General features: G+C 39.7%; 1 protein-coding gene, 1 non-coding gene and 1 pseudogene across 2 annotated transcripts; 1 reads left to right on the top strand and 2 right to left on the bottom strand.

The window, feature by feature from the left end:
- The first annotated feature begins 17,817 nt into the window (after positions 1 to 17,817).
- Positions 17,818 to 17,925, top strand: LOC148576849 (small nucleolar RNA R71). Its single transcript, XR_015903239.1, has one exon. It is a non-coding gene; the product is annotated as a small nucleolar RNA R71 (small nucleolar RNA).
- Positions 17,926 to 32,741: 14,816 nt separating this feature from the next.
- LOC148576848 (uncharacterized) lies at positions 32,742 to 34,430 on the bottom strand (annotated as a pseudogene).
- A 4,206-nt stretch (positions 34,431 to 38,636) lies between these two features.
- LOC148576847 (uncharacterized) lies at positions 38,637 to 39,389 on the bottom strand. Its single transcript, XM_088502799.1, has 3 exons — positions 39,323 to 39,389; positions 39,024 to 39,076; positions 38,637 to 38,975 (listed from the first exon to the last, which is right to left on the bottom strand). Exons 1-3 carry the CDS (start codon positions 39,387 to 39,389, stop codon positions 38,637 to 38,639), a joined length of 459 nt encoding a protein of 152 aa, XP_088358925.1.
- Between the last annotated feature and the right edge of the window lie 32,700 nt (positions 39,390 to 72,089).

Genomic DNA, 72,089 nt, shown 5'->3' with positions numbered 1-72,089 from the left:
TTTCCTCTAAGCTCATTTGTTTTGGTTTTGTTGTTGGCCTGGTTTATATCTAGTAGAAATTAAATTTTATTTTGGCTCAATTTTGTTGAGGTTTTATCAGGTTTTATTAGAACTGGATTAAGGTATTAAAAATAATAATGAATATTTTTTGTCAAATTTAGATAAAGACAAACCTGATTTCAATCAATCTATATATATATATATATATATATATATATATATATATATATATATATATATATATATATATATATCTAATAAAAAAATTATTTGCTAAATTCACGTGCATTGGCGTCATCAAGCACTACATATAACTTTATTTCTCGATTGCTTATGTAAGGATATGTTTAAAGTTATTTTATGAAATTGAAATTAATTTGATTTCGAAGTCAAATCTTATGTTCGAAATACATATAGAATGAGAATTGATTTAATTAACGTGTAACTAAATTCAAATTCCTTTATTTTTAAAAGAAGTTGATTGGAATTAAAATGATTTATCATTTACGCATTATATAAAAGATCAGAGAAAGATTTCAAGAGAAAAAAAAGTGGTAGAGATCTAGTGACGGTCCAGCAGTGCAGCTAGAGGCAGTGGTCTGACCACCGACGACGAACACGTCGGATCACGAGCAATGATAATTCAGTGATAGGTGGTTGTTGGTGATGATAAAAAATGTATAAAAAATAAAGAGTAAAAATATAAAATTTTGAATTCAAATCAAATCAATTTTTATTAAATTAAAATCCAACGATAAATGTTATTTTCTAAATCAATTCGATTTGTATTTTATATAATTGATTTCCAATATAATAATTCATTTCCAATTCAGTATATTTCAAATAAAATCAAATCAATTTAACAAATATTTAGTTTCAAACACACTTAGTTATTGTTACTCTATACAAGGGACCACTCCACTTGTTCTTCTTTGATGTTTAGTCAACATTTCAAAAATTTCTCCCGTTAACATACTGTTTTGTTGATTTTTAATAAATTGATGGTGATTTAATTCTAATGGTTTGGGAGCGAAACCTACTCCTCTTTTGCAGGTACCAGTTTTTCTATAAGTACATCAAAAGTCCTCGAATTAGACGAGTATTTAGAAAAGTAAAAGGTTCAAAAGGTGTAAAACAAGATTTTCGAAGATAAGGCAAAAATCAAAAAATAAAAAAAGTTTGCAATGAATTTAGATAAAGCGATAAAAATGCCTTCGAGTGAATCAAAGGACTTGACATGGAAATTAAAGATACTGGAACATAAAATAGGCAAAGAAATTAAACATTACTTGAAAAGTAAATTCAACAAAAAAAGTAAAGTTTGTTGAAATTGTAAATTAAAAGATAAAGACATGGAAGGAACCCTACAAAAATCGAACTCGAATGCAGACTCAGGAATTCTCTGGGATATGAGTGTGCTTTAGTGTATTTCTGAAGAAAAGTTCCAACCCTTGTGCCATACTACTTTCTGATATTTATAACCTCTTCCATAACTGTAAAAGTACAGAACTGGTGCCCCTTTGTGTGCGAAGACCAAGGTAACCGTTTCCACTCTTTTGATCAAACGCGGGGCAGTTTCCGAATCTTTTTAATTTGAAAACCTTCGATTCGTTTCATTCGAAAAACTATTCGATTCATTGTGTCAATCGAACCTATACCAAATAACTTCCAACTCGATGCCTTCAAATACATGACCTTCGATCCCTGCTCCCACTCCAAGGCTTTACCAATATTCTCAAATCACTTCAATCTTCGAACATAATTTATTTGTGGCTAACAAATTGTCCCCTAGGATTAATGTGTTTAGTTTTTAAAATTACGCCTTGGAAGATCAAACACTTAATCCTGACTTATATTTCAATCATGGTTTAACGGTAAATTACCTTAACTGACCATTAATGCCATTTACTTCCGCCAACAATTTGACCCGTTTGACACGTCTCCCACGACTTACACTTTCTCTCTACCACTTTGCCTTTCTCGCAAAGCTACCTCTTTTCTCTTTGAATTCTTCCTGTAATAACGGTTAAGCAAGAAAACCCCCTTTAAATTCAAACTTCCCATCATTGCTCACCTTTCTCGAATTCTTACTCTCTCAAAAATCTCTTGCATTTTTCTGCTCTTACAATTTCTGTTTTTCGTCTTTTTTTTTTCTCATCAATGGCTTCTTCTTCATCTCATTTCACTGCTCAGGACAAAGGCAAGCGTCCTATGGCACAACAACAAGCTCCTCCATCCCTGCACATCCTGAACCAAATCAATGATGAGATCATTGATGACCCACAGCTTCAACTCGATGATCCCAGAATCCTTATCCCATTCACCATAGGTGATGATACCCATTGTTTCATCGCTCCCATTGAGAGTTTCGAAAGAGCAAACAAACGACTCTCCTACTTTTCCAATGCTCAAGGAGAAGATCTATTGATTAATCAGGACCTTGACATCTCATTTTTTACCAATCCCCAAAAACCCTTTAGGAACAACCCTAAAATCACCCCTCGTGGAACTGATTTTATGGCCTGGCATAGGCGTCTTACCCCAGAGAAGAACGCTGCCTGGGGGGCTCTTGGTATTCAAGATCTTCTTCGACTTTCTCACTTTACTTCTTCAACACATCCTTGGATGATTGGAGCCGTAACTCATTTCTGGAATCGAACTACCAACAATTTCCACCTTCCTTGTGGGATGATTGGTATGTCACTCCTCGATGTAGTTGCCATCACAGGGCTCCCAATTGGGCCCCCAGATTTTACTTTTGATATGCAGCCTAAGCAACAATACAACATAGCTTCCATAACATCTTACAGTGAATTCATTGCTCACCATATGGGTGCAAAAAATGATCCAGTAACAGACGATGAACATGTAATATTTTTATTTTATTGGTTAAATGCCATAGTCTTCTGCTCTCGGAGTGTTTAAATGCAGAAGCTTTTCTACCCTCTTGCTGCCCTCCTTCATGAAGGAAACAACTTTAACTTGGCCAAGTTACTTCTAGGGCACATTTTCGAAGAACTTGGCCAGTTTGTCAACTGTCTTCGAAATAATTTCTTGATTAGAACAGGAGGTCCTCTCTGGCTTCTCCAACTATGGCTAAATGCCATTTTAGAAAAGCACATGATAAATCCTGGAGATGCCATTTCAGACAAACAGCACATTGAGGGCTTTCGATTAGCTAATTTCAAGCCACATTTTCCAGAAGCTCAATCAGACGAAGATCAATTTTGGGCTGTTTTTCTCTTTTCCACTCTTGTAAGAACTTCCATAATGATCCTCAATTTCACTCCTTTTTTGCGTCAAAATTGTGGTCCCGCTTGGCTTGAACGTCTCCTCTTCCCTAATGATACCGAAGAGAACGAGATTGCCAACAGGAGTTGGGCAAGCCTACTGGCTGTGCAAGTGATTCCCACAGGGCTACCTCTATACAAGAAAGAGCGTTTTAAAGCCACTATTTATGCCCCTCACTATGTGGCCAGATAACTAGGCTTCTCACAAGCCATCCCAACTCCATTCCCCAAGAACAATAAACCCTTTTTCCATGTCACTTTGGCTTCGATGAAAGAGCTCGATATTTGTCTCTTGAAGAACCAACAACAAAGTACGGGCTATAATCATCTTGTTTATGATCGTAGTTCATTCATCACAAAATCTTGCTTCGACTGGTGGATTACTTACTATTCTAAGTACAGTCGCACTTTCGAAGAAATCAAAAACTCTGTCACCCGAATAGTTCTTGCTGCTAAGGCTTCTCCCAAAAAGCCTCCAAAGAGGAAAGCCGAAGCCGCAGCTTCTTCTAGACAACCACCAAAGAGAATTCGACAGACTCCTTTGAGGACTTCCAGAACGGTATCTATTTATTTTTAAAACTTCCTCAAAAACTGTATTTACTTAAACTTCCCTTGATTTCAATCTTTCTTTAGTTACAGTTGCAACCATCCAGTGAGAGCTCTTCTGATGACAATGAACCATTCATTCAAAATCTTTTCACTGCATCTTCGCACTCGGAAGATGAAATTGAATCAGACCCGAACTTTCAATTGATTCGAAGAAGAAAACCCATTCCGGTAACCTTATATTATCTTTGAATATATTAATTCAATCGAAGTAATCTCCAACTAATGTATATTATTATGTCAGTCTGTCACTGCTGCTCAATCAATCACTCCATCTCTTGCGCCTGACCAACCATCTCAACAACATCAACAAGAGTTAGGGCAGCAAGCATCGCACTCATCAATTCAAATTATTACGTCTGCTGAACCTCTCCAAGTAGCTCTTCCAAATTTAACTAAGACCCAAGTGGTTGATGAAGAACGGAACTCTCGCGTGATCTAGAATTTTCACAAATAAATTCGCGTTGTAGGTATAGCTTCTAGACCAACAAGAATTCCTTTCTTACAAACGTTTTGGTTGTCACAAGTAACAAACCTCTTTAAAATTGATAACCGAAGTATTTAAACCTCGGGTCGTCTTCTCAATGAACTGCAGGGAGGTGTTCTTATTATTGGTTATGAGTTTTGTAAATTGGGGGTTTTGAAAGTAAGGAACAAATAATTTAAATGACAAGTAAAATAAATAAATAATTGTAAAATAAACTCTTAGCAAGGTATGAGAACTGGAATTTCTATCCTAGTTATCCTTATCAATGGTGATGATAATTGGGTTTTAATCCCACTTAGTTAACCTTTACTAAATAAAGGAAGGTCAAGTAGACTAATCAATTTGATCCTCAGGTCCTAGTCAATTCCTAAGGAAAGACTAGAGTTATTGGAATTCGATTCAATTAGCAAAAATAACAATTATCAATCACGATGAGTTTGATAACTCAAGAGTTACCAATTAATCAACCAAAGCCAAAAGGAAAAAATCTAAATTATTTATATAAATAAAGGAAAGCAATCATAATTCTGAAATACCTCAAATTGCATTAAATAGAATATTCAAATCTAACATGAAAAGGATCATAAGCCAATTTGGTGACACAAGTCAGATATAAATAAAGCAATAGAATAAATAAAAGTAGGAGAGGACATAAATTAAAGGAACATTGAACCTGTGACTAAAGATGAATTGAACTAAACTAATAGAAATCCTAAAATCCTAAATCCTAAGAGAGAGGAGAGAACCTCTCTCTCTAAAAACTACATCTAAATTATGAAAAGTGAATAATTAAAGGCTCTCCTTGCATGGATGCATTCCCCCACTTCATAACCTCTAATCTGTGCTTTCTGTACTTGGATCTGGGCCAAAAAGGGCTTCAAAAATCGCTGAGAGCGTTTTCTGTAGTTTCTGCACGTGGCGTCTGTCACACGTCCGCGTGGATCACGCGGTCGCGTCATCTGGAGTTTTCCTTATCACGCGTTTGCTTCGGTCACGCGTACGCGTCATCTGTGTTCTGCTCGAGGCACGCGTCCGCGTCAGTCACGCATTTGCGTCACTGCTTTTTCGCGCTGGCATGCGGCCGCGTCATCCATGCGTTCGCGTCGCTGCCAGTTTCTTCAAAAACTCCATTTTATGCTTTCCTTCCATTTTTATATGTTTCTTTTCCATCTTTTAAATCATTCATGCCTTAGGAGATCTGAAAATACTCAACACACAAATCACGGCATCGAATGGTAATAAAAGGTAATTAAAATAATTATTTTTAAAGCATAGGAAACATGTTTTTCACATACATCACATAATAAGGAAGGGAAAGTAAAACCATGCAATTTCACATGAATAAGTGGGTGAAGGGTTGAATAAATCACTTAAGTTGAGCACAAAATGTATCATAAAATATGGGTTTATCAACCTCCCCACACTTAAACAATAGCATGTCCTCATGCTAAATCCAAGATAAAGAGTAAGGTAAAGTGGTGGAATCTCATGCAATGCAATCTATTCTAAATGCAACTACCTAAATGAATCATGCAATTCTAGTTGTTATTCACTTGTATATAAAGCTTACATGTAATTAAATTAATTTATATTCTCAAGAAATCATATATGCATAGCCAAACCTTAGATAATGTTAAAGCACTTTTACAATTGAGATGGGTAAAAATATTTCACAAACTTGCAAGATAATTAACAATTTAAGCAGAGATATATGGTGATGAGCTATTGAACCCTCACTGGATTTTGTGTTTACTCTCTAGTCACTCAGTGTTTATTGGGTTAATCACTCTATTCTTTTTTCTATCCTTACTTTCTATCACTTTGTTCTTCATCTAACCAATCAACAAATATGGAATACAGACATACAAAAATCATGAGGTCTTTTTCAAAGTTGTAATGGGGCCAAGGTAAAGGTGAGGGTATATGTATAAGGCTAAGTGAGCTAATAAGTGAATCCTTGATTAGTCTAAGATCTCACCTAACATACATACTTTATAAATCAAAGTCTCTTTAACCTATTTGCCCAAATTTTCCGTTTTTGTATTGCAAACTCATGTATTAAATTTAATTTTGCATGTGCATTAATTCTTTTTATTTTGTATTTGGGGAATTTTTGTATCCCCTTATTTAAATACTGGAAAAATTCTTTCTCTTTTTTTTTTTTTCATTCAATGCACATGGTAATTCAATTGTTTTGATTTCACATGAGTATGCTTCCCAAATTTTTATTTTGAAACATCTTATTCTTTTTAAATTCCTACTTTGTTTCTATCATCCCATGTTCCCATAAAGTTCTCCACACTTAAATAATACACAATTTCTATCTTAAGCTAACCAAGGATTCAACTTGGGATTTTTATTTTGTTTTTCTGCTTAAGGCTAGTAATGTGGTTTATAGAACAAGAGGGGATTAAAAAGCTCAAGGGGGCTAACAAGGGTGATGTAAAAGGTAGGCTAATTTGGGATAAGTGAGGAAAAATTAAAATGATGGCCTCAATCATTTCTTTGGTATGTATCTATATTCTATAATTGGACATATAGATTAAAACAAAGTAAAGAATATCAAAATAAAAAAAAGAAGGGTAAAACACACAGGAATAAAATTTATGGTCTGAATGCAACCATACAATTAAGCTCAAGACTCACAGACTGTGTGTTCTCCAGCTCAAAAATCATATATCAGTTATATATGTCATGCAAGTAAAAATTAAGAGTTCCCATTATTCTCAATGTAAATCTTAGGGTGGCCCTTAAAATCTTAGTATTTTTCCTTGATGAAATGTTGTTAACTAACTAACATGTAATGCTATATATACAAGGTGTGTGGATTGTTTTAATTTACTAATGTTTCTAGTTTACTCCTTTTATTTTCAATTAAACCAAATTATCATATGTTAAAAAGGGTAAACTATACTAATGAATCCATATATTCTATAACTAATAAGTTAGAATTGCAACTAAACTAAATGTCTAAAATATGTACTAAAGTGCAAAATGCAGAAATAAAGTGAAAATACAGCAAAAAAATAATGTATAAGTACTGAAAAAATAAAAATAAAGATAAAAATACAGAAAAATAAACAAAATAAGATAAAAGAATCTGTAGTGGTTCACCAAAAAAAATACGCCAGGGATGGCGACCTCTCCACACTTAAAATAAAGCATCGTCCTCGATGCTTACTCAAGCTGGGTGTGAAGGAGTGTCATCACCGGAAGGATGGACTGCTGGAGTCTCGATGGTGGCCTGAAGGTCTGCAGACTGGATGAGGGTAGGAGAATCTGTCTGCTGTAGAGGAGGCTCTGACTGTATAGGAATCTCTGGGTCTACAGCTTGAATCTGGTGTGGCTCCTCCTGCTGTGACGCAGCCTGTTCCGGTCCTGCCTGCTCAGCCTCTCTCTGTGCATGCGTCTCATCCTCATGCTCATCCGCCTCCTCCTCAGATGGCTCTGATGGTGTGTCAGGCTCGGAGGGGATGTCGCTGCCAGATCAGATCATCAACTTGAGGTGCTCATAGCGTCGCTTGTTGCGACGCTCAGATCTCTCATATCGTCGCCGGTTGCGGTGCTCCATTTGGTCCAGCTGCTGAAATAGGCGGTGCACGAGGTGGTAAACGGGCTCTGAGGCAGGTGGAGGTGCAGTGGGTGGGGCTGGTGCAGCAGTGGATGAAGAAGGGGCAGCTGAAGGTATGGCTGTCTCATCAGAAGCGGGGAGGAATGGGGGCTTGTAACCCATAGCCTGAAACTTCCTGCTGTGGGGGATAATCTTCTTGCAGTCTGCAGCAGGTGGCTTCTCATCAGCAAGCTCCCAAGGCACGTCAGCTCGACGGCCGAGCTGGGTAATCAGATATGGGAAAGGGAGAGTGCCTCTGACATGGACCCTGGCCATGTAATACCGGATGAAACGTGGGAGGTACATGTCCTTACCCTCCATCACACACCAGAGGAGGGTGATCATAGCAGCAGGTAGCTCCGTCTCATGAGTACTCGGCATAACAAAGTTGCTCAGGATCTGGTGCCAGAGCCAAGCCTCATCATTCAGATACATCAGCTTGATTCCCTTAGGCATTGTTGTGTTCTTTCCCATGACCCAGGGGACAGTAGGATCAAGGGCTATCCTCTGCTTGACAACATCCTAGTCAAATCTCAGAAAGCGCATGTCCTCTTCATCCTTTGGTAACCGTCAGGCTGATTTGACTTAGGTTGAAGCTGCAGAATATCCTCAATGGCTTCCTAAGTGACTAGTATCTGTTTTCCTCTGAGGTGCACTGCATCTAGGGTAGTCTTGAAATAGTTGCAGTAAAACTCTCTGACCCAAGAAGCATTGACCTCTATCAAGTTTCTCTCCAAGAAGAACCAGCCTCTCTGTTTGATCTGATCGGAGGTGTATTGCTGTAGTTCTTCTGGAATTTTCAGAGTTCTCTCTAGGTACAGGTTCCTGGAGGTGGCAAACACTGGATACTTCTGCTCACAATATCTGTTTGTAAATTTTACTGGATCATTGGCAGGGAGGAGCTGGTCAGCCTTCTCCTGCGGGGTAAAGTGCTTCTCCCGCCAGGAGTCATCATGCATAATGTCCAGGATAGACATAGAGGATTCACCTCTTTTCCTTTTTCCAGTGGTTGCCTTACCTTTTCCTTTTCGTTGAGAGTCAGACATCTTGAAAAGTAGAAATCCTGGGTATAAATGAAGAATAAAGCAGGAAAATAAGTAGGCAAATAGAATAATAGCAAGATAAGCACATAGTGGCAAAAGAGCAGTAGAATGATGAAATGAGTTAAGTATATGTGCATTATGAATTGTATTTGAAATGAAAAATCACAATCCAAAATGTAATATAAGTAGAATTCATGTTAATTAAGAAAAACAAGAATCATGCCTTGAGTTAGAAAGGTAAAGTAAATAGTTAAAAACCAAAAAGAGACGTTTGAAAGTTAGATTGGTTAGGATTGAAAAAGAGGTTAGAAAGTGGAAATCAGTGAGTTAGGAGAAAGTATATCAAAGTGAGTGGCATGATAAATGGTTCCTAAGTAACAATAAATTCACAATTTTAAACAACAGTCAACTCATATTCAAGCAAGGAAATCAGGTTGTTGATGATAATCATATAGATGCATGAGTAGCAAAAAATTAAAATCTAATCATCAACAATGCAATTTATTAATAAAAAAATCGAAAAGAATAAGAATGCTGGCCCGTGCATTCATGAATTGGTTTGGTAAAAGCTAAGTAATGCAAAATTCAAAATTTCCAAAAATCAATTCCTGAATGTAAAAATAAAACAATTTGCAGAAAATTAGGCATCATTTCGGCTAAAATTGGATGTTCCCGGGTAATAAACAGCAAGCAGAACAGTTCATATAAAGTAAAATAAAGCTGCAAATACACATAAGTAATATGAACATGAAAGAGCAATAGAACAGCAGCATGAAACAGTGAAGAACAACATATGAACAGTATAAATATCACAGCCAGACCAAAATTGCAGAATAGGTAAAACAAGCAACAAGTACGGTACAGTTATCAGGCCTAAATCCACTAACCACATCCTAGCTACCTAACCACCTAAAATCCACTACAAACATACATCTCTAACTAGCCTAATTTGAACATAAACTGAAAAATGTGCAACAAACTACGAATGGAAGAAAAGTGGCGTTTTGGCGGAACCTGGTATGCGTATGAACTAAGGTAGGGATCAGAGAGATGGCGGTGGTGAAGTGGTGGTGCTGGGAGGCGTGGTGGTGGTGGCTGGCGCGGCGGTGGAGCAGGGAGGTTGGCACGGTGGTGGGCGGCTGTCCGGTGGCAGGGAGGTTTCGGGTAGGGTTTAATGGTGGAGGGGGTGGATTAAGAAGAATGGGGGTGAGGGTGGTGGTGGTGGGAGGCGGCGCTGGTGGCGGGCGGTCATGGCTTGGCCGTGGTGGGGGGCAGTGGTGGTGGAGGGGGGAGAAGAGAAGAGAAGAGAAGAAGGGGAGAAGGAGGGGGGTGGGCATCGCGGTGGTGGTCTGGGTGGTTGGGGGTGGTGCGGCGGTCAGCGGTGGTTGGCGCGGCGATGATGGAGGGAAGAAGAGGGAGTTGCAGAGAAGGGAAGGAGAAGGGGAGGGTATGAGGGGCGCGATGAGGTTAGGGTTCGCGTGACTAGGGGTTAATGGATTTGAATCCACGCGAACGCGTGGGGCACGCGAACGCGTGGGGCACGCGATCGCGTGGCTAGGGTGAAATGGGGTTGACGCGGTCGCGTGGTTGACGCGATCGCATGGAATGGGTAAAAGATGAATGACGCGGTCGCGTGAGGCACGCGACGCGTCACTGAAAATTGTGCTAAACGTACAATTCCAGCATCGTTTCAGCGCAACTCTCTGTCTCCATTTAGGGTGCCTGATGAGCGGATAATTTATACGCTTTTTAGCATTGTTTTTACATAGTTTTCAATATAATTTAATTAGTTTTTAGTATATTTTTATTAGTTTTTAATTAAAATTCAAATTTCTGGACTTTACTATGAGTTTGTGTGTTTTTCTGTGATTTCAGGTATTTTCTGGATGAAATTGAGGGACTTGAGCAAAAATCAGATTCAGAGGTTGAAGAAGGACTGCAGATGCTGTTGGATTCTGACCTCCCTTCACTCAAAGTGGATTTTCTGGAGCTACATAACTCCAAATGGTGCACTCTCAATTTTGTTGGAAAGTAGACATCCAGGGCTTTCCAGCAATATATAATAGTCCATACTTTGCCCGAGTTTAAATGACGCAAACTGGCGTTCAACGCCAGTTCCATGCTGCATTCTGGAGTTAAACGCCAGAAACAGGTTGCAAAGTGGAGTTAAATGCCAGAAACAGGTTACAAACTGGCGTTCAACTCTAAGAGAAGCCTCTACAAGTGTAAAGCTCAATGCTCAGCCCAAGCACACACCAAGTGGGCCCCAGAAGTGAATTTCTGCATCATTTACTCATTTCTGTAAACCCTAGTAACTAGTTTAGTATAAATAGGACTTTTTACTATTGTATTTAGATCTTCGGATCAGATCTTTGATCAGTTTTATGCTATCTTAGACCTTTATGGGGGCTGGCCATTTGGCCATGCCTGGACCTTCATCACTTATGTATTTTCAACGGTAGAGTTTCTACACACCATAGATTAAGGTGTGGAGCTCTGCTGTTCCTCATGAATTAATGCAAAGTACTAGTGTTTTGGAATATTAATTAATAAAATAGGGATAGAAATACTTATGTAATTCATTGGTGAGAATTTCAGATAAGCGAATGGAGATGCTTTCGTTCCTCTGAACCTCTGCTTTCCTGCTATCTTCATCCAATCAGTCTTACTCCTTTTCATGGCTGGCTTTATGCAAGGGCATCACCGTTGTCAGTGGCTACATCCCCTCCTCTCAGTGAAAAATATGCTCACATGCTCTGTCACAGCACGGCTAATCATCTGTCGGTTCTCGATCATGCTGGAATAGGATTCACCCTCCTTTTGCGTCTGTCACTAACGCCCAGCACTCGCGAGTTTGAAGCTCGTCACAGTCATTCAATCATTGAATCCTACTCGGAATACCACAGAGAAGGTTTAGACTTTCCGGATTCTCTTGAATGCCGCCATCATTCTAGCTTACGCCACGAAGATTCTGGTTAGGAGATCTAAGAGATATTCATTCTAGCTTATTTCATGTAGAACGGAAGTGTTTGTCAGGCACGTGTTCATAGGGGAGAATGGTGATGAGCGTCACACATAATCATCACCTTCATCACGTTCTTGGGTGCGAATGGATATCTTAGAAGCAAAATAAGATGAGTTGAATAGAAAACAATAGTACTTTGCATTAATCTTTGAGGAACAGCAGAGCTCCACACCTTAATCTATGGAGTGTAGAAACTCTACCGTTGAAAATACATAAGTGAAAGGTCCAGGCATGGCCGAGATGCCCAGCCCCCAAAACGTGATCACAGGATCAAAATACAATCCAGGATCCAGGATGTCAAATACAATAGTAAAAGGTCCTATTTATAATAAACTAGCTACTAGGGTTTACATGAGTAAGTAATTGATGCATAAATCCACTTCCGGGGCCCACTTGGTGTGTGTTTGGGCTGAGCCTTAACTTTCCATGTGCAGAGGCCATTTGTGGAGCTGAACGCCAGTTTTTGTGCCAGTTTAGGCGTTCAACTCTGGTTTTGGATCCTTTTCTGGCGCTGGACGCCAGATTTGGGCAGAAAACTGGCGTTGAACGCCAGTTTATATCGTCTATTCTTGGCCAAAGTATGGACTATTATATATTTCTGGAAAGCCTTGGAAGTCTACTTTCCAACGCAATTGGAAGCGCGCCATTTCGAGTTCTGTAGCTCCAGAAAATCCACTTTGAGTGCAGGGAGGTCAGAATCCAACAGCATCAGCAGTCCTTCTTCAACCTCTGAATCTGATTTTTGCTCAAGTCCCTCAATTTCAGCCAGAAAATACCTGAAATCACAGAAAAACACACAAACTCATAGTAAAGTCCAGAAATGTGAATTTAACATAAAAACTAATGAAAACATCCCTAAAAGTAACTAGATCCTACTAAAAACATACTAAAAACAATGCCAAAAAGCGTATAAATTATCCGCTCATCACAACACCAAACTTAAATTGTTGCTTGTCCCCAAGCAACTGAAAATCAAATAGGATAAAAAGAAGAGAATATACTATAAATTCCAAACTATCAATGAAACAGAGCTTCAATCATATGAGCGGGACTTATAGCTTTTTGCCTCTTGAATAGTTTTGGCATCTCACTTTATCCATTGAGGTTAAGAATGATTGGCATCTATAGGAACTTCAGATTTCGAATAGTGTTATTGACTCTCCTATTTCAGTATGATGATTCTTGAACACAGCTTCTTTATGAGTCTTGGCCGTGGCCCTAAGCACTTTGTTTTCCAGTATTACCACCGGATACATAAATGCCACAGACACATAATTGGTGAACCTTTTCAGATTGTGACTCAGCTTTGCTAAAGTCCCCAATTAGAGGTGTCCAGGGTTCTTAAGCACACTCTTTGTTTTTGCTTTGGACCTTGACTTTAACCGCTCAGTCTCAAGTTTTCACTTGACACCTACACGCCACAAGCACATGGTTAGGGACAGCTTGGTTTAGCCGCTTAGACCAGGATTTTATTCCTTTAGGCCCTCCTATCCACTGATGCTCAAAGCCTTGGGATCCTTTTTATTTGCCCTTGCCTTTTGGTTTTAAGGGTTATTGGCTTTTTCTGCTTGCTTTTTCTTTTTCTTTCTATTTTTTTCGCCCCTTTTTTTTTCTTTTTTTTTTCTGCAAGCTTTGTTCTTTGCTGCTTTTTCTTGCTTCAAGAATTATTTTTATGATTTTTTAGATTATCAAATAACATGTCTCCTAGTCATCATTCTTTCAAGAGCCAACATATTTAACATTCTTAAACAACAACTTCAAAAGACATATGCACTGTTCAAGCATACATTCAGAAAACAAGAAGCATTGTCACCACATCAATATAATTAAACTAAGTTCAAGGATAAATTCAAAACTCATGTACTTCTTGTTCTTTTGAATTAAAACAGTTTTTATTTAAGAGAGGTGATGGATTCATAGGACAATCGTAACTTTAAGACATAGTTACTAACTACTAATAATTATGTAATGAAGACACAAACATGGACAAACACATAACATAGAAAATGAAGAACAGAAGAAATAACAACAAGGAATGAATCCACCTTAGTGATGGTGGCGTTTCCTTCTTGAGGAACCAATGATGTTCTTGAGCTCTTCTATGTCTCTTCCTTGTCTTTGTTGCTCCTCCCTCATTGCTTTTTGATCTTCTCTAATTTCATGAAGCATGATGGAGTGCTCTTGATGTTCCACCCTTAGTTGTCCCATATTGGAACTCAATTCTCCTAGGGAGGTGTTGATTTGCTCCCAATAATTTTGTGGAGGAAAGTGCATTTGAGGCATCTTCGGGATCTCATGGAAATGAGTTTCTTGCGCCTCTTGAGCTCCATAACTGGGCTCTCTTGCTTGCTCCATCTTTTTCTTAGTGATGGGCTTGTCCTCTTTAATGAGGATATCTCCCTCTATGTCAATCCCAGCCGAATTGCATAGGTGGCAAATGAGGTGAGGAAAGGCTAACCTTGCCATGGTGGAGGACTTGTCAGCCACCTTGTAGAGTTCTTGAGGTATAATCTCATGAACTTCCACCTCTTCTCCAATCATGATGCTATGGATCATGATGGCCCGGTCTATAGTAACTTCGGACCGGTTGCTAGTGGGAATGATTGAGCATTGAATGAACTCCAACTATCCTCTAGCCACAGGCTTGAGGTCCAATATTCTTAGTTGAACCGGCTTGCCTTTGGAGTCAACCTTCCATTGAGCTCCTTCTACACATATGTCCATAAGGACTTGGTCCAACCTTTGATCAAAGTTGACTCTCCTTGTGTAGGGGCGTGCGTTCTCTTCCATGTTTGGCAAGTTGAACGCCAACCTCACATTTTCCGGACTAAAATCTAAGTATTTCCCCCGAACCATTGTAACATAGTTCTTTGGATCCGGGTTCTTACTTTGATCATGGTTCTTGGTGATCCATGCATTGGCATAGAACTCTTGAACCATTAGGATGCCGACTTGTTGGATGGGATTTGTTTGAACTTTCCAACCTCTTCTTTGAATTTCATGTCGGATCTCCGGATACTCATTTCTTTTGAGTTTGAAAGGGACCTCGGGGATCACCTTCTTCTTGGCCACAACATCATAGAAGTGGTCTTGATGGGCTTTGGAGATGAACCTTTCCATCTCCCATGACTCGGATGTGGAAGCTTTTGTCTTCCCTTTCCCCTTCTTAGAGGATTCTCCGGTCTTAGGTGCCATCAATGGTAATGGAAAAACAAAAAGCTTATGCTTTTACCACACTAAACTTAGAATATTGCTCACCCTCGAGCAATAAAAGAAAGAATAGATGAAGAAGAAGAAGAAATGGAAGAGAGGGAGAGTGTGATGTGGTTCGGCCAAGAAAGGTGTAGAGGGGTGTGTTGTGTGAATTTGATGAAGAATGGAGGGCTTTATATAGGGAAGGGAGGGGGGGAAGGTTTCGGCCATATGGGTGGGTTTGGGTGGGAAATTGGTTTTGAATTTTTGAAGGTAGGTGGAGTTTACGAGGTAGGTTTATGGGGAAGAGTGGATGGATGTGAGTGGTGAGAAGAAGTGAGTGGAGGTAGGTGGGGATCCTGTGGGGTCCACAGATCCTGAGTGGATCCTGTGGGGTCCACAAATCCTGAGTGAATCCTGTAGGGTCCACAGATCCTGAGGTGTTCAAGGATTTACATCCCTGCACCCATTAGGCATGTAAAAATGCCTTTGCACACAACTCTAGGCGTTCAGCGCCAGGTTGGTGGCCATTTTGGGCGTTCAACGCCCATTTGTGTGCCATTTCTGGCGTTGAACGCCAGAACCATGCCTGTTCTGGCGTTCAGCGCCCAGAAGCTGCCCATTTTGGGCGTTCAGCGCCAGAACCATGCTTTGTTCTGGCGCTGAACGCCAGACAGATGCTCCTCCAGGGTGTGATTTTTTTTCTGCTGTTTTTGATTCCGTTTTCAATTTTTATATTTATTTTGTGACTCCACATGATCATGAACCTACAAAGACATATAACTAAGGAAAATATAGTTAGATAAATAAAAATTGGGTTGCCTCCCAACAAGCGCTTCTTTAATGTCAATAGCTTGACAGTGGGCTCTCATGGAGCCTCACAGATGTGCAGAGCTTTGTTGAGACTCTCCAACACCAAACTTAGAGTTTGGATATGGGAGTTCAACACCAAACTTAGAGTTTGGTTGTGGCCTCCCAACACCAAACTTAGAGTTTGACTGTGGGGGCTTTGGTTGATTCTGCTTTGAGAGAAGCTTTTTCTGCTTCCTCTCCATGGTTGCAGAGGGAGATCCTTGAGTTTTAAACACAAGGGAGTTCTCATTCCATTGAAGGACTATTTCACCTCTGTCAACATCAATCACAGCTCTTGCTGTGGCCAGGAAAGGTCTTCCTAAGATGATGGATTCATCCTCTTCCTTTCCAGTATCCAGGACTATGAAATCAGCAGGGATGTAAAGGCCTTCAACCTTTACTAACACGTCCTCTACTTGTCCATAAGCCTGTTTTCTTGAACTGTCTGCCATCTCTAATGAGATTTTAGCAGCTTGCATCCCATAGATTCCCAGTTTCTCTATTACAGAGAGGGGCATGAGGTTTATTCCTGAACCAAGGTCACACAGGGCCTTAAAGATCATGGTGCCTATGGTACAGGGTATTATGAACTTTCCAGGATCCTGTCTCTTCTGGGGCAATGTCAGTTGATCCAGATCACTTAGTTCATTGATGAACAAGGGAGGTTCAACTTCCCAAGTATCAATGCCAAATAATTTGGCATTCAGCTTCATGATTGCACCAAGAAACTTGGCAGTTTGCTCTTCAGTAACATCCTCATTCTCTTCAGAAGAGGAATACTCATCAGAGCTCATGAAGGGCATAAGGAGGTTCAATGGAATCTCTATGGTCTCTAGATGAGCCTCAGAGTCCTTTGGTTCCTCAGAGGGAAGCTCCTTATTGATCACTGGACGTCCCAGGAGGTCTTCCTCCTTGGGATTCACGTCCTCCACTCCCCTTGTAGGTTCGACCATGGTGCTTATGTCAATGGCCTTGCACTCTCCTTTTGGGTTCTCTTCTGTATTGCTTGGGAGAGTACTAGGAGGGATTTCAGTGATCCTCTTACTCAGCTGGCCCACTTGTGCTTCCAAATTTCTAATGGAAGACCTTGTTTCATTCATGAAACTTACAGTGGCCTTGGATAGATCAGAGACTAAGTTTGCCAAATTAGAGGTATTTTGTTCAGAATTCTCTGTCTGTTGCTGAGTGGATGATGGAAAAGGCTTGCTATTGCTAAACCTGTTTCTTCCACCATTATTAAAGCCTTGTTGAGGCTTTTGATCCTTCCATGAGAAATTTGGATGATTTCTCCATGATGAGTTATAGGTGTTTCCATAAGGTTCACCTAAATAATTTACCTCTGCTATTGCAGGGTTCTCAGGATCATAAGCTTCTTCTGCATAAGAAGCCTCTTGAGTACTGTTGGATGCAGCTTACATTCCATGCAGACTCTGAGAGATCATATTGACTTGCTGAGTCAATATTTTATTCTGAGACAATATGGCATTCAGAGTATCAACTTCAAGAACTCCCTTCTTCATAGGCGTCCCATTACTCACAGGATTCCTTTCAGAAGTGTACATGAACTGGTTATTAGCAACCATGTCAATGAGTTCTTGAGCTTCTGCAGGCGTTTTCTTTAGGTGAATGGATCCAGCTGCAGAGGTGTCCAGTGACATTTTTGATAGCTCAGATAAACCATCGTAGAATATATCCAGGATGGTCCATTCTGAAAGCATGTCAGAAGGACACTTTTTGGTCAACTGTTTGTATCTTTCCCAAGCTTCATAGAGGGATTCACCTTCTTTCTGTCTGAAGGTTTGAACATCAGCTCTAAGCTTGCTCAGCTTTTGAGGAGGAAAGTACTTGGCTAAGAAAGCCGTGACCAGCTTATCCCAAGAGTTCAGGCTGTCTTTGGGTTGAGAATCCAACCATAATCTAGCTCTGTCTCTTACAGCAAAAGGGAAAAGCATGAGCCTGTAGACTTCAGGATCTACTCCATTAGTCTTAACAGTATCACATATCTGCAAGAATTCAGTTAAGAACTGAAAAGGATCTTCAGATGGAAGTCCATGAAACTTGTAGTTTTGCTGCATCAGAGAAACTAATTGAGGTTTCAGCTCAAAGTTGTTTGCTCCAATGGCAGGAATGGAGATGCTTCTTCCATGTAAATTGGAATTAGGTGCAGTAAAGTCACCAAGCATCTTCCTTACATTATTATTATTTTCGGCTGCCATTTCCTCTTCTTGTTCGAAAATTTCTGAAAGGTTATCTCTGGATTGTTGTATTTTAGCTTCTCTTAATTTTCTCTTCAGAGTCCTTTCAGGTTCCGGATCTGCTTCAATAAGAATATTCTTGTCCTTGCTCCTGCTCATATGACAAAGAAGAGGGCACAGAAAAAATAATAATAATAATATGGATCCTTTATACCACAGTATAGGGATCCCTGTGTGAGTAGAAGAAGAGGGGGAGACAAAGAATGTAATGTAATGGAAGAAACACAACTGTGAGGATGTCAGAGATGTGAGATGAGATGTTAGTAGATGAATAAATAAATAGAATAAGATGAGAGAGAAGGAATTTTCGAAAATAGTTTTTGAAAAAGAGTTAGTGATTTTTGAAAATAGTTTTTGAAAAATGTTAGTATTTTTCGAAAATTTTTAAAATCAAAAATAAAAATAAGAATAATTAGTTAATTAAAAAGAAATTTTTGAAAAAGGGGGAAGATATTTTCGAAAATTAGAGAGAGAGAGAGAGTTAGTTAGGTAGTTTTGAAAAAGTTAAGAAACAAACAAAAAGTTAGTTAGTTAATTGAAACAAATTTTGAAAAGATAAGAAGTTAGGAAGTTAGAAAAGATATTTTGAAAAAGATAAGATGAGAAGATATTTTTGAAAAGATATGATAGAAATTAGTTTTTGAAAAAAAGATTTGATTTTTAAAATCACAATTAATGACTTGATTCATAAGAGATCACAAGATATGATTCTAGAACTTAAAGTTTGAATCTTTCTTAACAAGCAAGTAACAAACTTCAAATTTTTGAATCAAAACATTAATTGATTATGTTATTTTCGAAAATTTGATATAAAAATAAGAAAAAGATTTTTGAAAAATATTTTTGAAATTTTCGAAAATAACTAAAAATTTTGAAAAAGATTTGATTTTTGAAAAAGATTTTGAAAAAGATAAGATTTTCAAATTGAAAATTTGATTTGACTCATAAGAAACAACTTGATTTTAAAAATTTTTGAAAAAGTCAACTCAAATTTTCGAATTTGATGAGAGAGAAAAAGGGAAAGATATATTTTTTTTATTTTTGAAATTTTTATGATGAGAGAGAAAAACACTAAAAAGATGCAATGCATGAAATTTTTAGATCAAAACATGTGATGCATGCAAGAATGCTATGAATGTCAAGATGAACACCAAGAACACTATGAATGTCATGATGAACATCAAGAACATATTTTTGAAAAATTTTTAATGCAAAGAAAACATGCAAGACACCAAACTTAGAATTCTTTAATGCTTAGACACTAAGAATTCAAGAATGCATATGATAAACATGAAAAGACACAAAACAAAAAATCATCAAGATCAAACAAGAAGACTTACCAAGAACAACTTGAAGATCATGAAGAACACTATGAACGCATGAGAATTTTCGAAAAATGCAAGATGCACATGCAAGTGACACCAAACTTATGATATGACTCAAGACTCAAACAAGGAACAGAAAAATATTTTTGCTTTTTATGATTTTCTAATTTTTTTTTATTTTTATTTTATATTTTTCGGAAATTATTTAGAAAAGAGAAAATAAGGATTCCAAAATTTTTAATATGAATTCCAGGAATCTTGCATTCTTAGTCTAAAGCTTCAGTCCAGGAATTAGACATGGCTCATGAGCCAGCCAAGCTTTCAATGAAAGCTCCGGTCCAAAACACTAGACATGGCCAATGGCCAGCCAAGCTTCAGCATGTAATTCAGACATGACACGCCTAACATACTCATTTCCAAAGGAATTAGACATGGCTTTACAGCCAGCCAGGCTTCAACATGCTTCTTGAAATACTAGAATTCATTCTTAAAAATTTTGAATAAAATTTTTGAAAACATTTTTATTTTTTCGAAAACAGATGAGAAATTTTTGAAATATTTTTGAAAGATTTTTGAAAGGAAAACGAAAAGAAAGTTACCTAATCTGAGCAACAAGATGAACCGTCAGTTGTCCAAACTCAAACAATCCCCGGCAACGGCGCCAAAAACTTGGTGCACGAAATTGTGATGTCCAGGCTCAAACAATCCCTGGCAACGTGAGCAACTTGGTACGCGCAATCGTGATTACACTTTGATTATGTAAAATTCATGGCTCTTTCTTTCCCTGGCAATGGCGCCAAGAATATGGTGCCAATACCATGGTTCACAACTTCGATACAACTAACCAGCAAGTGCACTGGGTCGTCCAAGTAATACCTTACGTGAGTAAGGGTCGAATCCCACGGAGATTGTCGGTATGAAGCAAGCTATGGTCACCTTGCAAATCTCAGTTAGGCAGATATAAATTGATAATAGTGTTTTGGAATATTAATTAATAAAATAGGGATAGAAATACTTATGTAATTCATTGGTGAGAATTTCAGATAAGCGAATGGAGATGCTTTCGTTCCTCTGAACCTCTGCTTTCCTGCTATCTTCATCCAATCAGTCTTACTCCTTTCCATGGCTGGCTTTATGCAAGGGCATCACCGTTGTCAGTGGCTACATCTCCTCCTCTCAGTGAAAAATATGCTCACATGCTCTGTCACAGCATGGCTAATCATCTGTCGGTTCTCGATCATGCTGGAATAGGATTCACCCTCCTTTTGCGTCTGTCACTAACGCCCAGCACTCGCGAGTTTGAAGCTCGTCACAGTCATTCAATCATTGAATCCTACTCGGAATACCACAGACAAGGTTTAGACTTTCCGGATTCTCTTGAATGCCGCCATCATTCTAGCTTACGCCACGAAGATTCTGGTTAGGAGATCTAAGAGATATTCATTCTAGCTTATTTCATGTAGAACGGAAGTGTTTGTCAGGCACGTGTTCATAGGGGAGAATGGTGATGAGCGTCACACATAATCATCACCTTCATCACGTTCTTGGGTGCGAATGGATATCTTAGAAGTGAAATAAGATGAGTTGAATAGAAAACAGTAGTACTTTGCATTAATCTTTGAGGAACAGCAGAGCTCCACACCTTAATCTATGGAGTGTAGAAACTCTACCGTTGAAAATACATAAGTGAAAGGTCCAGGCATGGCCGAGATGGCCAGCCCCCAAAACGTGATCACAGGATCAAAATACAATCCAGGATCCAGGATGTCAAATACAATAGTAAAAGGTCCTATTTATAATAAACTAGCTACTAGGGTTTACATGAGTAAGTAATTGATGCATAAATCCACTTCCGGGGCCCACTTGGTGTGTGTTTGGACTGAGCCTTAACTTTCCACGTGTAGAGGCCATTTGTGGAGCTGAACGCCAGTTTTTGTGCCAGTTTGGGCGTTCAACTCTGGTTTTGGATCCTTTTCTGGCGCTGGACGCCAGATTTGGGCAGAAAATTGGCGTTGAACGCCAGTTTAAGTCGTCTATTCTTAGCCAAAGTATGGACTATTATATATTGCTGGAAAGCCTTGGAAGTCTACTTTCCAACGCAATTGGAAGCGCGCCATTTCGAGTTTTGTAGCTCCAGAAAATCCACTTTGAGTGCAAGGAGGTCAGAATCCAACAGCATCAGCAGTCCTTCTTCAACCTCTGAATCTGATTTTTGCTCAAGTCCCTCAATTTCGGCCAGAAAATACCTGAAATCACAGAAAAACACACAAACTCATAGTAAAGTCTAGAAATGTGAATTTAACATAAAAACTAATGAAAACATCCCTAAAAGTAACTAGATCCTACTAAAAACATACTAAAAACAATGCCAAAAAGCGTATAAATTATCGGCTCATCAATTACATAAGTATCTCTATACCAGTTTATAGTTTATTTATGTTTTTATTATCAATTCACCATACCCATTTGAATCCGCCTGACTGAGATTTACAAGGTGACCGTAGCTTGCTTCAGGCCGACAATCTCCGTGGGATCGACCCTTACTCACGTAAGGTTTATTACTTGGACGACCCAGTGCACTTGCTGGTTAGTTGTGCGAAGTTGTGATAAAGAGTTGAGATTACAATTGTGTGTACCAAGTTGTTGGCGCCATTGATGATCATAATTTCGTGCACCAAGTTTTTGGCGCCGTTGCCGGGGATTGTTCGAGTTTGGACAACTGACGGTTCATCTTGTTGCTCAGATTAGGTAATTTTATTTTAATTTTAAGCTTTTTATTTCTTATTTTCGAAAATAATACAAAATTTTTTTTTCTTTTTCGTTTTTCCCAAAATAATTTTCGAAAAAACCAAAAAAAAAATTCTTATAAAATCATAAAAACCAAAAATTTTATGTTTCTTGTTTGAGTTTAGTGTCAATTTTTAAGTTTGGTGTCAATTGCATTCTTTTATTTTTCTTAAATTTTTTTTTGAAAATTCATGCATGATGTTCTTCATGATCTTCAAGTTGTTCTTGATAAGTCTTCTTGTTTGATCTTTAAAATTTCTTGTTTTGTGTCTTTTCTTATTTTTCATATGCATTCTTGAATTCTTAGTGTCTAAATATTAAAAATTTCTAAGTTTGGTGTCTTGCATGTTTTCTTTTATTAAAACTTTTTCAAAAATACATACTTGATGTTCATTATGATCTTCAAAGTGTTCTTGGTGTTCATCTTTGCATTCAAAGTGTTCTTGCATGTTTCCTTTGTTTTGATCCAAAATTTTTATGTCTTGAGTCTTTTTGATGCTTTTCTCTTTCCTTATTAAAATTCAAAAATAAAAAAATATCTTTTCCTTGTTTTACTCCTAATTTTCGAAAATTGCATTGAATTAGTCAAAGATTTTCAAAATCATATCTTTTTTTTAGTCAAGCAAAATTTTCAATTTAAAAATTCTATCTTTTTCAAATTTTTTTCAAAAATAAAATCTTTTTCAATTTTTTTTATATATATTTTCGAAAATTTTTAAAATTAATTTTCAAAATCTTTTTCTCATTCTTACTTCATATTTTCGAAAATCTTGCTCACATTTAATGTTTTAATTCAAAAATTTTTCAAGTTGTTACTTGCCTATTAAGAAAGGTTCAATCTTTGAATTTTAAAATCTTATCTTTTAGTTTCTTGTTAGTCAAGTGATCAACTTTAATTTTCAAAATCAAATCTTTTTAATTTCTTCTCAATCATATCTTTTTTATTGCTAATTTCAAAATCTTTTTTCAAAAATTAAATCTTTTTAAATTTCCTTTTCAAATCTTTTTCAAAATATCTTTCAATCATATCTTTTTCAATTTTAATTTCAAAATCTTTTTCTAACTTCTTATCTTTTCAAAATTGATTTTCAAATCTTTTTCAATTAACTACTTGACTTTTTGTTTGATTTTAAAAGTTTTCTATTTCAATCATATCTTTTTCAAAACCACCTAACCACTTTTCTCTCTCCAATTTTCGAAAACTACTTCCCCCTTTTTCAAAATTCTTTTTAATTAACTAATTGTTTTAAATTTTAATTTTATTTCTCTTTTTAATTTTTGAATTCTAATTAATATTTAAAATAAAAACAAAAATATTTTTATTTTATTTTAATTAATTTTCGAATTTTTCTCTTCTCCTTCTTCTATTCTCCTCTTCTTCTACTCACGTAAAGGAATCTCTATACTGTGATATAGAGGATTCCTCTTCTTTTCTGTTTTCTTCTTTTTCATATGAGTAGGAATAAGGATAAGAACATTCTTGTTGAAGCTGATCCGGAACCTGAAAGCACTCTGAAGAGGAAGCTAAGAGAAGCTAAAACACAACACTCTGAAGAGGACTTTACAGAAATTTTCAAAAAAGAAGGAGACATGACCGAAAATAATAACATTGCAAGGAAGATGCTTGGTGACTTTACTGCACCAAATTCCAATTTACATGGAAGAAGCATCTCAATCCCTGCCATTGGAGCAAACAATTTTGAGCTGAAACCTCAATTAGTTTCTCTGATGCAACAGAACTGCAAGTTTTATGGACTTCCATCAGAAGATCTTTTTCAGTTCTTAACTGAATTCTTGCAGATCTGTGATACTGTTAAGACCAATGGGGTTGATCCCGAGGTCTACAGGCTCATGCTTTTCCCGTTTGCTGTAAGAGACAGAGCTAGAATATGGTTGGACTCTCAACCTAAAGACAGCCTGAACTCTTGGGATAAGCTGGTCACGGCTTTCTTAGCCAAGTTCTTTCCTCCTGAAAAGCTTAGTAAGCTTAGAGTGGATGTTCAAACCTTCAGAAAAAAGGAAGGTGAATCCCTCTATGAATCTTGGGAGAGATATAAGAAACTGACCAAAAAGTGTCATTCTGACATGCTTTCAGAATGGACCATCCTGGATATATTCTATGATGGTCTGTCTGAATTATCAAAGATGTCATTGGACCATTCTGCAGGTGGATCTATTCACCTAAAGAAAATGCCTGCAAAAGCTCAAGAACTCATTGACATGGTTGCAAATAACCAGTTCATGTACACTTCTAAAAGGAATCCTGTGAGTAATGGGACGCGTATGAGGAAGAGAGTTCTTGAAATTAATGCTCTGAATGCCATATTGGCTCAGAATAAAATATTGACTCAGCAAGTCAATATGATTTCTCAGAGTCTGAATGGATTGAAGGAATCATCCAACAGTACTAAAGAGGCATCTTCTGAAGAAGAAGCTTATGATCATGAGAACCCTGCAATAGCAAAGGTGAATTACATGGGTGAACCCTATGGAAATACCTATAATCCCTCATGAAGAAATCATCCAAATTTCTCATGGAAGGATCAACAAAAGTCTCAACAAGGCTTTAATAATGGTGGAAGAAACAGGTTTAGCAATAGCAAACCTTTTCCATCATCCACTTAGCAACAGATAGAGAATTCTGAGCAGAATCCATCTAGCTTAGCAAATATAGTCTCTGATCTATCTAAGGCCACTGTAAGTTTCATGAATGAAACAAGGTCCTCCATTAGAAATTTGGAGGCATAAGTGGGCCAGCTGAGTAAAAGAGTCACTGAAATCCCTCCAAGTACTCTCCCAAGCAATACAGAAGAAAATCCAAAAAGAGAGTGCAAGGCCATAGCCTTACATGGTGTGGCCGAACCCAAAGAGGAGGAGGAGGACGTGAATCCTAATGAGGAAGACCTCCTGGGGCATTCAGTGACCAATAAGGAGTATCCCTTTGAGGAACCAAAGGAATCTGAGGCTCATCTAGAGACCATAGAGATTCCATTGAACCTCCTTCTGTCCTTCATGAGCTCTGATGAGTATTCTTCCTCTGAAGAGGATGAAGACATTACTGAAGAGCAAGTTGCTAAATACCTTGGTGCAATCATGAAGCTGAATGCCAAATTATTTGGTAATGAGACTTGGGAAGATGAACCTTCCTTGCTCACCAATGCATTCAGAAATTACCTCAAAAGAAACAGGATCCTGGTAAATTCCTAATTCCCTGCAAAATAGGCACCATGACCTTTGAGAAGGCTCTGTGTGACCTGGGGTCAGTAATAAACTTAATACCACTCTCTGTAATAGAGAAACTAGGGATCTTTGAGGTGCAAGCTGCTAGAATCTCATTAGAGATGGCAGACAACTCAAGAAAACAGGCTTATGGACAAGTAGAGGACGTGTTAGTGAAGGTTGAAGGCCTTTACATCCCTGCTGATTTCATAATCCTAGACACTGGGAAGGATGAGGATGAATCCATCATCCTTGGAAGACCCTTCCTAGCCACAGCAAGAGCTGTGATTGATGTGGACAGAGGAGAGTTGGTCCTCCAACTGAATGAAGACAACCTTGTGTTTGAAACTCAAGGATCTCCTTCTGTAACAATGGAGAGGAAGCATGAAAAGCTTCTCTCACTGCAGAGTCAACCAAAGCCCCCACAGTCAAACTCTAAGTTTGGTGTTGGAAGGTTCCAACCTTGCTCTGATTATCTGTGAGGCTCCATGGGAGCTCACTGTCAAGCTATTGACATTAAAGAAGTGCTTGTTGGGAGGCAACCCAATGTTATTTAATCATATCTATTTTATTTTCTCTTTGTTATTTCATGTTTTATTAAGTTGATGATCATGTGGAGTCACAAAAACTACTAAAAAATCAAAAACAAAATGAAAAATAGCATTGAAAACAGCACACCCTGGAGGAGAGCAGTCTGGCGTTTAAACGCCAGAAACAAGCATATGTCTGGCGTTTAACGCCAGAAACAGGCACCAAGCTGGCGTTTAACGCCAGAAACAGGCATCTACATGGCGTTAAATGCCAGAAACAAGCTACATTTGGGCGTTTAACACCAGAAACAGGCAGCAGTCTGGCGTTAAACACCAGGATTGCACAGCAAGGGCATTTTACACGCCTAATTGGAGCAGGGATGTTAAGTCCTTGGCCCCACTGGATCTGTGGACCCCACAGGATCCCCACATTTTCTTCTCTCCTCTTCACACCTTTTCATAACTCTCTTCCCCATAAACCCCACCTACCTTCAAAATTCAAAATAATTTCCCTCCCAAACCCAACCCTAATGGCCGAACCCTACACCCCCCTCACTCCTATATAAACCCCTCACTCCTTCTTCATTTTCACACAACACAACCCTCTCTTCTGCTCCTTGGCCGAATACATCTTTTTCCCCCATCTCCTCCATTTTCTTCTTCTTCTACTACTTTCTTTCTTCTTTTTCTCGGGGACGAGCAAACATTTTAAGTTTGGTGTGGTAAAAGTATAGCTTTTTGTTTTTCCATAACTATTTATGGCACCTAAGACCAGAGAAACCTCTAGAAAGAGGAAAGGAAAGGCAATTGCTTCCACCTCTGAGTCATGGAAGATGGAGAGATTCATCTCAAAGGTCCATCAAGACCATTTCTATGAAGTTGTGGCCAAGAAGAAAGTGATCCCTGAGGTTCCTTTCAAGCTCAAAAAGAATGAGTATCCAGAGATCTGACTTGAAATCCAAAGGAGAGGTTGGGAAGTTCTCACCAACCCCATTCAACAAGTTGGGATCCTAATGGTTTAGGAGTTCTATGCAAACGCATGGATCACTAGGAACCATGATCAAAGTGTGAACCCAAATCCAAAGCATTGGCTCACCATGGTTCGGGAGAAATACTTAGATTTCAGTCCGGAAAATCTAAGGCTGGCGTTCAACTTGCCAATGATGGAAGAGAACGCAGCCCCTACACAAGAAGGGTCAACTTTGATCAAAGGTTGGACCAAGTCCTCATAGACATATGTGAGGAAGGAGCTCAATGGAAAATTGACTCAAGAGGCAAGCCGGTTCAATTAAGAAGGCATGACCTCAAACCAGTGGCTAGGGGGTGGCTAGAGTTCATTCAACGCTCAATCATTCCTACTAGTAACCGGTCTGAAGTTACTATAGACCGGGCCATCATGATCCATAGTATCATGATTGGAGAAGAGGTGGAAGTTCATGAGATTATACCTCAAGAAATCTATAAGGTGGCTGACAAGTCCTCCACTTGGGCAAGGTTAGCCTTTCCTCACCTCATTTGCCACCTCTGTAATTTGGCTAGAATTGACATAGAGGGAGACATCCTCATTGAAGAGGACAAGCCCATCACTAAGAAAAGGATGGAGCAAATAAGAGATCATGGACCTCAACATGAGCATGAGGAAATTCCTCACCATAAAATCCCTGAGATGCCTCAAGGGATGCACTTTCCTCCACAGAATTATTGGGAGCAAATCAACACTTTCCTAAGAAAATTAGGTTCCAACATGGGACAACTAAGGGTGGAGCATCAAGAGCACTCCATCATCCTCCATGAAATTAGAGAAGATCAAAGAGCTATGAGGGAGGAGCAAGAAAGACAAGGAAGAGACATAGAGGAGCTCAAGAGCACCATTGGTTCTTCAAGGAGAGGAAGACGCCACCCTCACTAAGGTGGACTCATTCCTTAATCTCCTTGTCTATTTATTTTCTGTTTTTTGGTTTTTGAGCCTTATGTGTTATTTATGTTTGTGCCTTTACTACATGATCATTAGTGTCTAAGTGTCTATGCCTTAAAGTTATGAATATGAATCCATCACCTCTCTTGAATGAAAAATGTTTTAATTACAAAAGAACAAGAAGTACATGGTTTCGAATTCATCCTTGAAACTAGTTTAATTATTTTGATGTGGTGACAATACTTTTTGTTTTCTGAATGAATGCTTGAACAGTGCATATGTCTTTTGAAGTTGATGTTTATGAATGTTAAATATGTTGGCTCTTGAAGAATAAGAAAAAAGGAGACATGTTATTTGATAATCTGAAAAATCATAAAAATGATTCTTGAAGCAAGAAAAAGCAGTGAATACAAAAGCTTGCAGAAAAAAAAAATGCGAAAAAAAAGAGAAAAAGAAAAAGAAAAAGCAAGCAGAAAAAGCCAAAAGCCCTTAAAACCAAAAGGCAAGGGTAATAAAAAGGATCCAAGGCTTTGAGCATCAGTGGATAGGAGGGCCTAAAGGAATAAAATTCTGGCCTAAGCGGCTAAACCAAGCTGTCCCTAACCATGTGCTTGTGGCGTGAAGGTGTCAAGTGAAAACTTGAGACTGAGCGGTTAAAGTCAAGGTCCAAAGCAAAAAAAAAAAAAGTATGCTTAAGAACCCTGGCCACCTCTAATTGGGGACTTTAGCAAAGCTGAGTCACAATCTGAAAAGGTTCACCCAGTTATGTGTCTGTGGCATTTATGTATCCGGTGGTAATACTGGAAAACAAAGTGCTTAGGGCCACGGCCAAGACTCATAAAGTAGCTGTGTTCAAGAATCAACATACTGAACTAGGAGAATCAATAACACTATCTGAACTCTGAGTTCCTATAGATGCCAATCATTCTGAACTTCAATGGATAAAGTGAGATGCCAAAACTATTCAAGAGGCAAAAATCTACAAGTCCCGCTCATCTGATTGGAGCTAAGTTTCATTGATATTTTGGAATTTATAGTATATTCTCTTCTTTTTATCCTATTTGATTTTTAGTTGCTTGGGGACAAGCAACAATTTAAGTTTGGTGTTGTGATGAGCGGATAATTTATACGCTTTTTGGCATTGTTTTTACATAGTTTTCAGTATAATTTAATTAGTTTTTAGTATATTTTTATTAGTTTTTAATTAAAATTCACATTTCTGGACTTTGCTATGAGTTTGTGTGTTTTTCTATGATTTCAGGTATTTTCTGGCTGAAATTGAGGGACTTGAGCAAAAATCAGATTCAGAGGTTGAAGAAGGACTGCAGATGCTGTTGGATTCTGACCTCCCTGCACTCAAAGTGGATTTTCTGGAGCTACAGAACTCCAAATGGCGTGCTCTCAATTGCGTTGGAAAGTAGACATCCAGGGCTTTCCAGAAATATATAATAGTCTATTCTTTTCTCAATTTTAGATGACGCAAACTGGCATTCAACGCCAGTTCCATGTTGCATTCTGGAGTTAAACGCCAGAAACAGGTTGCAAAGTGGAGTTAAACGCCAGAAATAGGTTACAAACTGGAATTCAACTCCAAGAGAAGCCTCTACAAGTGTAAAGCTCAATGCTCAGCCCAAGCACACACCAAATGGGCCCCAGAAGTGGATTTCTGCATCATTTACTCATTTCTGTAAACCCTAGTAACTAGTTTAGTATAAATAGGACTTTTTACTATTGTATTTAGATCTTCGGATCAGATCTTTGATCAGTTTTATGCTATCTTAGACCTTTATGGGGGCTGGCCATTCGGCCATGCCTGGACCTTCATCACTTATGTATTTTCAACGATAGAGTTTCTACACACCATAGATTAAGGTGTGGAGCTCTGCTGTTCCTCATGAATTAATGCAAAGTACTATTGTTTTTCTATTCAATTCAAGCTTATTCCTATTCTAAGATATCCATTCGCACCCAAGAACATGATGAATGTGATGATTATGTGACGCTCATCATCATTCTCACTTATGAACGCGTGCCTGACAAACACTTCCGTTCTACATGCAAACAAGCTAGAATGAATATCTCTTAGATATCTAATACAGAGGACCGAGTCCGAGATATTAGAATCTTCGTGGTATAAGTTAGAACCCATGGACGGCCATTCCTGAGATCCGAAAAGTCTAAACCTTGTCTGTGGTATTCCGAGTAGGATATGGGAAGGGATGGCTGTGACGAGCTTCAAACTCGTGAGTGCTGGGCGTAGTGACAGACGCAAAAGAATAGTAAATCCTATTCCAGTATGATCGAGAACCGATAGATTATTAGCCATGTAGTGACAGTGCATTGGACCATTTTCACAGAGAGGATGGGATGTAGCCATTGACAACGGTGATGCCCTACATAAAGCTTGCCATGGAAAGGAGTAGGAATGATTGGATGAAGACAGCAGGAAAGCAGAGGTTCAGGAGGAACGAAAGCATCTCTATACGCTTATCTGAAATTCTCACCAATGAATTACATAAGTATCTCTATCCCACTTTATATTTTATTTATGTTTTTATTATCAATTCACCATAACCATTTGAATCTGCCTGACTGAGATTTACAAGGTGACCATAGCTTGCTTCAGGCTGACAATCTCCGTGGGATCGACCCTTACTCACGTAAGGTTTATTACTTGGACGACCCAGTGCACTTGCTGGTTAGTTGTGTGAAGTTGTAATAAAGAGTTGAGATTAGAATTGTGCGTACCAAGTTGTTGGCGCCATTGATGATCACAATTTCGTGCACCAGTGCCATGCTATCCACGCGACGCGGACGCGTCGCTCACGCTTTCGCGTGGGATGGGTGTTTCTCAAGTGACGTGTTCGCGTGGGGGACGCGAACGTGAGCCGTTTTGTGCTAAATGCACACCAGCCGCACGATTCCAGCCCAAATTTCTGGGCGTTGGATTTTTATGCCGATTTCCAGATCACGCGTTCGCGTGGCTGACGTGGACGCGTGGGAGGTGTTTTCGCGACTGACGCGAACGCGTTAGCAACGCGGTCGCGTTGACAAATGAATTTTTTGCCGGTATAGAAATTATCAAATGATCAATCGTAGTATAGTCTAAACCGACGCAAAATCCTTCATCAAACAAATCTACAATCTATATCCGAGAGTACTAGTCTCCCGAGTCGTTCTCCCTTGGAATTGCCAAAGTGTGCATCTTATTGATTTAGTAAGCCTTGTTGGAATTCTTTGAAGGTTTTAGCAAAGTAATGAGAAACAAACAATCAATTATCAAAAGACTTGGCTTAGGGTTGGCATTAGAAATTCTATCCTTATAGTCCATTCAATGTTGACAACAATTTGGCCTTGCTTCATTTAGTTATCCCCTAGGTATAGAGGAAGGTCAAATGAAAGCAATCAACTTGAATCACAAGTCCTAGCTTCACCTTATGGGAATCTAGCTTTAGTGCACTCCGAGCCAACTAGCAATCCCTAATTCCAAATCAACTATTGATACAACTATTCAACTTCTTCCAAGGACCAAACCCTATGCCAAGTGTGAAAATTCTACTCCATAACTAGTGTTGTCATTTTATCAAACATGTGATGAGCAAGAAGGCAAGTCATAGTAAAATGAGAAGGAAAGTCGAATTGAAAGTATTGCAACACAAAGATCTAACAACAAGTCTCAAAGAGTAGCAATGAAAATCCAAAATAGAGATGAAATCCAAAATTTTGAATTCTAGATCTATGAGAATTGATCAATTGTATCTACTACTTGAAGTTGGAGAAGAAAATCTATGACATGAACAAAGTGGAGTGAGAATTGTAATGGATCTCACCAAAAAGTCATTGAAAATTCAGAAATTAGATGAGGATGAACCCTAGTAAAGCTTGGAATCTCCCTCTTCTTCTCCCAAAAAGTGTAACTAACTCTCCTCTCCCCAAAAATATCTAGATCTAGAAAAATGAACTAACTAAGTGTCCCTAACCCTTGTTCCTTTGGTCTTCTTAAGCTTTTCCCGCCAAGGTGTTTCTCCAAGAGTGGGATCCTTAACTGCCTCCACGCCTAAGTCACGTGACCTCTTAAAAATCATATTCGCAAATCGGCGCGCACGCGCAAGGTACGCGCACGCGCCGTTGAGACGTCTTGTAATGTGCGCGGAGGCGTGATGTACGCGTGCGCGCCCATGAAGATCCTGGCTTAGCCGCTTCTCAAGCCGGCTCTTGGCTTTGGCTCCACGCTGTCCTATCCGCGCGGGCGCGCAAGGTGCGCGCACGCGCCCATGCGGAAATCTCCAAAGCTTAATCCTCATGCTTCCTTCCTTTGTACCCGTCTTCCTTCTCTCTTTCGGTCCATTCCTACTCTATATCCTGAAACCACTTAACACACAATTCACGGCATCGAATGGCATCAAGAGAAGATTAGAAATGTATCTATTTTAGTGCGAAATAAGCATGTTTTCATTCATGAGGCGAAACTAGGAAAGGAATGCAAAATCTTGTATTTTCATATAGAAAGTGTGTGGAATCATTGATAAAACCCCTGAAATCATCACAAGATAAACCCTCAAATTGGGGTTTGTCACGCGTCGCACCCTCTTTTTTTTTATGCAATTATGCGATTATGAAGTATGCAATGCTAATGAAAATGCTACGAATAATATCCAGGTTCAATGAAAATAATATAATATAAAAATAAACAACACGAAATAAAATTGAAAAAGAAACGACCATACCATGGTGGGTTGTCTCCCACCTAGCACTTTTAGTTAAAGTCCTTAAGTTGGACATTGGATGAGCTTCCTGTTATGGTGGCTTATGCTTAAATTCATCCAGAAATCTCCACCAATGTTTGGAATGCCAACAGCCTCCGGGGTCCCAAACTAGGCATGTAAAGCTGTTGAGCAGCTTCAAACAGGTTCTCAGGCTCCCAGGGTGACGAATGTCAGAATAGATTCCAGGATCCCAAACTTTGCCTTTAAATCCACCTTTGTCTTGATCTATATTCTTCGATCCGGGCGGTTTAGAAATTGTATTCTCACCAGGATGACCAAACATCTTCCGAGACCCATTCAATTGAACTTGATACCAATCCTTGCACTTCAAATTGAAGCGTGGAACCTTATTGAACCTTGTACCCCAGCTCGGAGTACGAGCCATTTTCCTCTTACTCTTAAAGCCGCAGAGAGCTCTAAGCTGGCCATCTGTTTCAAGCAAACCATATTCAAGTGGAAAAGTAAAGATAAAGGTTAAGGATTGTACCCACTTGAAGCTTGTATTAGGTGGTAATGGCCTTGGGATAGGTGTTTCCAGTGGTTCTGTAAGCTCTACTCCCTTGTATTCTTCTGTGAATTCCTCCACTTCTTTGCAAAATTTTTCAACTGCAACTGCGTCCTGATTAAAGTCTTCTATGTCTTCCTCGTCACTCAAGTCATACGTTGGAAGTTGAGAGAAATCTACTTCGACATCATCCTCGTATTCACTTGGATAAGATTCTTCAGGCTCAAAGAATTCACTTGCAGATGCAAGTTCATTACTAAGAGAACTTGACTTGTGATTATCATCATCAAGGAAACTTGCGTCTTAGGTTATCCCGTCTAGTTCTTCATAAAATACCTGCTTTGGAGGTTGTGCACTATCCTCCTTAGCATCAATTGTAACGTCCTTGATGGAATTTTTCACAACTCTGGATTCCCATGGAGGTTCAGCATCTCCTAAATCTTCAATCAGTACTTCTTCTTCTTGGATAGATTGAGCTTCCTCCAATTGTTCCAGAATAAAGTTATGCTCTTTACTGCCCACTGGGATTTCTAGTGTCTCCTTCATGCTACGTTTGTCATTAGAATCTCCACATGAAGCTATTGGAGTTCCTTGAGTGTCTAAACGTCTGGAAGATAATTGATTTATTGCTTGCTCCAACTGATGAAGGGTTGTATGAAGTTGATCTACTGTTTCCTTGAGGTGAGCCTGTGATTTTTGAGGTGACGGATATGGACATGATATATAGAAAAGTGGTGGTGTTTGGGAGTAATTGGATTGGAACTGGGATAAATAAGGATCATACGGTGGTGAATGGTGAAAAGGAGCTTGTGAGTGTGGTGGTTCGAAGTTATGTTGAGAGGATGATCTATAAGCACAGGGTGGGGCTTGTTGGTAACTACCAAGAGGTCCACTATATCTATCAGCTTGGTATGCATTGTAGAATGGTCCTTGCCCATGATATCTTGGAGGGTGTTGTTGCCTAAAGGGTTGATCAGATCCTCTTGGCTCCATCCATCTTTGACTGCTTAGACCTTGATGCATATTCCTGTTATAGCTTCCACTCCTTTCAACAAATTTAGAACTAAACTCAAAGCGAGAGGGGTGAGAATTCATAGTAGCTAATAGAAATAAAAGGGAAAAACAAAAACAAATAAACAAATAGAAGAAAAATGTTTACAACAACCAATAATAAGGCACACGTTTGTAGTTCTCCGGCAACGGCGCCATTTTGAAGAACGGAACTCTCGCGCGATCTAGAATTTTCACAAATAAATTTGCGTTGTAGGTATAGCTTCTAGACCGACAAGAATTCCTTTCTTACAAACGTTTTGGTTGTCACAAGTAACAAACCCCTTTAAAACTGATAACTGAAGTATTTAAACCTCGGGTCGTCTTCTCAAGGAACTGCAGGGAGGTGTTCTTATTATTGGTTATGAGTTTTGTAAATTGGGGATTTTGAAAGTAAGGAACAAGTAATTTAAATGACAAGTAAAATAAATAAATAGTTGTAAAATAAACTCTTGACAAGGTATGAGAACTGGAATTCCTATCCTAGTTATCCTTATCAATGGTGATGATAATTGAGTTTTAATCCCACTTAGTTAACCTTTACTAAACAAAGGAAGGTCAAGTGGACTAATCAATTTGATCCTCAGGTCCTAGTTAATTCCTAAGGAAAGACTAGAGTTATTGGAATTCGATTCAATTAACAAAAATAACAATTATCAATCACGATGAGTTTGATAACTCAAGAGTTACCAATTAATCAACCAAAGCTAAAAGGGAAAAATCTAAATTATTTATATAAATAAAGGAAAGCAATCATAATTCTGAAATACCTCAAATTGCATTAAATAGAATATTCAAATCTAACATGAAAAGGATCATAAGCCAATTTGGCGACACAAGTCAGATACAAATAAAGCAATAGAATAAATAAAAGCAGGAGAGGACATAAATTAAAGGAACATTGAACCTGTGATTGAAGATGAATTGAACTAAACTGATAGAAATCCTAAAATCCTAAATCCTAAGAGAGAGGAGAGAACCTCTCTCTCAAAAAGCTACATCTAAATTATGAAAAGTGAATAATTGAAGGCTCTCCTTGCATGGATGCGTTCCCCCACTTTATAACCTCAAATCTGTGCTTTCTGTACTTGGATCTGGGCCAAAAAGGGCTTCAGAAATCGCTGGGAGCGTTTTCTGCAGTTTCTGCACGTGGCGTCTGTCACGCGTCCGCGTCGGTCACGCGGTCGCGTCATCTGGAGTTTTCCTTATCACGCGTTTGCTTCGGTCACACGTACGCGTCATTTGTGTTCTGCTCAAGGCACGCGTCCGCATCAGTCACGCGTTCGCGTCACTGCTTTTTCACGCTGGCATGCGGCCGCGTCATCCATGCGTTCGCGTCGCTGCCAGTTTCTTCAAAAACTCCATTTATGCTTTCCTTCCATTTTTATATGTTTCCTTTCCATCCTTTAAATCATTCCTGCCTTAGGAGATCTGAAAATACTCAACACACAAATCACGGCATCGAATGGTAATAAAATGTAATTAAAATATTTTTAAAGCATAGGAAACATGTTTTTCACATACATCACATAATAAGAAAGGGAAAGTAAAACCATGCAATTTCACATGAATAAGTGGGTGAAGGGTTGAATAAATCACTTAAGTTGAGCACAAAATGTATCATAAAATATGGGTTTATCAGTTGATTTGACAGAAGATCATGCCGATCATTCTCCAATACAAACCGCCAATATTGAACATTCTTCTCCACCAAACCAAATTGAAACCTCTACTAGGTTCCAGGTGGCTCCTGACTCTGACTCCCCTTCTCGGGTCCTTGAAACTATTGCCCCTGACTCTGATTCTCCATCCCGAATTCCAGAAACCAACCCTTCACCCCAGAAAACTTCAAGTCCACCTAAGAGTTCTGAACTTCAAATTCCTCTTGCTTCGGAACCTGAAAGCCTGTGTATGACTTCAAAGTCTGCGGATGTTAATTTAATTGAATTGGTTACTATCTTGAACCAAGCCATTCAAGAGGACAAGGTGCCTATTTCCACTCCTGCCACTGTAGGTCCTTCTATATCTATTCTACCTTCCGAGCTAGACAAGAATGCTCGAGATCTACTACTGACCCTTCTCAGACTCTTGGGACATCCACTTACTGAATGGACAAACAATGTAGTCCTAAACCCACTTCTGTCTGATGTCTTAAGCTCATCTCTTGAACTTCAGGTTCCGTCCCACTACTCTGCTATAGTCGACCAATTCATAAAAGTCGCCAACAAATGTGTAACTGTCCAGGACAAGTTACAAGAGATCAAAGAAAAAGTGGCTAAGATCTAGACCGAATTAGAAGGCTGTTCTATAGCTCTTCAACCAATTAAAGCTTCTCGTAAAGAATTTGACCTAAGTATCTCTCAAGATTTTTTCGCTCAAGCTTACTACGATAAAAAGGAAAAAGCACTTGAAGCAGAACTCGCTCAAATTAATGAGAGTCTTGCTAAAGTTCGAAAGAGGAAGGCTGATATAGCAATACCTTTAGCGACTGTTCAACACAAACAACAAAAACTTGTACAAGAAATCTGCTCTATTAAGGCCAAGCAAGAGGAATGTGAGAAGCAACTTGACAAAGCCCAGTATGAGGAGTATGAGCAAACTAAAACCCTTTCGGCTCTGGACAGTGAAAGGATTAAACTACACTCAAACTTAGAAAAGCTTATGGCGCCTTACATTTCTCCACCTTAGGGTATCGGTACTTGTAATCATGTCCTTCGTTCTTTAGACTCATGCATTTGAATCTTTAACTTTGGTTTGACAAACAATGATATTGCTTCATGTATTTTCCATTTACTAAATTAATTATATTTCCATACTCGATATCCTTGATTCAATACGCATTTCCAGAATATAATTCAATAATTTGAAAAGGACCTTCCCACATATGAGACCATTTGCCGAGAAACCTCGATTTCTTTTCTATTGGCAAAATAACCTTCAAAACTAACTCCCGAATACTAAAACATTTCTCCCTTACTCGACGATTATAACTTCGAGCAACGCTTTCTTTTTGTCAGATCATATTCTCAAGCGCCAATATCCGCTTTGAGTCCAAATCATTTAACTCATTGAACATTACGTTCCAATAATCGTTAACAGGCAAATCATCTTGCTTCAATACTCTCAAAGTATTAAGATTAATTTCTAATGGTAAAATGGCATCATGCACATATATACTAGTTTATAAGGAGAAGTACCTGTTGATCCTCTTGGAGAGTTTCGATATGCCTACAGTACTTGGATCAAAGTTTCATTCCAAGTTTGAGGTCTACTTTCGATTTGCTTTTTAATCAAATTGATCAAAATTTTATTTGCTGCCTCAAACTGTCCATTGGCCTGTGCGTAATAAGGGGTTGAAGTAACCATATTAATGTTTCTTGAAGCTGCAAAATTCTTTATTCGCTGACCAGTAAACATAGTTCCTTGGTCAGTACTCAATGTTTGGAGAATCTCAAATCGATGAATTATATGTTTCTCGATAAAATTTATTATTTCATTTTGTCCAACCTCTATCAGAGGAATCGCTTCAACCCACTTCCTGAAATAATCTATTGCCACCAAAATAAATTTGTGGTTTTTCGATGAGGGGGGATATATCAATCCAATTAGGTCTAAAGCCCAACCCCGAAATGGCCAAGGTTTAATAATTGAATGCAACTCAGATGCTGGAATCTGTTGCACCGCTCCATGGCGTTAACAATCTTGACAAGCCTTCGCATAATCAATACAATCTTTAATCATAGAGGGCCAATAAATATGATTTCGATATAAAACCCATTTCATTTTCATCCCAGCCTGATGAGCACCACATATACCTTTATGGACTTCTCCTAAAGCACTGTCTTTATCATCTTGACTTAGACATCTCGAAAGGCTCCCATCGATCCCTTTCTTATATAACTTATCAGCCATTAAAATAAAATTTACTGCTTTTAATTTTATCCTCCTATCAACTCGAATGCTAGGGTTCCTTAAATAATCAGCAATAGGTTTTCTCCAATCATCATCTCCCCATTCATCCAAGCATAAAACTTCTCTTTCATCTATAAGCACTAAAATTTGGCAAATTTCTGCCAATTTTTTCAATGTTTCGGGGCTTATCTTATATCTCGAAGCAATCTGGGCCAATTTATTAGCAATTTCATTTCAGATCCTTGGGATATGAACTAATAAAACTTTTCAAAAAGAAGTTAACAACTCCCATGCTGTTGCCAAATATTTTTGCAACTTCTCATTGTTACACTTAAACTCTTTCGATAGCTGTTTCAACACTAACTGAGAATCCCCAAAAATCTGAACTTCCAAAGCACCTTTCCCAATCAAAATCTCGAGACCTAAAATCAAAGCTTCATATTCTGCCATATTATTCGAGCAAGGATATTTTAGCTCGAACAGAAATTCCGATGGTATTCCTTCTGGTGAAATAATGAAAATTCCTACCCATGCACCATCTTTGTGCTTCGATCCATCAAAATATAACTTCCAATAATCGACTTTAACGTCGAGCACATTTGCCCCCTAGTCATTCAGTTTTTTCAGATTATCAACTAAAAAATCTGCAATAACCTGACCTTTTACAGCCTTCGCTGGAACATACTGTAAATCAAATTTTGTCAAAGCTAGCATCCATTTCCCCAAACGACCTCATAACACTGGAGAACTCAACATATATTTGACAAGGTCAGTTTGTGCAATGACATTCACAGACTTGGCCACCATGTAACACTTTAATTTCATGCACGCATAATGTAAAGACAAACACAATCTTTCGATTGGTGAATACCTTGTCTCTATATCAGTCAATACTCAACTGAGGTAATAAATGGTCCATTCATGACCATTCTCGTCATCTTGGGCTAACATACACCCAATCGTATTTGCAGATCTAGCAATGTACAATTTTAAGAGCTCATGTGGGTGAACATTCGCCATTATCGGAGCTTTAGACAAATAAGCCTTTATTGACTAAAATGCCTGTTGATGTTCATCTGTCCATTTGAACTGTGAATCATTCTTTAATTTTACTAAAGGCGCAAACACTCGAGTTCGGCCAGAAAGATTCGATATGAACCTTTGAAGGTAATTCAACTTCCCCAAAAACGACTATAGTTCCTTTTTCGACTTAGGAGAAGATAATGCTAAAATCGCATCAGCCTTATTCTTATCAACTGCAACCCCCTTTTTATGAACAATAAAACCGAGAAAGTTTCCTGCTGACACTCCAAAGACACATTTCAAAGGATTCATTTTTAACCCTTTCTTTCATATAGTAACAAACGCTTTTTTCAGATGATCAATGTGTTGACTCACTGAATTTGACTTGACCATGACATCATCAATATATACCTCCATAATTTTTTTGATATACTCATGGAATATGGCATTCATTGCCCGCTGGTAAGTTGCGCCAGCATTTTTCAAACCGAATGGCATAACTACCCACTCATAAGTGCCTAAAATCCCGGGACAACGAAAACCAATTTTGGACACGTCATCCTCCGTGATGAAGATTTGGTTATACCCTGAATACCCGTCCATAAAACTTAAAATTTCATTCCCCGCTGCAGAATCGATCAACACGTCTCCTATGAGCATAAAATATTCATCCTTCGGGGTAGCATTGTTCAGATCTCTGAAATCAATACACACCCTTAACTTTCCATTCTTCTTCATTATAGGAACAATATTCGAAACCCATTCAACATAGCGTACGGTTCGAATAAATTTTGCCTTAATTAGCCATTCTATTTCTTCCTTAATCTTTTGATTGATTTCTGGAGCAAAACGCCGAGGGATTTGCTTCATAGGTCGAGCACTCGGATTTAATGCTAATCGATGTTCTACAAGAGAACGATCGAGACCAGGCATCTCATGATAATTCCAAGAAAAAAAATCCCTAAACTCAAGTAAAAGATGGAACAATTCAGTTGGAAAAGGATTTGTAAGACCCTTACAAATATAACTAATTTGAACATCACTAGCAGATCCCAAATTAATTTATTCTAGGGGATCTTGGGACTCAAAACCCTTTATAAAGTCATTATATTTTACTAAATGCTTCTCAAAACCCAAAGATTCCAAATCATAGATGCTATCAAAAGAGAAATCAATAAATTCATTAAGAATGAAACGAACTTGATCACTTGCTGGATTAAAAATAGCTTCATTTACAATACAATAAACTTCTGCTATTACATCAGCAGTATGACTAATAACATCATTTGTATTACAAGAAGAAGAAAAACTTAAACCATGACTAAATTCGATTAAAGACATCGAATTTTTACTATGAAAAGAAGGAGAAATTACATTCTTAAGTGATTCAACTTCATCAGAAGAATCATTTTTATTTTTTACTGAAAGGAAATTACTTATATATTTATTTAAAGTTACCAGGTAATCCGAGACAGCTTGTGCATGTTCCATCGAGCAATGCCTCGAATCCTTTCTAAGACGAACAGTCCCAGCCAGTTGGGGGTACAGCGAGATGTGGATGACGCAATGTCACCGGTAAACCTTCTGAAGACAAATAGCAGCCCTCATAGTTTTAAGAATTTAACACCTTGTCAACATTTAAAGGCTTCAGTTTAGGACTGTATACTCTGAAATCAACATGTAGCTGTTCGACATACAAATTCGAATCAGCCCTAACAATTTCAGATTTGCAATTTTTAGTCCAAAGGAGGACACTTTGATGTACAGTAGATGGTACAGTTCCAACCCCGTGAATCCAATCCCAGCCTAGTAAAGCATTATAACTTGCTTTCGAAGGCGCCACCACGAAAAAAGTTTTTCGATCAAAAGATCCCACTCGCACCCCTAAAGTAACCAAACCTTTAGCAGGAGTCGAAGTAACATTAAAGTCTGTTACGGCAATATTGGTGGGAACTAAATCATCAGGATGCTTGCCAACCTTCAACATTCTCTCCGGCAGAAGGCTTATTACTGCTCCGCCATCGATTAAAACCTTGTTCAGCTTAATCCCGCTCATAGTTGCAGCAATATAAAGTGGGTGGAGATGAGATTTTTGTTTTCAGAAGGCCTCAGAAAAATACCCAAGCTCATCTTCATATCGGATGAATGAAAAGACATCTTCATCATCCATAACATAATCATCTTCAGGGTCACCTTCATATTCACCTAAATATTCAGTTGGGACAATTGAAATAGTCCCAACAATTTCATCATCTTTCTCTTCGAAATACTCTTCTTCGAAATTAACATCCTTGTCTTTATCAACACCTGAAGTACTAACTACTGCTTTGCCTTTATCCATCTTTGTAGGAGAGGGAATACCCTTTGGATAAGTTTCTCCATCAGACAGGAAAACAATTCGAGAATGCACTGAAGGCGTTGCCCCCTTGCCTCTATCATTTTGAGACTTCTTTACTTGCTGCCGATTCCTTCTTCCTCTACCCCTTGGGTATCTTGTAGCGCGGCCACGATAATAGGGATACTGGTAAGGATGTCAATGGGGGCAGGGCGGGGGCAGGGGATGCCTCCCTGCTCCCCGTCCCTGCCCCATTCCCCGCCATGGGGAATACTTATCCCCATCCCCGTTCCCCGTATTCTCCGCATTCCCCGCGGGAACCTATTCCCCATCTCCCTATGTTTAACATTCATATGAAAATTATAATAAAAAATATCAAAAAAACCAAAAAACAAACTACAAAATATTATTACAAACACACAAACATATCTTATCCAATATTATAAGTCCAGAAATATAACATAGCAAATCATAGTCCATAAAATAAAATCTTGAACAATAGGGTTAGGGTTTTCAATGAGTGAAATTACTAAAAGAACCCTTATATTAGAAATAAATTAAGGGTTATTAAGTAAGTTAAAAAATTTGGGAAATTATCGGAGATGGAGCGGGGATCCCCGCTCGGATCCCCGCGCCTGTCTCGGGAAAATTTCGCTCTCCATCCCCATCCCCACGGGGAAAATTCCCCACCATTGAGGCCCCATTCGGGGCGGTCACCGTGGGGATCCCCACCTTTTGGGGATTTTTGACACCCCTAGATACTGGTCTCGAGGAGGTCTTTGATGTCCCCACTGTGGGTTTTGCCTATACTAAGCATCTCGATTCTGGAATTCCTGGCAATTCTGAATCCATTGAACTCTTATAGCTTGAGAACGGCTTATTGGTGTGATCATATTTTGAGGAGCCTTAGAGCTTTGTTCTTCCGCTCGTCAAATTGGTTGCTTCTAACGAGCTTGCTCCTCTCTATGAGCCAATTCTTTCTTCATCCTTTCTTTTTTGAAGATCGTTGCAGCCTTAGCATCAAAAACAGCATTACATCGAGGACACAGAGATATGTCCCGATCTTTGATCTTTTGCTGCACCAAGAAATCCAACAAACTATCCCCTACACGAGGGTATACAGATCAGACTTGTGATTCAAAATCATCCAAAGCCACATCAAAATCGTAAGACATTCCATCCATATTCACACTGAAACATGGCTCAGCAAAACTGGCTTCAGCATCAAAAGGATCAGAATCAACCTTCATCTGCCTTTTTCCATCATCAAACTTCAAACGTCCTTCCATAATGGCTTCCTATATAAGGTCCCTGAAACGCACACAGTTATTAGTCAAATGACTAGTTGCTTGGTGAAACTTACAATAAGGTTTTCCTTTCAAATCTTTCATCGAAATCAAAGTTCTGCCCTCAGGCAAAATTAACTGTTTATCTTTAAGCAACACATAAAAAATATGATAAGATTTTGAATATCAAAACTATCTTTCTCCACTTTTCAGTTTTGAATCATTCGACTTTTCATTACCATGGATCTTAAGCAAAGAACAAACATAAGGAGGACCCTTCTTGAGTTCAGCCAAATCAACCTCTGCTTCTAACTCGGATTCCTCTTCTGAGGATTCCATGGCCACATAAGCAACTTTTTCTTTACGAGTAAATGGTCTACTTTTTAACCTTTTTTCATTCACATATTGCTCTTTTTCCTTCTTCAAAAGTTCGACCTGACGAACCCTTTCAGCCAAATGGGCTAAGTCAAGAATATGCACATTAAGCAGTTTTCGACGCATATAAAATCCTAAACCCATAACTGCTATTTTCACCATTTCACTCTCAGGCAATGACACATAACACCTACTTCTAGAATTTTTAAAACATATCATATAATCATCAATGGTTTCATCATCTTCTCGTTTCAAAGCTACTAGATCAATAACTGCTACGTTCAATTCCCCTTGACAAAATTGGGCTTGAAAAGCAGTTTCCAACTGAGTCCAAGTTGTTATCGAATTTGGTCTAAGATTTGAAAATCAAGTAAATGTGTTCTTCATTAAAGAAGAAGGAAAAAACTTTATTTTCAAATTCTCATCATTGGCTAGATTTCCAATCTCGACCAAATATTGAGCAACATGTTCAGTGGTCAATTCTCCAACTTCCCCCGTAAATTTTGTAATTATTTTTGGGTTTTTTACCCCTCTTGGCACTTCGCCTATTTAAACAACTTGAGCGAAAGCAGATACGAAATGGGGTCTATTCATGAACCCAACATTCAAACCGACTCTGTTGAGCACGTCTTCCACAATCCTCTTCACTTGATAACGTTCACCACCCTGATTAGCACGTAATCGGGCTAGGACGTCATCCGCATTTTGACCTCAAAAATATTGTTTTCATTTTGAAATATATTTTCAAAACCCTCATAATTCCCTCTGGAATCATTCCTTTCCCCTTCACCATAATCAACAATTCGAGCGATTCACTCGACTTGCTTTGCAAGACGTTCGAACTTCGATTCGTGAACAGCCATCATAGGATTCAAAATTATGGTCATCTGCTGAGTCAATAAGTTGACCAAATCATGATGACTTTCTTCGACTTGTTGTCGAAATACTGCCATCGAATTAGAGGCATTTGATGTAGAGCCCACATTATACTCACGAGAGTACTCAGAGTGTTGTTGTGAGTTTTGAGAATTATTTACTCCAATCATACTTCCAACAAGATTGGAGGAACAAAACCACTCACTGGTGGAGTATAACTAGGAGGAAGGCCATAAGGAGGCCAACCAGTAGTTACTGGAGGCTATATTGGTGGTAGATTGCCACGTGGACAAATATTACGTCCATTATTTCCAGTTTGAACACTAGTAACTACTATGCTTTCACTTACAATCATGCCTTCTGAACGTGAAGTAACGTCCAAAAGATGTACAGCTACTGGTATACTGTCATCGGTGGACGAATCACCATTCACATTCGACATTTTCATCTGCCATGTGAATAATTCTTCAACTTCTTAATCGCATACACCAAATGAAACCAAAATCATTTGACACACTTCAGTTTCAAACTATCCCACCGGGCGTGCCAATTTGTTTTGTCGATTTTTAACAAATTGATGGTGGTTCGATTCTAATGGTCTGGGAGCGAAACCTACTCCTCTTTTGCAGGAACCAATTTTGCTATAAGTGTATCAAAGGTCCTCGAATTAGACAAGTATTTAGAAAAGTAAAAGGTTCAAAAGGTGTAAAAAAAGATTTTCTAAAGATAAAGTGGAAATCGAAAAATAAAAAAAGGTTTGCAATGAATTTAAATAAAGTGATAAAAATGCCTTCTAGTGAATCAAAGGACTTGACAAGGAAATTAAAGATACTAGAACATAAAATAGGCAAAGAAATTAAACATTACTTGAAAAGTAAATTCAACAAGAAAAGTAAAGTTTGCTAAAATTTTAAATTAAAAGATAAAGACATGGAAGGAACCCTACAGAAATCGAACTCGAATGCAAACTCAAGAATTCGCTGGGATATGAGTATGCTTGAGTGTATTTCTGAAAAAAAGTTCTAAAACCATTGTGCAGTACTACTTTATGATATTTATAACCTCTTCCATAACTGTAAAAGTACACTACAATATTTTGGGTCTATGGCCACGATTTTTTTGGTCATGGTAAAAAACTGTGACCATAGACCTTCTATGGTCACGGTTTTTTAGGGTGACAAAAAAAAAAAGCTATGGTCATGGTTTTTTTTTTGTAAAGGGTGACCATAGAGTACCTATGGTCACGGTTTTTTAAAAAAGGGTGGGCTAAAGGGGTCTATGGTCACGGTTTTGAAGGGTGACCTAAAGGAGTCTATGGTCACGGTTTTTTACAGTGACAAAAAAGGGTCTATGGTCACGATTTTTCAAAAAAGGGTGACCTAAAAGGGTCTATAGTCACGGTTTTGGGGGGTGGCCTAAAGGAGTATATGGTCACGGTTTTTGGGGGTGCCCTAAAAGGGTCTATGGTCACAGTTTTAGGGGTGACCTAAAGGGGTCTATGGTCACAGTTTTTTACAGTGACCAAAAAGGGGCTATGGTCACAGTTTTTCAAAAAATGTTGACCTAAAAGGGGTCTATGGTCACGGTTTTGGAGGGTGACCTAAAGGGGTCTATGGTCACGGTTTTGGGGGTGGCCTAAAGGGGTCTATAGTCACGGTTTTGGGAGTGGCCTAAAGGGGTCTATGGTCACAGTTTTGGGGGTGACCTAAAAGGGTCTATGGTCACAGTTTTGGGGGTGACCTAAAGGTGTCTATGGTCACGATTTTTTACAGTAACTAAAAAGGGTCTATGGTCACGGTTTTTCGGAAGGGTGACCTAAAAGGGTCTATGGTCACGGTTTTGAGGGTGACCTAAAGGGGTCTATGGTCACGGTTTTTCAAAAGGGTGACCTAAAAGAGTCTATGGTCACGGTTTTGGGGGGTGACTTAAAGGGGTCTATAGTCATAGTTTTAATCATTTGAGTTTAAATTAATTAAGATTTGTATGTATTTTTTATAATTTAAAATATTTTATCTTTTAAAAATTTTAATAATTAAAAACTAATAATAATTTTATATAATTTATTTTAAATATTAAAATTTTAAATTTAATTTTATAAATAAAAAATTAAGTTGAATACTATTAATTTTAAATTAAAAAAAGATTTAAAACTTAATAACATAAAAAATGATTTAATAACTTAATAATGGAAGCGTTATATAATTAAATTTAAGAAATTTCTATTATAAATAAATTATAGTTTATTTATTAAACTGAGTTCTTAGAGTTAGAGATTAATTTACTAGGAATGATTAAATGGATTTTTATAAATACTTTAGATTTAAGTCAATTAATATTTATATACAACTTTTATTTTAATTAGTTATTTTATATAAATTGAAATTAAAGTTATGATGGAAAAATAATGAAAGGTCATATAATTTAATTTAGGTAATTGATATTTTGAATTTAATCGTATTTTATAAAATGTAATTAGTATGTTTACTTTATAATTTAAATTAGAAATAATTATTTGAACTCAATGATATCTTGATAAATTAAATTTTATCTGTTCTAAAAATAATCCTTACAATATTATATTTAAATTCTAAATTGTTATTCTATCACAAATATTTTATAAAATTATTATATTACTCATATATATTTAACTCTAACTCTAAAATTCCTAAATAAAACCCTAATTCCCCAATCCTAAATCAAAATACAACGCACACACACGTTCAAAAAAGGAAGGAAACGAGAAACAGGGGGAGCTCGAGGGGGAAGAAGAAGGGAAGGAGAGGGAGAAGAGCGTGCCGGCGTCGTGCCCAGCTCGTCGCCGTAGAGCTGTCGCCGCTCTCATCACGGGCCGTCGCTCGTTGTCACTGCTGGGTTCTTCGTCAACGCTACTGCAGACAAGAAGAGAAAGAGAGAAAGCCAGCGCGAGAGAAGAGGAGGAAGGGCGCTGTCTCCCGCCGTCACTGTCATGCCTTGTTGTCGCAGTTATGGAGACCACCACCATTGTTGGAATCGCGAACTGAGGAGAAAGGGAGAGCGATGCTGAGAGAGATTGACGGAAGCCAGTGAAGCACGTGAGATAAGGAGAGCCGATTTCCGTCACCGCCACCACACCCAGTCGCCACTGGTGGAGCTCGCCGTCCCTGGAGGTGAATCGGTGTCGCGTCCTTGCTGCCAGGGACACCAGTGCTACTGCTACTCCTCAAATTCTGCCTCTTTTCCTTTGGGGGTTTCTGCCGCAAATTCCACGTCCAACATCACCATCCTTCTTGTATTCGTTGAGGAACTTCTTACTTCTTAGTTTCCTGATTTTTCAGGTATTCATTTTTCACTTTCCTTTTAAAATATATAAATAACAATAATAAAAAAGAATCTCTTACACACTATATTTTGTGCTAGTGATATATTCTTCTGTGTTGTGGATAACTAGATCATGCAATTTTATAAGTCCTGCTCCCATTTAGACAATCTTATGAGGCATGCCGTTTCTTCCTTTTCTGAATGAACATCTGAAATTTAGTCACCATCTGATTTGTTTTTACCTAGTATGCAATTTCTTATTGCTGTCAATTTTATGAAAGTGAGATCTATAGTTTTATATAATGGATAATGGAATAATCTATAACAACCAGATCCTAAATTTTGATAACTCTAGTCTTTAGGTATTTGTCATTTTATCTCTAAGTGGTTGAGTATTATATTGGTATAAATAGAGACATTGGGTTAAAGAAAACGCTTTTCCAGGCAATAATGCTAAGACATATCCTCTTGAGATGTTGGCCTTGTGACCGAATTATGCATATTATCATTATTATGCACTTATCTTCTGTATAATTTTCAGAAAGCTGTGTTGACTTGTATTACTTGGGTGCTTCCCTTGCTAATTTGCTCTATTTTCATTTTCATTGGCGGGGTGCAGAGCTGAATATGATCCTAAGAGCGACTTATTGGATCAAGAGTTCATGCTGAGAAGGAAATGGTATCAACGGAAGCATGTAGAGGTAAACATGAAAAAGTAGGTTTCATAATTTCAGTAAAGATTTTTAATGTTAGCTATGTGAGATTGTAAATCTGTTTCTTCTTCTGTTTAATTTCCCATGAACATAAAAGGTCGTGGCAAAAGGGTGAATAATTAGGCAGCCAATTGTTGGCTTAAATGAGGATCATGAACCTATAAACTTAGTCTAGAGCTAATAAATTTCAGCGTAGGTTGGATATTATAACTTGTAAGACATTAGGACTTGTAGATATATGCTTGAACATGATAGTTATTGTGGAGTTATGGCTTTATGCTAAAAGATATACAGTTTTGTAACTTGCTTTTTCATCTCTTGAAATTATATTTGGATGCCACATAATGTGTTCCTTACCTAGAATGTCAGCATGAAACAATTACTTAGTTATTAAGTTTTAAAAAGTAAAGCTATAGTAGTGTTCCGAGGGTTACCTGAAACTGAAGGTCGATCTCGGATGAGATCTACTATTATGGCCGGAGCTGTTGTGTCCGACTTGTTGGATCTGGTGGTGCTGCTGATCCTTGATCACCGGAGGGTGGTGGTACCTGCAAGAGACTCCGATGCTTAAGTTAGCATGTGCTTTAGGCAGGTTTTTTGTATAGAATCAGAGTATGAGTTATACCTGGATGCTCCAGTGTATTTATAGTAGTGTGGAGTAACCTCCTTTAGATAAGTTAATTATCTTATCTTATCTTTTGTGGGTGGGTCCCCTTATCTTTGTCCAGCCACCTTTAGGTGGGCTGTGATCTTCTGCTTTGGGCCTACTTAGGTCCTGATAGTATTTTGGCCGAGTTCTTTGAGAAGAGGTCGGTGTCGACCAACCTTTATAAGAGGTCGGTCGTTTTTGTCTTTGTCTAACCCGGCTTACCTAGCTCGACCTATGGTATGAACAGTGCCCCTGCTTGAGCTTCGATCTTCCCTTGAGGTCGTGTTTTTGAACTTCGACCCCTTGGAGGAAGTCGTGCTCGAGCATTAATTTTGAGTAGCTCATTTCTGCGCAAGTCTGGCGTTTGTTCTGCTTGAATGCGGAGCGTTTTTTGTTGCTTTCACTTCTTTACTGCCGTATTTGTTGCTCGAGGAAGTTACTTTCTTGAGAATATGCACGCGTCTTTAATGCCTATTGATTGGGCTTTTATTTTGTTTTGCCGTTTCATTCCCTCGCTTTATTTTTTGAAATCAAAAGAAAAGGGTTTTAGTTTCTTTGCTTCTATTTTTGTGTTTCTGGAGAAAACCTCTTTCCCTCGTCTTGTGCCTTTGATTTTCACTTTCCTGAGAAGAACACCATCTTGCTAGAACTTTGCCCCAGCTTTTCTTCTTTAGAAGTTTCAAAGCTTTCATTGGACCGTTCGTGCTACGCCTCCGTCGTCGCTTTTTGTTACCCTTTGCAGGTTGGTGCTTTGCTTCATACCCTTTCTCATTCTTCATGCTGTTTTTGCTTGTTGTTCTTATTGCTTTTATTCTTGCATGCTTTCCCTTCGCACAAAATTTGTTGGTTTTTGTTACACTTTAGTAGAAAAGGTTGAAACTTTTGGCAATTCTTGTGAGGTCTGGTTTCTTTGATAATTATGGTCTTTTGTCTTTGCTGCTTGTATGAAGAAATGCTAGTACTTGGGTTGAACTCCTCGTATTTTCTTTTGTTTGAGAAGGCTAGGGCTGGTTAGGGCTCTGATTTTGTGTCATCTTTTTTTTCTAGGTTCTTGCTCTGTTTGTTGCCTCCAAAGGGTGCCCCTGGGCGTTGGTGTTGAGTCCCGGGCTTCCCTTTTGCTGTCATAGCTGCCACTTGTTGACTGTTTCTTTGCCCTTCTTTTACTGTCCGAGTTGTTTGGTACTGATGTTTTTCTTTTTCTTGCTGTAGGGATAGTTGGCCTATGTCTTCACAAAGAAACATTATCGAAATGTCTACCAGAGTTCCTGCAGGTATGGCCGATTGGCTGGATTTAATAGTCTTGATGTGTGTGACTGTAGCTGATCCTGAATACTGTGTGAGGCTTAGGAGATTCCATAGGATTTGTAGCAATAGGGATGATAAAAAGAATTATGAACTAGTGTCGCCTGATCCTAAGGAGAGGGTTAGTTTCCCTCCCTTGATTCAGGGAGAACGGCCCTTCTTCTATGCTTATGATTACTTCTTTAGTCAGTTGAATATCACCATTCCTTTTTCTTCTTTTGAGACCGACCTCTTATGGACTTGTAATGTGGCTCCCTCCCAACTTCATCCGAACTCTTGGGCCTTCATTAAGATTTTCCAGCTTTTGTGCCAGGAATTAGGTGTCCGACCTACCACACTCCTTTTTCTTTATCTTTTTGTTTTGACTAAACCTGGAGTGGCTAAGAAGAAAGCTTCTTGGATTTCTTTCCGAGCTACCCAGGAAAAGAAGGTTTTTTCAATGTTTGACGAGTCCTTCCGAGATTTTAAGAATTATTACTTTAAGGTCCGAGCTGTCGAGAATGCCCGACCTTTCTTTTTAGATGAGAATGATGAGCCGACCTTTCCTTTGTGTTGGCAAAAAGATATAGTGGCTCCCAAGTATTATTGGGAAAGTTTAGATGAGGTTGAGCAGGCCTTTGTGGGTGTTCTAGAGGGGCATTGGGGGGAACCTCCTTATCTGGATACCAAGAGATTTCTCGGAGATCCCTCCCTCCTTCGTGCCAAGCTAAGTAGCATCCGACTTCTTTTAGAAGTGGTTTTCTTCTATTGTTTGTACTTTTTATCCCTCTTTATTATTATAGCTTGTTTTCCTGGTTTGCTTTTTAGAAATGGTAAAATCTTCAGATTCCATGAAGGCCTTCTGGAGGGCGAAAAAGGCGAGTGCTGCCCAAAACTTGACAGCGAAGACCTCGGAAAAAGGGTCTTCTCAAGTGCCTCCAAACAAGCCAATTTCTGACGCTTCAGGTCCGAAGAAGATCATTCTGACACCACAAGTTCGGACAATTCCCTCTGACCCTGTTCGACCGACTCCTGATCCTGCTTCCTCTTTTTCTGCTACTGGTCCCCCTCCCGATAAGCAAAAAACTGTTGGGACCTATGATTTGAATGATAAAGAGTTTAATGGCATTGCCTTTGCCACATGATTAATTGCTCTACATGGCAGGGTACCTCTGGACGATGTCTCGATCCTTCATCATCTTATTTCATAACAAGCAATAGTATTCGGAGTGGCCAATGTTGGTGCGGCCTTGTCTCGAGTTGTTAGGGAGTCCCCTGTCCATGCTACGAAGGTCTTTCTGGAGGATGCCCGAGCTGATTTTGATAGGGTGAAGGGTCTGAAGGATGAACTTGATGCCAAGGTTGCAAAGTTGGAAATTGATGTGGAGAAGGAAAAAGAGCGTGTTACTAGGGCGGAGGCAGCTGCTAACTTGGCTGATGAGGCTACGAAGAAGTATAAGGAGAGCTATACCCGGACCTACGGCGACCTGCTAGAAACCAAGGAGAGGCTTCAATCGGATCAAGATGATTATGCCGAGCTTCAGGGCCACATGGTAAATAGTATGACTGACATGTTCGAGATCCTGAAGGCTTAGGTCCGAGTTATTGCTCCTGAGGCCGATCTCTCCTTGTTTAGTGTGGATAATATGGTGGTGGATAGCAAGATTATGCCTGCCCCTGATGATGAGGATGAGGGTCCACCTCTTGTGCCACCAGGGAAAGCCTCAGCAGCCTCAGCTTCTTCTGTCCCTTCAGAGGTCGACCATCCGGAGTCTGAGCCCGATGTGCAGATTCTGAACCGGTCGAATAGAACTGTTGATGCTGTCCCGATCTCGACCGTTCCTCCTCCTCCAGCCAAGGATGCTACCACTGGGGAGAATTTGGATCCTCTATAACTTTCTGTGTTTGTGTTATAGTCCGACTTATGGACTTTTGAACTTGTTTTATCTGTAAATCTTTCTGTGGCTGTCTTTTGTGACTTTTAGTTGCTTCTCAGTAACTTTTGTTTTGAAAAAATAAACACTTTAAACTCCTGGGCTGTCTCTTAGGTGGCCTTTGAGTTTTTAATGTTTTATTCTGATGGATACGTTTTTGCTGATATGGTAATCATACCTTTGCAACTTTTGCAGAATTTTACAGAGGGTTGATACTTTTCTTGTCCGACCTCTTTTGCAGTGTGGGTTTTTTGCCTTTTGGATTATGCCTTGCTTTATCTATTCTCTGCTTGGGCGAGGTGACCCTTTGGTGTCCGAGCTAACTTGTCTGAAAATTTTTTAGTGTTCTTTTAGAACCTTTTAAGTTTGTTCAAACGACTTTTTTGTAGCCCTGTTTCAAGATTGTTCCTTTGTTTGAGAGGAGTTGTTCCCCTTTTAGCTAAGCATGTTTGAGCCCTAAGTTATTTCTAACCTTTTTGGCTTTTATTACTTTTTCAGGGTCGTGCTTGCTTTGCTAGGTCGCACCTTTGACGTGAGCTTTTTAGTCATGTTCCAACAACTTTTTAGGTAGTGTTCCAAGGGGAACCTTTTCTTTATAGTTTGTTTGGACGACTTTTTAGCTCTGTTTGTGCTTTTGCTTTTTTTTTTAAGTAGTGTCTTTCTTGCAAGACATGTACTTTTATAGCTAAGCACTTCTGTCTTGGCTTTTTGGCCTTTCCTTGGCCCTTGCGAGATGTCTTCGTCCCTTTTTAGTGATCCTTTCGTTGGTCCGACTTCTCTGTCGGGCCTTATTAAGTTATTTTTAGTAATCCATTTTTAGTCAGACCTCGTCAGGTCACTTTTTATGGGTTACTTTTTATAACTTCTTGCATTAATCTACTTCTTTCGCTTTCACCTTGCCGACTTCTTTGTAATCGATCGATGAATTTGATTTTCACATTGCCGATCTCTTTGTAATTGAGCGATGAATTTGGTTTTCACCTTACCGACCTCTTGATAATCGGGCGATGAATTTGGTTTTCACCTTGCCGACCTCTTTGTAATCGGGCGATGAATTTTTTGCGTTTTATGAGCTTAGATTAATGCGTCTTGATAGGAAACTTTTTAGGGAATTGGCAACTTTTATTTGAATAAATGAAATAAAAACATAAATATAAATATGTACATATGAGTGCTTACCCTTAGAGGTCGGGCAGTTTCTTAGATCTCGGACTGGCGCCTCATTAAAAAACCTTTTCAGGAAAAAGAATACCCCTTGACCTAAGAGCTTTACTTTTCTCTAGCTATACTACCTTCTTAGGTTACAGGCATGCCATGACCTTGGTAGCTCTCGCCCTTTGAGGTCAGACACCTTATAGTAACCTTTTCCAGTACTTCTGCTACTCGGTATGGTCCTTTTTCCTTCTCCTGACCGACCTGCTCCGATATCATTTCGGATTAAGATGAGGTCATTGGTGGTGAAGCTTTACTGGACTACCTTCCGATTATACCTCAGAGCCATTCGAAGCTTTAGGGCTTCCTCTCTAATCCGAACTCTTTCTCGGATTTCTGGAAGTAGGTCGAGCTCCTCCCTTTGAGCTTAGGGGTTGGTATCTTCATTGTAGAGGATCGTCCTAGGAGATCTTTCTTCTAACTCCACGAGAATTATTGCCTCCATTCCGTAAGCAAGACGGAATGGTGATTCTCCAGTAGTTGAATGTGGTGTTGTCCGATATGCCCATAGGACTTGTGGGAGCTCTTCAGCCCAAGCTCCCTTGGCGTCCTGTAATCTCTGTTTTAACCCGGCCAGTATGACTTTGTTGGCGGCTTCTGCCTGTCCATTGGCTTGTGGGTGCTCTACAGAGGTGAACTGGTGCTTGATGTTTAGATCAGCTACCAGATTTCTAAAGCCTGTGTCGGTGAATTGAGTACCATTATCTGTGGTGATGGAGCATGGGACCCCAAACCTTGTGATAATATTTTTGTATAGAAATTTTCGACTTCTTTGGGTGGTGGCGTTAGCTAACAGCTCTGCCTCAATCCACTTTGTGAAGTAGTCTATGCCCACAATGAGAAACTTGACTTGTCCGGACCCCTGGGGGAAGGGTCCAAGGAGGTCGAGCCCCCACTTTGCGAATGGCCAGTGTGAAGTAACGCAGATGAGCTCCTCAGGTGGAGCTATGTGGAAATTGGCATGCTTCTGGCATGGTGGGCATGTCTTGACAAACTCTGTTGCTTATTCCCTTTGCAAGGTCGGCCAGTAGAAACCAGCTCGGAGTACCTTTTTGGTAAGGGCTCGTGCCCCAAGGTGATTGTCGCACATGCCACTGTAGACTTCTTTGAGAACTTCTCTTGTAGTGGAGGTTGGAACACATTTTAGGAAAGGTGTAGAGATTCCTCTCTTATATAGGATGTCTTGTATTATGGTGTAGTACTGTGCTTCTCGTACTAGCCTTTTTGCCTCCTTTTTGTCTGCGGGAAGTGTTTCTGACTTGAGGTAGTTGATTATGGGAGTCATCCATCCTTGATCATGTCCTGATATGGCTAGGATCTTTTCTTCCTCCAAGATTGATGGACTTCAGAGTGTTTCTTAGATGAGACTTCTACTGTTGCCCCCAGGTTTGGTGCTGGCTAGTTTTGAGAGTGTATCAGCTCAGGTATTCTGTTCTTGGGGTATGTGTCGGATTTCATATCCCTTAAATTGTTCGAACTGTTCTTTGGTTTTGTCAAAGTATTTTTTCATAGTGGGATCCTTAGCTTAATAGCTCCCTTCTATTTGCGAAGTGACTATTTGGGAGTCGCTAAAGATGGTAAGTCTTTGAGCTCCCACTTCCCTAGCCAGCCTCAAGCCAGCCAGTAGTGCTTCATATTCAGCTTGATTATTTGAGGCAGAGAACTCAAACTTTAAGGAGAGCTCGATTTGGGTTCCCTAATCGCTTTCTAAAATGATGCCTGCGCCACTCCCGGCTTTGTTTGAGGAGCCATCTACATAAAGGCTCCACTTTATGGGGGTGCCCGGGGTGTCAGTATACTCTGCGATGAAGTTCACCAGGTATTAGGATTTAATAGCTGTCCGAGCTTCATACTTGATGTCGAATTTGGACAACTCGACCGCCCATTGTAGGATTCTTCCAGCTAAGTCTGTTTTCTGTAAGATCCCTTTTATGGGTTGGTTAGTACGCACTCTGATGGTTTGAGCTTGAAAGTCTGGTCGGAGTCATCGAGAAGTGAGTATGAGGGCGTATGCGAACTTTTCTATCTTTTGATAGTTTAATTCAGCCCCTTGTAAAGCCTTACTGATGAAGTAAATGGGTTGTTGTTCACTTTTGTCTTCTCTGACTAGTGCTGATGTTATTGCCTAACTTCCTACGGCGAGGTATAGTATGAGCTCTTCACCTTCCCAAGGGCAAGTAAGGACGGGTGGTTGCCCCAGAAATTTCTTGAAATCTTGGAAGGCTTGTTCGCATTCTGGGGTCCACTCAAACCTCTTTCCCTTCCTTAATGTTGCATAAAAGGGGAGAGATCTTAAGGCTGATCCAGCTAGGAACCTAGACAGAGCCGCTAGCCTTCCATTGAGCTGCTGGACCTCTTTGACGCAGGTTGGACTTTTCATGCAAAGTATGGCCTGGCACTTGTCTGGGTTTGCTTCGATGCCTCTTTGGGTGAGCATGAAGCCCAGGAATTTGCCAGATTCTACAGCGAAGGTGCACTTTGCGGGGTTAAGTCGCATACCATGCTTTCTTATGGTGTTGAACACTTTAGTGAGGTCTGATAACAATGATTCCTCACTTTGTGTTTTTACCAGCATGTCGTCTACATAAACCTCCATTAGCTTTCCGATGTGGTCGACGAAGACTTTGTTCATCAGTCTTTGATATGTAGCCCCTACATTCTTTAGTCCGAAGGGCATAACTATATAGCAATAGTTTGCTTTTGGGGTCAAGAACGATGTCTTCTCTTGGTCGGGTTGATATATTGGGATCTGGTTGTATCCCAAATAAGCATCCATGAAGGAGAGGTATTGATAGCCTAACGAAACGTCAACTAGTGTGTCGATGTTCGGGAGTGGGTAGGGATCTTTTGGGCAGGCTTTGTTGAGGTCGGTGTAATCAGTGCACATCCGCCACTTCCCATTTGACTTTTTGACCAACACCATATTGGCTAGTCATAATGGGTATTTTACCTCCCTTATGAACCCTGCCTCCAACAGGACTTGTACCTGCTCCTCTATAGCTTGCGACCTTTCTGGGCCGAGCTTCTTACGTTTTTGCTGTACTGGCCGAGACCCTGGATATACGATTAACTTGTGGCACATTAGTCTGGGATCAATACCAGGCATGTCGGCGGCCTTCCATGCAAAGAGATCGAAGTTATCTTTTAGGAGCTTTATTAACAGTTCCTTTAAGTCTTTTCTTAGATTTGCTCCTATACTTGTTGTTCTGTCTGGGGCGTCTCCAATTTGGACTTCTTGGGTTTCACCTTCTGGCTGAGGGCGGAGTTCTTCGCGAGCTCGGATTCCTCCAAGTTCTATAGTATTGGTTTCTTTTCCTCTGGGGTCACCTTTGAGGTTCAGACTTTCGTTGTAACAGCGTCGCACTAGCTTTTGGTCCCCCTTTATGGTAGCGATTCCTTCTGGAGTGGGGAACTTCATGCATAGGTGTGGAATGGAGACCACGGCGGTGAGCTGGTTTAGCGTTGTCCGTCTTATTAAAGCGTTTTAGGCTGAGCTCACGTCAACTATAATGTAGTCTATGCTCAACGTCCTAGACCGAATTCCTTTTCCAAAGGTTGTATGTAATGAGATGTACCTTAATGGTTGAATTGGAGCGTCTCCTAGCCCGAATAAGCTATTTGGATATGCTCTAAGCTCCTTTTCTTGTAAACCGAGCTTGTCGAAGGCGGTTTTGAACAGTATATCCGCAGAGCTTCCCTGGTCGATTAATGTTCGGTGGAGGTTGGCGTTGGCAAGTATTATGGTAATGACCATGGGGTCATCGTGCCCTGGGATGATACCCATAGCGTCTTCTTTGGTGAAAGTAATAGTGGGGAGGTCGGGTGATCGGTCCCTTTCGACATGATATACCTCTTTAAGGTGTCTTTTGCGAGACGATTTAGAGATCCCTCCTCCTGCGAATCCACCATTTATCATGTGAACATGCCTTTCGGGGGTGTGAGGGGGACGTTCAGCTCGTCTGACCTCTTCGTCCCTTCTTCTCTTCCTTGGTTCGTCTGTTTTGTTGGCCAGGAAATTGTCTAGTCTTCTTTCCCGGGCTAGCTTCTCTATGACGTTCTTTAGGTCGTAGCATTCGTTGGTGGGGTGCCCGTAGACTCGGTGGTATTTGCAGTACTCCGTCCGACTTCCTCCTCTTTTATGCTTAATCGGGCGAGGGGGTGGGATCTTTTCAGTGTTGCATATCTCTCTGTAAACATCCACAAGGGACACCCTGAGGGGAGTGTAGTTGTGCTATTTTCTAGGTTTTTCGGTAGGCTGGTCTTCTTTTATCCTGGACTCTTTATCCTTGTCCCGAGATGGGTAGGAGAATCCGGATTTTGAGGTTTCTCCTAATCGAGTTCTCCTCCATATTGATATATTTTTCAGCCCGTTTTTGTACCTCGTTTAGAGATGTCGGGTGTTTTTTTTTATATGGAGTGGCTAAAGGGTCCTTCTCGCAGGCCATTGACGAGACCTATGATGCTGCTTCTGTTGGCAGACTTTGTATGTCTAGACATGCCTTGTTGAATCTTTCCATGTAGTTGTGGAGGCTCTCCCGATCTCCTTGCTTAATCCCTAACAGGCTTGGGGCATGTTTGGCTTTGTCTTTCTGGATGGAGAATCTGGCTATTGGCGAGATCATCAAAGCTTACTATTGATCTTGGCGGCAAGCTGTTGAACCACTTTATTGCCATCTTGGTCAAAGTGGTCAGGAAAGCTTTACAACGGATTGCATCTAAGGCATCCGTAAGATACATCCAACTTCTGAAATTGCTGAGGTGATGGCTTAGATCAGACGCACCGTCATACATAGTCATGTCGGGGGCTTTGAAATCCTTCGGGACTTTAGCCTTCATGATCTCTTTTGTGAACGGATCTTGGTCCTTGTGGGGGTTGTCCTCGTGGCTGGATCGAGTGGTCTTAGTTTTGAGATCAGCTTCGAGCTTTAGGAGCTTATCCTCTAGCTCTCGACGTCGTCTTGTTTCTCTACGAAGGTCTCGCTCGGCCTCCCGCTGTCGGTCGGCTTCTTGTTCCAGCTGTTTAAGGCGATGCTGTTATTCTTGGATAGCTTCCAAGGTTTCTGTGTTTGGGGGTTGTTTATCCCCCTTATTTTGAGGTGTTTCTTTTGGTATGGTATCCATGTTCTTGTGCGTCATTCTGTCTTCCAAGCCAGAGTTGTGATCGTTGTCAAGGTTATCCTCCATGATGATGGGATGACTTCCAGGTTCCCCGGCAACGGCGCCAATATTCCGAGGGTTACCTGAAACTGAAGGTCGATCTCGGATGAGATCTGCTATTGTGGCCGGAGCTGTTGGATCTGGTGGTGCTGCTGATCCTTGATCACCGGAGGGTGGTGATACCTGCAAGAGACTTCGATACTTAAGTTAGCACGTGCTTTAGGCAGGTTTTTTGTGTAGAATCAGAGTATGAGTTATACTTGGGTGCTCCAGTGTTTTTATAGTAGTGTGGAGTGACCTCCTTTGAGATAAGTTAGTTATCTTATCTTATCTTTTGTGGGTGGGTCCCCTTATCTTTGGCCAGCCGCCTTTAGGTGGGTTGTGATCTTCTGCTTTAGGCCTACTTGGGTTTTGATAGTATTTTAGCCGAGCTCTTTGAGAAGAGGTCGGTGTCGACCAACCTTTATAAGAGGTCGGTCGTTTTTGTCTTTGTCTAATCCGGCTCACCTAGCTCGACCTATGGTATGAACAAGTAGGATGACACAAATTCTCACATTTAAATTCCAATAGAAGATTTTTTTGTTGGATTTGTATCTCAACGGGAGCTATAACTAGGTAGGCTTTTATCATTCACTTTCTAGCTTCGACCTTTTTCTTTGGAAGGAGGGTTAGAAATGGCTTGCTAAGAAACAATGGGTTTGTAGGAAAAAAAACTTGGGTTTAGTTCACAGTTAGTGCATTGTCATAATTAGTTGCCACCGAAGAGATCTCATTAATTTGTTAAATACTTTCTCCATTAAGATTTTGTGGTTTTTTGAAAGGAACTAAGGATCATATAAAACGTAAAGGGATTACAGTCCATTATATGGTGGTTGAAATGGCTTGTGAAAGAGGGTGTTTCCATCATTGTGATTCTTGAGAAGTAGATTTTTGTATCTCTGTAGCACTAAGAATTTCATATTATATTCATGAGCAAAAATTATTTTAGGTAATTTTATTTGTTGAATTGGAGACTCATGTATGTTTTTGTTCCAATGTGAATCAATTTTTTTCTCCTTGTTAAGTGCATGTAAGGATTCAACTTATCATTTTGACCGGTATATCATGCCATTAATTATGTGACTCTCTTCAGCCTTATGTATGGAGTTGAGGATCCGTCAATTGCAAGGATGGTTTTAGATATTCCATTCTCTGATTTGGTTGATTTGATGATGAAACTTGTAGATACATATAAAGTTCGTCTTCCAAAGTTCAATGTGAGTATATATAGTTGTTTTTATACTTATAACTAATGTTGAATCAAAATTTGGTGACAGTTTTACTATTGTTAAGCTGATTTTGTTTGATTTTTAATATTATAGGTAAAGTTTGCAATCCAATACATGCGAAGAGCAATTCAAAAGCTTTTGGGTTGCACTGAAGAAAATCCAGAAGAAGGGAAAGGGTGCTGCCTAATTGTTCTATACTCATACTTGTATTTTGGATGAGATGGAATAAATCTTATAATGACTTTAGTTATCTACATGTAATATTTTGATGTCTTGTGTACTTTTTGAAATGAGATTTTACGTGTTATTACATGTAATGGATAATTACACTCTATTTTTTTTTGTGTTGTTTGGACTAAAAACATATCTAGCTTATAATAAAATTTTTTTGATTTAGATTTCTTGAATTTCTTATTTTTAGATTTATTTGGTGATTATCATCGTTTTGGGATGTGATTATGTTTTAAAAAAAATTAAATCGCAAAAAACAAAACAGGCTATGGTCACGGTTTTTAAGTAGGGTGACCATAGATAGACTAAACCGTGACTATAGATGAGGCTATGGTCACTGTTTTAAGGAAGGGTGACCATAGATAAAGCTATGGTCACGGTTTAAGGAGGGGTGACCATAGAGCTATGGCCATGGTGAAAACCGTGACCATAGATAAGGCTATGGTCACGATTTTCAAGAGGGGTGACCATAGAGGCTATGGTCACGGTTTAAGGAGGGGTGACTATAGAACTATGGTCACGGTGAAAACCGTGACTATAGATAAGGCTATGGTCACGGTTTTTACGCGTGACCATAGATTAACCTATGGTCACAGTGAAAAAACGTGGCCTAAAATGTCAGAATTTAAAAATTGTAATCGTGACCATAGAAACTGTGACCACAGATAAAAAAACTATGACCATAGATCTATGGCCACGAGAGAATAGACCACAATAAAAAACCGTGACCATAGATCTATGATCACCCATTTTTCTAGCTCGTAACTATAGGCTTTTTTTTTTGTAGTGACGGAACTAAATGCCCAAAATAACTACGAAGCAATAAGTTGTGAGAAGGTAACTCCTCTAAGGTCTGCAGGAAATTGCAAAAAAACAACACTAGGCAAGAAAACAACAACAACAAATCAGTGTTATTATCTCCAAACTTAACTAAGGAGTTGGAAGAGCGAATAGAGCTGATTTCATTTTGGCAAAATTCTAAGACAATTTTTTTTTTTTACTTAGTGAAAATTAATAAACATTTCTCTTTTAATTTTATTCAAGTGAATGAATGAAAGATAAGTAATTTTCATATAGCAACAAAGTTAATGTTTAAGTAGATACTAACATTTTGGTATTGTGAAAACAATATTGTCAATGGTCCTCCGTCCCTAATCATACTAAAGCACAGGAATAATTAAAAACTAAAATAAAATATGGGCTTCTGGTCCCCCCCCCCCCCCCCCCCAAAAAAAAAAAAGAAAACAAAACAAAATATGCAGCTGCAGATTTTACCATTGTATGTATATAAATCAGAATAATTACTATACAATTAAAACAACAAAGGCTTATAGCAAAATGATTAAATATTTACCATGTACTGTAGAACTATGATGATATAATAATATATACAGCTTGCAGGAAATTAAAGCATAAAATTGTTTAGTTGATTCTTCCGACAGAAAACGTTGTAGAAAATCCTTGATGATGATGATGATGACCATAACCCATGTAATTATTACGAGGTTGTTTCTGACGACAACCAAAAGGAGTAGAATTTGGTTGCATGAACAGATAATTGGCCCCAAACAAATCATTCATGTGACTCTGCCCATTCTTCAATCTCTTCATAGCCTTACGCCAATGAATCTTGAACTTAGAAAGAAACTTTGTTCTCTTTCTAATGAACTTTCTTAATCCAGCAACACGAATCCTTGGCCTTCTCCTACTTGCAAGAGCCCTAAACTTAAGCCATGCCTTTGCCTTCTTCACTTGTTTTCTTAGTAGTGTTTCTTCGTTCACTTCGTCTTCATTTAGAAGCCTACGATATTCATAAGAACGTTTGCCTAAAGAAGCCATAATTTGCAAAAGGAGGTATGAGACTATAATAAGGGCGAAAGAATTTATTAATAGCTGTAATAAATAGGTGAGATTTTGACTTTTGCTACTTTGGTACAATAATAATCACGGAGTGAGTATCTTAGACTCATGATGTTCTTTTGAGTGTTACAGTACTATAAGGAATTGACATGGGAAACCGATTGCATGTGCAAACTAGTTGGGTGCAATTAATAAGCCTAATGCTGCTTGAATTTCTTGGTAAAGTCCATTTAATGAAATCATTCATGATGGCCAACTTACTCTAGCATATATAAATATAAATTTGGATCTTCTAAATTTTAAATTTGTACTTTAGAGGGTAAAGTGTGATCTTCTCCCTTTGAATGGTTTCTCTCTCATATTTATTTTTGATCCCACCTATAAAATAAATGGTGAGAGATCACACTTTACTCTTTAAAGTGAAATTCAAACTTTAGAGAATCCAAATCCTATAAATATCAGCTTAAATTTTTTAAAAAATAATTTTATAATATAACATTAAAATTTTTGTGATAAAAAATTTGGTTCTCGTTGAACTAAAAAAATTAAAAAAATAAAAACTAAAAAAACATTTATACAAAAATTCAACTAAATTCAAAATATGCTATTGTTTAAGAAAACATTTTTAAAATATTTTTTGTAAATATAAGAAAGTAAGTGTTCATGTATCGGTTCGAGCTATAATGGACCGGGTTGGCCGACCTCTTAGAAGGTTGGCCCATGACCGACCTCTTGGAAGGTTGGCCCATTACCGACCTCTTCACAAAGAGTTCGGCCAAATCACTAGAGAAGCCTAAAGAAGGCCCAGATGAAGGAACCCAACCCAAATCTAAAGGCGGCTAAAGCCTAGAAAGATAAAGGCGGTTCCTTTAAAGATAAGATGACTTCACTCAAAAGATAAGATAAGATAACTATCTTATCTCTAGAAAGGTCACTCCATACTATTATAAATACACTGGAGCACCCAAGTATAACTCATACTCTGATTCTACTAAAAACCTGCTTAAAGCCCATGCTAACTTAAGCATCGGAATCTCTTGCAGGTACCACCACCCTCCGGTGACGAAGGATCAGCAGCATCTCCAGCTCCACCGGTTCCACCAGGTCGGACACGACAGCTCCGGCCACCGGTTCCACCAGGTCAGACACGACAGCTCCGGCCACCAGATCTAACAAGTCGGACATGACAGCTCCGGCCACCAGATCCAACAAGTCGGACACGGCAGCTCTGGCCACCATAGCAGATCTCGTCCGAGATCGACCTCCAGTTTCAGGTAACCCTCAGAACAAGAACATTGGCGCCGTTGCCGGGGAACCTGGACGTCATCCCATCACCATGGCGGACGACATTGACAAGGATCACAACTCTAATTTGGAAAACAGGACCCTGCACAAGAATGCGAACACCACACCAAAAGATACGCCTCAACCAAATAAAGACAGGAATTCGCCAAACACAGAAATCATGGAGGCCCTACAAGCTCAAGAAGATCGCCTTAAACAACTTGAAAAAGAGGCCGAACATCAACGGGAAGCCGAAAGAAACCTCCAGAGAGAAATTAGGAAATGCTGAGAGTTGGAGGTCAAACTCCTAAAACTCGAAGCCGACCTGAAAACCAGAACCATCCAAACCGGTCACAACGACACATCCCACAAGGATCAAGACCCCTTCATCAAGGAAATCATGAAAGCTAAGGTTCCAAAGGATTTTAAAGCTCCCGACATGACCCCATACGACGGTACCTCCGATCACAGCCATCATCTCAGCAATTTCAGAAGCAGAATGTATCTCACTGACGCCTCAGACGTTACTCAATGCAAAGCCTTCCCGACCACTTTAACCAAGACAGCAATTAAGTGGTTCAACAATCTGCCCCCTAGATCCATCACAACAAGTTTTGATGACTTAGCCAAGAAATTTCTTGCCAGATTTTTCATCCAGAAAGACAAAGCCAAACACGCCCCAAGCTTATTAGGGATCAAGCAAGGAGATCGGGAGAGTCACAATTACATGGAAAGATTTAACAAAGCGTGTCTGGACATACAGGATTTGCCAACAGAAGCAGCCATCATGGGTCTCATCAATGGCCTACATGAAGGGCCTTTCAGCCACTCAATATCCAAGAAGTACCCAACATCTCTAAACGAGATTCAAGAAAGGGCGAAAAAATATATCAACATGGAGGAGAACTCCTGATTAGGAGACAGCTCAAAAACCGGATTCTCCTAACCCACCACAGGACAAGGATAAAGAGACCAAGAAAAAAAAAAGTTCAACCCGGTGAGAAGCCTAGAAAATACCACAATTACACCCCTCTTCGGGTGTCTCTTGTGGATGTTTACCGATAAATATGCAACACTGAGAAGATCCCACCACCTCGCCCAACCAAAAGAGGGGGAAGTCAGAATACTGCGAGTACCACCAAATCTACGGACATCCTACTAATGAGTGTTTTGACCTAAGGAATGTCATAGAGAAATTGGTAAGAGGAGGGCGATTAGATCAGTACTTAGCCAATAAAGCGGATGAACCAAGAAAAAGAAGAAGGGACGAAGAGGTCGGACGAGTTGAACGTCCACCTCACACCGAAGAGGTCGGACGAGTTGAACATCCACCTCACACCTCTGAGAGACATGTTCATATGATAAATGGAGGATTCGCAGGAGGAGGGATATCTAAATCATCTCGCAAAAGACACCTCAAAGAGGTATATTAAGGAAGGGAGAGAGGTTTGAAAAGGACAACGGAGTGCGAACAAGCCTTCTAAGATTTTAAAAATTCTTGGGGCAACCACCCATTCTTACCAGACCACGGAAAAGTGAAGAACTCATATTATACCTCGTAGTGGAAAGTCGGACAATAGCCTCAGCACTAGTCAGAGAAGACGAAAGTGGGCAACAACCCGTCTACTTCATCAGCAAAGCTCTACAAGGGGCCGAACTAAACTATCAAAAGATAGAAAAAATTTGCCTACGCCCTCAAACTCACTTCTCGACGACTCCACCCATACTTTCAAGCTCTCACTATCAGAGTTCAAACCAACCAGCCCATAAAAGGCATCCTATAGAAAACAGACTTACCTGGAAGAATCCTACAGTGGGCAATCGAGCTATCCGAATTTGATCTTCGATATGAAGCTCAGACAGCCATCAAATCACAGTATCTGGTCGACTTCATTACAGAGTACACTGACACCCTGGGAACTCCCACAAAATGGAATCTCTATGTGGACAAATCTTCAAACAAAACCGGGAGTGGTCCAGGTATAATTATAGAGAGCGATCAGAGAACCCAAATCAAGCTAAATAACCAAACTGAATACGAGGCACTACTAGCTGGTTTAAGAAGGTAGGAGCTTACTGTGTCCAGTGATTCACAAGTAGTCACCTTACAAATATAAGGGAGATACCAAGCTAAGGATCCCACCATGAAAAAACACCTCATAAAATTTGGGGGACCCTGGACAAAACTAGAGAACAGCTCGGACAATTCGGGGGACCCCAGACAAAACCAGAGAACAGCTCGGACAATCCGGGGGATATGAGGTCCGACATATACCTTGGGAACAGAATGCCCGAGCTGATGCACTTTTAAAACTAACTAGCACCAACAGCTCGGACAATTTGGGGGATATGAGGTCGAACATATACCTCGGGAACAGAATGCCCGAGCTGATGCACTTTCAAAAGTAGCCAGCACGAACAGCTCGGATAATTTGGGGGATATAAGGTCTGACATATAACTCGGGAACAGAATACCCGAGCTGATGCACTTTCAAAACTAGCCAGCACCAAACCAAGGGGCAATAATAAAAGCCTCATCCAAGAAACACTACAAAATCCATCAACCTTAGAGGAAGAAAAGGTCCTAACCATATCAGGTCAGGGTCATTCCCCCAGAGTCAAGGAAGGAAAATAAACCCTCTCCTTAGAGTCCGGCGACACCAACTCATAATTCTTCTCCTCATCCCTATCCCTACATATTCTATGGAACCTCCTAAGTTGCACACAGTACTCAGGGTCAGCCACAGTAACACACATTAAAACTATAGAATCCAGCCGGTCAGACATGCTGTCCGGGATCTTAGTAGACATCTCAGTAATATTTTTGCGGGAAGACATAGGTCAAATATTCCTATAGTAAGAAAAAGAAAAATGGGGTTACTACTAAACAACTCGGGCAAATAAGGAAACAACTCGGATAATAACAGCAAAACATCAAGTGTCAGATACAGCAGTAAAAGAAAAACCCCAGGACTCACACGAAAGTCCAGGGGCACCCTTTGGAGGCAACAACAGGGCAAGAACATAGAGAAGAGAAGTCGACAATCTCTACCCAAACAGTCCGAACACCTCTCAAACAAAAAGTCAAAACAAAAGCTAGAACTTTTGTACAAAAGGAGTCAGGCAACGATGAAAAGAAACAGGAACAGCAACAAAACCCTAAGCAAAGCACACATTCTTCTCAAAGGCGAACAACAAAAGAAAAGTCACAACAAATGATCAAAGACGCAAACTTTTTGCAGAAAGAACAAAAGTTCTTCAGAGAAAAAACCCAAATACAAAGTCAAAGCTTTACTTCAAAAGGGAAGAGCTCCCAAACTCAAAGGGAAGAGCTCGACCTACCTCCAGAAGTCCGAGAAAGAGCTCGGATTAGAAAGGAAGCACTAAAGTGTCGAATGGACCTAAGATCGGTCAGGAGAAGGGAAGCTAGCAGCCAACTGGAAAGGACCATACCAAGTTGTTCAGAGGTACTGGGGAAAGGTCACCACAAAGTGTCCGACCTCGAGGGACGAGAGCTACCAAGGTCATGGCATGCCTGCAATCTAAGAAGGGCACTAGGCCGAGATCTAAAAGATTGCTCGACCTAGAAGGGTAAGCACTAACATGGACATACTCTTAGTCATATCTTCATTTTATTATTTAAAAGTTTGCAGATTCCCTAAAAAGTTTCCTACCAAGACACCTGTTCCGAGGGTTACCTGAAACTGTAGGTCGATCTCGGACGAGATCTTCTGTACTGGTCGGAGATGACGTGTCCGGCTGGTGGGTGGCGGTCGGAGCTGTCGTGTCCGACTTGTGGAACTGGCTGCACTGCTGATCCTTCATCATCGGAGGGTGCGGGTACCTGCAAGAGACTCCGATGCCTAAGTTAGCATGGGTATTAAACAGGTTTTTAGTAGAATCAGAGTATGAGTTATACTTGGGTGCTCCAGTGTATTTATAATGGTGTAAAGTGACCTTTTTAGATAAGATAAGTTAGTTATCTTATCTTATCTTATCTTTGAGTTGAGGTCAGCTTATCTTCAAGGGAACCACCCTTATCTCTATAGGCTTGGACTGCCTTTGGATTTGGGTCGTGTTCCTCTATTTGGGCCCCTTACTGGGCTTTCCTGTCGATTTGACCGACCTCTTTGGGAAGAGGTCGGATAGCCTGACCTGAGGAGGTCGGTCGCTTTATTACTGAACATCCCTGATCGGATAGCTCGACCCAGGGTGTGAACAGTGCCCCTGCTTGAGCTCGGTCTTCTGCTTTGAGGTCGAGTCCTTGACTTCGATCTTTCTCTAGTGAAGCCGAACTCGATAATTTTGTCGATTCCTTTCTTTGTAGAACCTTTTTTTGAATGTGGAACGTTTTCCTCTAAAAGCGCGCGCTTTTATATCAGTGCTTTGTTCTTGGGAATGTGCGAGGGTTTAATACCTTCATTAATTGGTATTAATTGCCCCGTTTTCCTTGGCTTTTATTTTGAATTTTGCAATCAGAAACGGTTTCTCTCCTTCATTTTTCTTTGTAACTTCGTTTTCTCGCTTTCTATTTTTCGCCTACATTTTGCCTTTCTTGCGTTGCGGTGTCATTCAACGATTTTGCCGGTGATTCCGTCTTTCCATCTTCGACCTCGCTCGAAGATTCTTCATTCGTTCAGGTTGGTTTTTCTTTCTTTGTGCCTCTTTTGTCGTTTTTGCCTTCAATTTTTGATAGGGTTTCAATTTTCTTTTGAAGTCTGAATCTTTTCGCATTACTGTGTGCCTGCTTGTTTGCTGCTTAAGAGTTTTCTTTTTGCTTTTGAAATGGTCCCTTTGCATTCCTGGGGCTCACACTGCTTGTTTTCTTTGAAAGATTGTTCCTTTTGTCATACTGATAGCTTCTACTGATGAATTCTGTCATTTTGCTTTTTTGGGGGGGGGGGATTTTTATTTTCTTGGAAAAGGTGGCGTCTTTGATGACTTTTTCTTTGATATGCTTTGCCATTGTGTTTGTTGATAAGCTAAGACTGTGAATTTGGAACATAGCTGTTTTGGCTTTGTCTGATTTGTAGCTTTCTGGGATGCATGCTGCTTTCTTTTTTACTTTAAAGAGTTTTTCTCGTTAGCTTTGTAGGTTTTTCCTGAACCCTTGTTTCCTGACTGCCTCCAAAGGATGCCTCTGGACCTTCTGTGCGGGTTCTGGGGTTTTCCTTTTGTTGTTTGTGTCGTCTGAATCATATTAGCCGAGTTGTTTTATCCGTCATCTGAGATGTTTTTTAGTAATCCGATCTTCTTTTCTTGTTGTAGGATTAGTTGGCCTCATGTCTTCTCGCAAAAATATTGTTGAGATGTCTTCCCAAGTCCCTGAGGGCATGGCTGATTGGGTGGATTCTATGGTTTTGTTGTGTGTTTCTTTGGTTGACTCTGAGTTCTGTCAGCAACTTAGACAGTTTCATAAGATCTATGGTAGTGGTGGTGATGAAAAAAACTATGAACTTGTATCTCCGAGTTCTAAGGAGAGGGTCTGTTTCTCTACTCGGATTGCCAGAGAGCGCCCTTTTTTCTACGCCTACGACTTCTTTTTTAGTCAAATGAGTATTACTCTTCCTTTTACTGATTTTGAGACCAACCTGTTATGGTCATGTAATGTTGCTCCTTCCCAACTTCACCCCAATTCCTGGGGTTTGATAAAAATTTTTCAATTGTTGTGTCATGGATTTGGTATTCCTGCTTCACAATTTCTTTTCTTCTATCTCTTTGTTTTGACGAAGCCTGGGGTAGTAAAGAAGAAAGCCGTTTGGGTTTCTTTCCGAGCTTCCCAGGGAAAGAAGGTCTTCTCCATGTTTGATGAATCTTTTCGTGATTTTAAAATTACTTTTTCAAGGTCCGAGCTATTGAAGGAGCTCGGCCCTTTTTTTCTGGATAAAAATGACGAGCCCGCCTTTCCCTTGGAATGGCAAAAGGATGTGAGAGTATCTAGATATACATGGGAAATGTTGGATGAGGCTGAGCAAGCTTTTGTGACTGTCTTGGAAGGACACTGGGGTCAGCCTCCCCATCTCGACACAAAGAAATTTTTAACCAATCCCTCTCTCCTCCAAACTGAGCTGGGTAGTTATCTTTTTGATTTTCCTCTATTGTCTGCTCCTGTATTATTCGCAAACTTTTTTTCGATTTGTGACTTGATTCCTTACTGTTGTGTTTTGCTTGCAGAGATGATTAAGAATAATGAATCTATGAAGGCCTTCAAAAGGGCGAGGAAAGCTACCACAGCCCAAAACATCTCGGCCAAGGCGGCCAGGGAGGGATCATCCCAGGCCTAGTCAAAGCCGGCCGTTCCGAGCTCACCTAGGGCGAGGAAGGTAATCCCGACTCCCCGGGTTCGTTTGGTTGATCCTCCCCAAGTCTCTGTTGCCACTTCTGGTGCTCCTTCTAACAAAAAGCAAAAAACAATTGAGCCTTTCAACCTTGATGCCCTGATTTTAACGCGGTCGAGTTCGTAGATCAGCAGATCGGTCCTTACGGTGCCCTCCCTATGGATAATGTATTCGCCATTTGGACTTTATAACTCGGAGTAGTGTTAAGATGGCGCACATGGGAGCTGCCTTGTATCGAACTGCCCAAAATCTTCCTCTTCACGCCACCAAAGCCTTCATGGAGGAGGCTAAACAGGAGTTTGATCGGATGAAGGGCTTGAAGGAGGAGCTCGAAGTGAAAGCGACCAAACTGGAGAAGGAGCTGGAGAGCGAGAAGGCTAGCTCCCTTGCCTTGGCGGCTTCTGTGAGGTTAGCCGAGGACACGGTATTGAGGCATAAAGACAGCTATGTTACATCCTATTGGGAGGTAATGTGTCTGAGGGAGGAGTTGGAGTCTGCCCGAGCTGATTACTCCGAGCTCCAGGGTAGGTCATCTTGTTGGCAGGGTGAATGCTGCTTATGAGAACCTGAAGGAGCAGGTTCGAATTCTAGCTCCCGAGGTCGACCTTTCTCTCTTCAGCCTGGACAATGTTGTGAGGGATGGTAAGATTGTCCCTGACGACCCGGATGATGATGATGTCGAACCTCCCCCTGCGCTTGCTGCCAAAGTGTCAACTTCTACAGTTCCTTCAGTTGAGGTCGGTCACCCCGTATCCGATCCGGACTGTCAAATCCTGAATCGGGATGATGGGACTGTGGATGCTGTGCCCATTCAGACTCACCCTCCTTCACCCCGTGCTGATGCTACCGGAAAGGCTTTTGATGTTTAACTGAACTTTTTTATCTTGATTGTGTAGATAGCCCGGCTTGTGGGCTTTTAAACTCTTTATTTTGTAAATTTCACTTTGATGACTGTTGACACTTATTTAGTTGCTTGTTTAGCAACTTTAGGCTGAAAAACAAAAAATAGCTTCCAAGTTCTTGGAACTGATTTGGGTAGCCCCTTTGAATTTGTTTTTATCACAACTTCGCGCCTTTAGTATCATGTCGATCTTTATCTCGTCTAGGCACTTTTTCTAGGCTTTTGGTAGTGCTGGAGCCTTGTTGCTCGATCTCTTTGAGTTGCTTTTGTGCTTGTGGCTTTGATTCCTTTGAGGCAACAAACAAAAATCTTGTTTTGTTTGGACCTTTTGTGAGGTCTCTGCCAAGTATTACTTTTTGTAGCCTTCGCACTTTATATGGGTCGACTTCGTTATGTCGGGCCTTTCTAAGTTACTTTTGTAATCCTCTTTCTTGGACTTTGTTCAAGTCTCTTTCAGGGATTACTTCTATAACTTTATGTTTTGGGCCGACTTCGTCATGTCGGATCAAGTTATTTTGTAATCCTCTTTCTTGGACTTTGTTCAAGTCTCTTTTAGGGATTACTTCTATAACTTTATGTTTTGGGCCGACTTCGTCATGTCGGATCAAGTTATTTTGTAATCCTCTTTCTTGGACTTTGTTTAAGTCTCTTTCAGGGATTACTTCTATAACTTTATGTTTTGGGCCGACTTCATCATGTCGAGCCCTTCTAAGTTAAAGTAATCCTCTTTTATAGGGTTGGCCAGACCTCTTTCCAGGGTTTACTTATAACTTGGTTTGACTTGGTCCGACTTCTTAACGTTGGCCAGTCTTTTAAGTTATTATTTAGCAATCCATCAGGACCTCGTCAGGTCCTTTCTCCGGATCACTTTCGATAACTTCTTGCATTATTCTGTTTTCATCTTTGCTAATTTGTAGAAGGTGGGTTAAATCCTCGTTTAGTCGACCTTTAGATGAATTTGGTTTTCATCTTTGTTGGTCTTTATCGTGATCGTGCAGTGAATTTGTTTTTCACTTTCTTTCAATCTGTCGCTTTATAATCGGACAATGAATGTTTCAGATTAATGCGTCTTGAAAACTTTGTAGAACGTCTAATATATTTTATTTAAAAGAAAATGAAAATATGTATATATAGAGTTTTTATCCTTTTGAGTCGGACAATTTCTGGATCTCAACTTGGTGCCTCATTAAAAAACCTTTTCAGGAAAAAGAGTGCATCCTATGATGAGATCTTTTACCTTCTCTAGCTATAGTACCTTCTTAGGTTGCAGGCGTGCCACGACCTAGAAAGTTCTCGCCCGTCGAGTTCGGATAGTCTGTAGTAGCCCTTCCCAAGTACTTCTATGACTCGGTAGGGTCCTTTCCAGTTTGCTGCCAGCTTTCCTTCTCTGGGTCGAGTTGTTCCAATATCATTTCAGATTAGGATGAGATCATTCTCAACGAAACCTCTTGGCACTACCTTTTGATTATATCTGGAAGCCATTCGATGTTTTAGTGCTTCTTCCCTGATCCGAGCTCTTTCTTGGATTTCAGGTAGGTCGAGCTCTTTCCTTTGAAGTTGGGAGTTGGCTTCTTCATTGTAATGGACCACTCTAGGCGACCCTTCCTCGATCTCTACCGGGATCATTGCCATCATTCCGTATGCTAATCGGAAGGGTGATTCCTTTGTGGTGGAATGTGGCGTTGTTCGATATGCCCATA

This window comes from Arachis ipaensis, chromosome B1 (assembly GCF_059453495.1).
Source record: "Arachis ipaensis isolate K30076 ecotype BB chromosome B1, ASM5945349v1, whole genome shotgun sequence".
Classification (NCBI taxonomy): domain Eukaryota; kingdom Viridiplantae; phylum Streptophyta; class Magnoliopsida; order Fabales; family Fabaceae; genus Arachis; species Arachis ipaensis.
The sequence above is the reverse complement of the archived record's forward strand: the minus strand, read 5'-3'. Positions and strand labels throughout refer to the sequence as shown.

Bases quoted from the DNA above. Each gene is read 5' to 3' on its own strand.
- LOC148576847 (XM_088502799.1), bottom strand. From the start codon at position 39,389: ATGGCGAATGTTCACCCACATGAGCTCTTAAAATTGTACATTGCTAGA. The intron at 39,077-39,322 runs GTATGTTAGCCC...AATGGATGCTAG, and splicing joins ATCTGCAAATACGATTGGGT to CTTTGACAAAATTTGATTTA. The intron at 38,976-39,023 runs GTTATTGCAGAT...CTGAATGACTAG, and splicing joins CGAAGGCTGTAAAAGGTCAG to GGGGCAAATGTGCTCGACGT.